This window comes from Equus przewalskii, chromosome 18, assembly GCF_037783145.1.
Source record: "Equus przewalskii isolate Varuska chromosome 18, EquPr2, whole genome shotgun sequence".
Lineage (NCBI taxonomy): Eukaryota > Metazoa > Chordata > Mammalia > Perissodactyla > Equidae > Equus > Equus przewalskii.
In genome coordinates, this window is record NC_091848.1 from 6,586,796 (window position 1) to 6,648,770 (window position 61,975).

At 35.7% G+C, this 61,975-nt stretch overlaps 1 protein-coding gene and 1 long non-coding RNA gene across 3 annotated transcripts; one reads left to right on the plus strand and one right to left on the minus strand.

Moving 5' to 3' along the window:
- Positions 1 to 43,472: 43,472 nt before the first annotated feature.
- On the plus strand, positions 43,473 to 49,257 carry LOC139077089 (uncharacterized). 2 transcript variants are annotated; one of them, XR_011529303.1, is made up of 3 exons: positions 43,473 to 44,124; positions 47,143 to 47,178; positions 49,132 to 49,257. It is a non-coding gene; the product is annotated as an uncharacterized lncRNA (long non-coding RNA). The 2 variants fall into 2 exon arrangements; XR_011529302.1 differs by having other exon boundaries at positions 49,061 to 49,197.
- Positions 49,258 to 50,237: 980 nt separating this feature from the next.
- On the minus strand, positions 50,238 to 60,413 carry LOC139077087 (uncharacterized). The gene is made up of 2 exons (XM_070583058.1): positions 58,165 to 60,413; positions 50,238 to 57,280 (listed from the first exon to the last, which is right to left on the minus strand). Exon 1 carries the CDS (start codon positions 59,382 to 59,384, stop codon positions 58,488 to 58,490), a length of 897 nt encoding a protein of 298 aa, XP_070439159.1. The 5' UTR covers positions 59,385 to 60,413; the 3' UTR covers positions 50,238 to 57,280; positions 58,165 to 58,487.
- Positions 60,414 to 61,975: the final 1,562 nt, after the last annotated feature.

The following is a 61,975-nucleotide window of genomic DNA, read 5'->3' on the forward strand; positions in this document are numbered from 1 at the left end:
ACAAAATTACCTCCAATAGGCAGTTGACAATACCTTGAGCTCTATTATAAAGCCAAGGCTGTGATCTTGCGTTTTAATTCACCGTTGTATTTGAGAAAGGTGAGGTTATAATTTTGAATTGTTTTATCTAATTATACAATATAAATCGAGACAAGAATAAGTGTAAAGAAACAATTGGAACTATATCATCCATCATTATCAATGACTTATATTAATAGCCTTATTTCCAGAAAGCTAAAGTTAAAATATTCTACTTATCCCTTCATCTTTTGATTTTACCCACTTATTTCCATGTGGAGTTTGTTAGATAAGTAGTTTGTCCATCAAGATGCTTGGAATTTAGAAGCAGGGTTTCCTTTTAATGAAAATATCTCCCACAGAGAATAATATCTAAATTTATTTTGGTTTGTTGGCAATTACTCTCTTAATTTCCAAAACATACTCTTTGCATGAAAATGGAGAAATATAATTTATGTTGTAGAATTTTTGTCTTTTCCAGACCTGAAACATTATGATATAAATGACAATTTCATAACTAAATATTTACAATTGCTCCCTTATTATTTGATTGTAGACATTGAGTTATTGATCAGCACCTGCCCTTTAGAGCCAGATTGCATCTTTATGAGGTTTCTGTTCACATGTTGTTTTCTCCGTGGGAAATAAATCATTTCTCTGTAGGAAGTGTCAGATGTCTACCAATAAGTTTTTTCAATAGGCTTGGGCTTTTGAATGTTAAAATTTAAATCTTTCTTTCTATTGTTACATTAAGCCCATTTCAATATTGTACAATTACTTGGATTTTGGAGACTTTTTGGCACAGGATTTATTATGTATAATATCAAGCAACATTTACAGATTCTTTTATTTTTGCAGGAGCTACCACAAAAGAATTATTATTTATTGAGACAGCAGTATTTTTGCCTATATGTTTGTTTCTCATATGTGCCTAAGTTTACAATAATGAATTTCAACTGCTATTTTGCTCAACTCTAGCACTCAGAAATCATGCTTTTTAACTGTTGAAATAAATATGCTGTGCAGTTAAGCTAATAATGTTTTAGATATAATAAAGTTTAAAAAATTATGTCTGTTGTTTTGCAGTTTAAATAGGCATTATTTTTATACTAAGTCATTATTAGTATACATTGATACCAGAAAAATGAACTACTGATATAAATATATGTAAGAGACTATTCAGCATAATTTTACCTGTGATCTTCATATTTTTTCCCCTAAATCTCTAAAGCTGAAAACAGGTCATAAATTCTAATGAGAGTAACACTGAAGTTCCTGATAGCTCTTCCAGTTCTTTGTAAAAATATAGTACTTATCCCCGAAACTCTACCACAAAAGTTATACTAACCGCCTTCTGTAAAAAGACTAGATATTTTAAGAAAGTGTATTTAAGTGAGAACATTTTGTGAAGTCAGACTGTACAGTAAACATAGATGGATAATGCCAAGATGAGGTTGATTTCCATGAGAACCACTCAGAGTGACTGAACATTTCTGCAGGAAAGGAAGGCTGTTTTCTTACTCCCTGAACAGATGTTTGCTCAGTACAGAAATAAAAAGTGATACATCATAAAGGAGTCTTGGGAGACCTTAACAAATTTCCCCTGGAGTTTGGGGAGTAAGTGACATTTTCTTTTCCCTGAAAATTTCAGAGGGCAGGATGTTGGCTTGGATAGCCTGCAATGCCACAAAAAGTAGATAATATTGAAGCAGAGACAGGGCCCACTTCTGTCATTGGTATATCTAAGGACGTGTGTATCTTCTTTGAGTCAAGTGTAAACTGGTGTTTGTCAGACATGAAGTATCCTGAAGACATCCCATTTAAGAGGAAGTGGGATAATCACCCATAAGCGAGCGAGGAGGGTACCCTTGGGGCTAATGGTACATCTTGAGAGAACAAGACTATGTGATGGAAATGTGAAATGCATCATTTGCCATTTGCCATTTGGGCCTTCAAATAATCTATTCCTAGAGTTATATTTGGATAACTGCCATAAAGAGGACCCTAGCACACAGGAGATAACTTCAAATATGACTTGCTACATAAATCTTCCCTTTAAATCACTCACCCAAGTTTGGCCTCAACCTTGGGGAACCAGAAAGGAAAAAGAAATGAAAATTGATTTAAAGAATAGACTCTTCCTCATTATTTTACCTCTGGTGTCTGAAGACAGATTAAGTATTAATTTGGGATGGGAGGAGCTTTTAAAAGCAGCCAGAGTCAAAGTTTTACATTAGACTAGAACTTGACAGATTTTTATCTCTCAATAACCGAAGCTTGTTCATTTGTTAAAAATAGTTCTTATATTTGAGTCCGAGAAGCTATGGAATCTGATGAAAGTTTTTCAAAGATAAGGTTAGGAAGAGTCAATAAACATCAGGGAAGGCAAAAATGGGAGAGGGTGATATGTGTGCCCCAAAGATATGAAACTCTAAATTCAACTGTTTACTCATGGAAGACTTTTATATGAGAACCAATGGATGGTTGTTAACTTATCTCTGACCATGGCTCTCATTCAAAACTGTGCTGATGATCAGCACAAAACAAGAGTACACACAGAGAGAACAATTGGGTGAGGAAAATGGAAAGGAAAAGTAATAACATTTCGTGACTACTTGTCCATTATCAGCTACTTTGCATAGACTATATTTAAATTTCATTATATTTCATACTATGTTACATATGAATGTTTTCTTTGAAAAGTAATGAACAAGTAATAGCTACCTTTCCTAAAGTAATGGCTAATGTATGACAAGGTGATCAGCACAACATTCCTATTGTGGTCATGCAGTTTTCAGAATGAAAGACTGACTGATCTATATAAATTTATGCTTTCATAATATACCTTTCAATATTAGTAGGAAAGTTTAACTTGAAGCTCGCATATATGCTGAATGAAGCAAATGAAACAAATGAAATTGATGTAAAATGGGAAAATGTTTCCCTCATATATTTGGAACACATGACTTATGAGTGAGTAAGTAGACCATATAAAGAGAATGATGTGAATTACCTCACAGAGGTTAAGGTCAGGTGAGTACACTGAACTCAGTCAATAAGTAGAAAATAACTACAATGTCCGCTAACAGGGTAAGTGATGTCATATACACATCCTCTTTAGCAGGGGTAGGAGAAAGTAATATTAATAACAAAAAGGAAAAAACTGGAGGAGGTATATAATTATGCTAAAAAATAAATAAAACACATAAAATAGAGGAATGATTTAAATATTATTCCAGGAAACAAGGTAAGAGACTCAAGCTGAGGGAAATAAAAATTAAGGACAGATCAGTCAGGAGTGTAGCAGAGCTTTACCAAGTGTCCCTGATACCAGTTGTGCTAAATACTTGCAGACAGTACGAGTGTTGACTGCTTCAGAAACCTGGTCAACTTAGTCATAAAAACCCAGGACAAAATAACAATGGAAGTGACACCAGGTAGCTCAGATACTTGCTGATTAGACTGGAGCTCTAAATCACAGTCAGGAGAAAAGGGTGGAGGGGAGAGAGTACACAAGACGGAAAGGAAAATGTGATGTGTTAGGCATAGAAATAAACAGGGCTACCGAGACAGAATGCTGAAAACGGTATCTCTTGTTTTCAGAAAAATAAAGGAATAGTAGGTATATTGAAATAGGAAATATCTCATGAAATGAAAATTGACCATTTGGTATGAAATTATAAATTTGTTGGTAAATATCCAATTTACTAAAAACAAAGAACTGCAGCTTTTCTGAAATATTGGAAAAATTATATAGGTATATTCAATAAACTTATGAAGCTATTCAGAGAAATTAATAACTTGGAGTCATTTAAAGCAATCAATTGAATTAAGACACATAGCTAAGATTATTTTTATATGTGAAAAACAAGTTCTAATGCTACAGCTGCTTTCAGTAAATAACACAGTGGCAAACATGGTAATAAGTTGACTTTTGGAATAGAGTGAACGTAAGAAGAAACATTAAGCCAAAAACAATATATGGGTCATGAAATACGAATCTGAAAAATCAGTTTATATATATATATATTTGGCTTTTTTTTCTCCCTAGAGAATCTGCCCTGGGAATAATGTGGGTGAACAATATGTAGAAATGTGCAATTGGAAATAAGTCGACAGCCATGTTTAAACATTGTAATGAAGATCCACAATTAAAGGAGATTCTCTGTCACCGGCCTGTCTGGAGCTGCTATGCCCGGAGAATGTGGACATAGCTATGGGGATAGTCAATCTGTATGCGAAGCCTCGCTCTGACACCAATTCACACTGACCTTGTACAAGTTACTTAACTCTCCTTAAGCTTTCTCATCTTGAGCAATAAAGACCTTATCTAGAGGTGAGTTGTGGCTATTGATTAGCTAATGTTCTGAAAGTTCTGTGCAGATGGAAGAAACAGGACATAAAGGATAAATGTAAGCCCTACACACAAGGAGACTTCCTTAAGACTTCCAAAGTTGGTATACACACTCTCCTTGCTATTAAAAATAAATTAATTGGAAAAAGGGAACTTTTTAAAAATGCATAGAGATATAATTTTTAAAGATCATAGTTATTAAAAGATAATAAATATATATTTATTGGTTGCTTATGTTAGTTTTCATTAAAGTTACTCAAAATAAATAACTGACATTTATACATGTTACCAAAACTCTAATGGGTGTGAGATTAAATACAATTTTTCACATAGGTATATGTATTTGAAAAGTAGAAATTTCTCAAAATGTATTTTAAAGTCATGAATTCGTAATATTTAAGATAAATTTCCAGGGCTTAACAAAATTTGATATTAGCTATATGATAACCTAACAAGGCAAAGCTTAGAGTAATTATAATATAGTCTAATTTATCAACATCAAATTTGAAATATATAAAATTAAACTAAATGTTAAGATCTAAAAAATAAGTATTTGTTAAAAAGTCCTAACTAATATTTGCAGGCATACTATTTCACCTGTCTAGTTTGCTTATTGTAGCAATTATTTTCACCAGCTTTATGAAATTCAGGTTACAGATGTATAAATCAAAATATAGATGTATAAATTATCTTATAAATCTTTGAATAGCAAGTTAAAATTGAGAGAGGCATATCACATGAATGGGAGATGAAATAAAACTAATTATTTTCTTAGGATTAAAAAGATATCTCAGATCCATTAATTAGTTATTCTCTCTTTTATCCAGCTTTTTCTGAATATCTCTTTGAACCAAGGGAGCATCAAAAACTGCCTTTGAGATTTTCCCAAGTATATTTCATTTCCACTTTGATTCACGTTTTTCTAGTTCTCAAATAAATGTGAAACTATAAGAATGTTTCTCACCTTCTTATTAATTTTCAAAATCGACAAACCAAATGAAAAATAGAAAAAAACAGTCCCCAAAACACCTAACGAATTAAACTAGAGTTAAACTACACATTTTAACACATGCTTATGATAAAATAGACTCTAATTATATAAAATAACTGGGAATCTACATATGCTTAAACTATCTGCTTAATTTTTTTATATATATCTAGAGGCCTGAGTCTTTGCAAGTTCTTGTTGAAACAAAAAAATGTTGAAGATAATATGTTGGGTATGTTTAAATTTCTTTGGTATTAAATATTTGAATTTAACATTCAGTTATCAATGAATGACCATGTAATTTTTTTTACAGCTTAAGTAACTTAACATTTTTAACACTGAAACAAATCGGTGATGACCAAGCTAGTATGCTCTTCATTTCAGAGTCTATTTTCTCTGCTTTCTGGAGCTAGTGATTGAGATACCCGGCTTTAGAACCTGTCCTGAATTTCTCAGCTTATTTGACCTTATGCAAATGATTTGACCTCTTTAGCCTTTTTGCTAATATGAGAAAAAAAATAGAGATAATAATAATCAGTATGTTATAAAATGGTTATGAGAATAATGAAGGGAAACCAAGTACAAAGAAAAATCACGATGTACAACATATAGTAAGTGCCCTTTAAATGGTATCTTTGGTTATGGGTATTACTATCTCTTCATTATTGCTGATTTATAAATATGAATTTGCTGTCAGTTTTCTTTCCATTTAGTTACGTTATTTTTAAAACTTTGCTGAATCTTTGCTAAGAGCAAAAAAAATCTCCTAAACACGTCCCAAGATAATAATAGAAGAGTTATATTGCTTCAACAGATATCCATGTCACTTACAAACTTTGCTGTATGTCCATCAGTCAATGGCAGACTTATGTAACATGTCTCTTTTTCTCAAGACAACTGAAAGCTCTTGTGGATAATTACATTAGAGACATCACTGTTAACGTTATGTTATAAACATCCTTCATGTATAGCATTATCTGAACCTATGCACTTGTGCTAAATATTACATTTAATTTAACTTAATTTCATGGCAGCATTGAAGAACAAAGAGTTGTTAATGAGCACACACTCAATTTTCATTTGTAATAAACCTGCCTGGACTATTGAGCTTCCATACTGATTATAAATATGAATCTGTAACTCTTATTGAAAACATTTTTGAATATTTGTTATTTATCATTAAAATTCTTCTTTCTGAATGAACCAATCCTACCTAAAGCTACATATAATCTTTTTCTACATGGAATTATCTGATATCAATACACTTTTGTCTTAGATATACGTTTAATTTTACATGTCATTCTAAGCAACACAAGACCATTTCTCTCTGTTTGAATTATGATTCCTGGGACTACTACTTAGTTTTAGAAAGACAATTTTAAAATATTTCTTGTAAAAATAATAAAAATATAAAAAAGGACAGGGAAACAATCATTTTTCATGTGGAATGCAGTTATACTTTATTGGTTTTTAAATGAAAGTAAGAGCCATGTTAAAAGACAGAAAGAAGGTTAACACACATTTACTAGATTCTAATCTTTTCCAAATATAATTATTCATGTGAAAACAATGATTACAGTTCATTGCTGTTTTTCTCTTTACTCATAAGATTTTCTAACAAGTCTGTGAATTCTAGAAGAATAGGGCCCAGGTCTAATGTAGTACTGCATTTCAAGTACCTGAAACAAAGAAGTGTTTCAATCAATCCCTATGGACTAAATTAAGTGAACGAATGGTTGGATGTCATAAGCAGGCAACCTTTGCTTCACAAATGATCTACATTTACTGCGGGAAGAATTAAAACTTTAAAGAAAAATTAAAAAGACAGATAGTAGAATAACTGGAAATTCTACGATCTGTATAATTCCATCATGCCTGTTCACTTTTCTTTTAAATTATGGGGAGATAAAACATTATCATGATGGGATAGGAAAATAAAAGTTTCTTTTAAAGCCTAAATTGAGACTACAAGGAATCTAGGATATTCAGAGATAGCTTTTCCAGAGTTCCTGGTTACATGATCAAGTGTGTATATTTTGCCAGTTTTTAAAGGACCAGGTACTGGATACAAGAGGGACTGACTCCCTCCCTCTTACTAGCTTTCTTCCATCTTCACTCGAGTTCTATCTCCTGTAGCAAGATACCACAATAATGACAACTTGGACTCTCATTGACTATGAAGTATTGCCTGCCTCCTGACTTTTCATCACTATGCTCCTGCTAAAAAACTGGAAGCTCAATTATATTGAAAGTTGTTATTGAGGAAGCTCTACCCCTTCAACACTTGGCCCCATTGGCCATGTTCCAAGTGCAGATCAAGACTGAAGTTGAGTCACTTCTCTCAGTACTGAGCTATCTGATACACAGTCCTCATGTGAACATCACATAATCTTGTGCCCCTATGTGTGCAGTGTTAAAGTGATTGAACCACCTTGTTTAAGCCAAGCCCTATTTTATGATGCTTATTACATTCTATAAACTTGTTTGTAAATTCTTTCTACACTTTCAGTCTTCCCTCTCATTTCTAATTCTATTTTTACTGATTTCTAAAGCTTGGTGAATACATTTTTAAAAAGTTTCATCATGTATAAATGGAGGTCTGACATTTCCCAAGTTTTCCTTCCCCAATTATTTATTAGTACACTTGAAGAAAAGCATTCTGTGTCCCTAACTTTTATCCTAATTTCACTTGACACTTCCATTACTCATGTAACCTATGAATGTCTCTTTTTTACCTTCTTCACACATGTTAATTTCTCCCTCTCATAAGACCGACATCAGATTGTCTTTCCTAGGGCAAAGGGAAGAAGGAGAGAGAGAGAGAAACCCAATGACATATTTTACTATTGTTATTCCCAAGTATGACTCAACTAAAAGACAAGTCAATTAACTTGTCTAAGGACTAGTGCTAGTCAGCTGATAGTGGACAAAGCTTCATTCTTACTATCACATTGCCTCACAGATAAGAAAACAGTGTAGAGAGTGGAAAATAGACTTTCTAATTCCTAGATTTTCTTAAATTCCAATTGACCTAAGGATGTGCTGTGAATGCAATATGAATCTTCACTTACCTGCATCTACCTCCTCGTTAGCCAACTGAAGAATGCATCTACTTCCTCATTAGCCAACTCAAGAATCAATCAGAGGCATTGAGAGATAATTATTCTAACAGTATGTTTTAGGATGTTTTGTAAATATAAATTCAGTTTTATTTCTGTAATTATATGAATTTTGAATAGCATCAGTTGTCCAGGTTGAAAACAAAAGATTAAGGAAGTATTGTTTGGAAACTTATGATTAAAATACTCATTTGATAATCTTCATACATAACTCATTTTCAGTTGGGCAGAAAAGCAGATGGGGAATTCTCAAATTGTGGTACAAGAAAATGACTATGAAAAGTAGCACAAACTATTGCATAAGAATAACATATGTTGTAGAAAAGTGACAAATCACATTCAAATAATTTAAATGGTAATAAACCATGGGAATCTATTAAGTGTCAGTTCTTTTTCACTGCATTTGTTTCACTATTTACTATCAATTTAGCACAAATATAGAGAAATGTCTCAGTGTTTTATTAAAGTTAACATTATGTAAGTATTAAATTCCCAAGAATTATAAATTAACACTATATTGGAGAGTTTGTGGTGCTATAATATTTAGCAGCCAAACTCAATAGAAAAGCAAAATTTTATTACAGCTAATAAGCATGTCAACTACCACATATATTTTCATAATTAACATAGATGTAACAAGTGACAAACAAATAACATCCAATAAAAAATATGAAAATCACACCAGAGTAATTATAGGCACATATAACCCAGAGTCAGGATTTTACCAATTTAAATCTTAGAAACCATTTTTTAGAACTAAGAAGTTACATAGACAAAGTAATACTCTTAGTGATTTATCAAAGTCAAATAATATATTATATAATATATTCAAATTGTCATACAATAGATGTATGGAAAAATGCAACCTCTAAAATTATTGAAAATGATGGCAAATAAATAAAACTCTTAGGCATTTACTCGACTGAGTTAAAAATTTATGTTCATATAAAATCCGGAGCACAAATGTTTACAAGCTTTGCTCATAAATGCCAAGTCCTGGGAGAAGTCAAGGTGTCCTTAGATAGCTGAGTGGAAAAACATACTTTGGCACATGCATACAACAGGATTCTATTTGGAGATTTAAAAATATGAGCTATCAAGCTCTGCAAAGACATGGATTAATTTTAATTGCATGTTGCTAACTGAAAGAGACCAGTTTGAAAAGGCTGCCATATTTATATGGCATTCTGGAAAAGGCAAAACAATAGAAAGGATTAACAGATCAGTGATTGCTAGTGGTACAGAGTGGTGAAGGGGTGAATAGGTGAAACCCAGGGAATTCTTTAGAGTAGTGGAACTGTTCTGTATGATACTGTAATGAATTATTCAATACATTGATTTTTCTTTCTCTTGTGTGGCCTCGTTAAAAATTTCTCATTTTCTATATTGGTATATTTTATCATTAAAAGCAAATTTGAAATAAAACAGTCTCTTTAAAGGAAAACAAGAAAGAAAATTAAAGTTAGGAAAAGAGTAATGAAAGAAAGATGGAAAAGTAGACAACATAGACGAAAGAGAGAATTTCTACAAAATTTTCAAATGTAAAAACTTTATGAAATTGACTCTGCTAAAATTAAAGAATGAAATATATGAATTAAAAACTACTGTCAAGCTTTGTAAAACAGATTAGACATAGCAGAGAGCAAAACCAGTGAACTAAAACACAGGTCAATAGAAAACATCTAAACTGAATCAAAGAAAGAAAAAAAATGGGGTAAAAGAGTTTATGGCACATGTGGAACAAACAGAAATATTCTAATAAATATGTAATAGTAATCCCAGAAGGAAGCAGTGGAGAGACTGAGTTTGAAAAAATATTGAAAAAAAATAACCATGAATTTTCCAAAATTGTTGAAAGATAACTTTCATCCAAGAAGTCTGATGAAACACTATAGTAAAAGCACAAAGGAAACCACAGATAGGCTTATTGTAACAAAACACTGTAACTTACAGTTAAAAAGAAAATCTCCCAGAGTGAAGAGAACATGCTACCTTCAAGAAAGCATTTAGGGATATTGACCTGACTTCCATGCAGAAAGAAAAAAAGGGAAGCCAAAAGAAAATAGAATGACATTTTATAGTCTAGGGAAATTTCCTGCCAAGAAATCATTCTCTAATCAAAAAATTATGCTACAAAATGTGTGGTGAGTCAGCCTGGTCTAAAATAAAATACTGAAAAAGTGACGTCAACATCATGGCTAAGTGAGTTGCTACCTTTGTCTCTCCTCTCTAAATTACAACCAATAGAACATCCATAGACCAACAAAGGATTCTCTGCATAGCGTACCAGAACACCTAAAAGACCCATGTATGTATGCAACTGAAGGTGGGTGAGCTGGATCTCCTGGAGGCAGTAGGACCAGGGGAGCATGGCAGCAGCTCCTGAGACTGGAGGCTCTAGGAACTGTGGTAATGCCCACTGAAGCCCCAGGAACCAAGGCAGCCCATGCTTCTAGAGGCTACAGGAACTGTGGCAGTACCTGAGACCCAGCTCTCCCCACCTTCCCTAGAGGCAGTCTCTCTGATGCTGGCCCTCTCAGAAGCAAGGGTTGCATCCAAGACCCCGGTACACTTGGCAGCAGTGGTAGTGCTCCTCTGACCTGAGACTTCAGGAACTATGGCAGCACTCATGATTTAGCTCCTTCCCAACATCCAGAAGTGGCAGTGGCACCCATGACCTGAGGTTTTGGAGCCACTGCCATGCCTGAGACCAGAGGCTCCAAGAACAGCAGCAGAACCTGTGACCCACGTACCATGCTCCTTGTGGTGGTGGCTGTGGCAACCGTGACCCCAGACCACCTTGCAGTGATGATAACTCCTGTGAATCCAGCACCCACAATAGCAGTGATTCCAGCACTCACAGAAAACTCAGGAGCAGCAGCACAGGTGGCACATGTACCAGCAGCACCTGAAGCCACAGAGACACTGACAGCAGAGCCCATGACCTTGGTCCTTTCCAGCTGCAGTGGTGTCTGTAAATCTGGCACCCCCGCCCATAGAGTGGTGCCTGTAGACTAACCCAATCTGGATGTGTCAGAGGTGCCCAAGACTTTGAGTCCCTCTCCACCCTCCACCTTCCCCCACTGCAGTGGGAGCACACATGACTCAGGTGATCCAGGAAGCAGCAGAAGCACTTGCCTACTTGGTGACCCTGATGGCAACATCCATGACTGCAGCAACATCATAAGGAGCAAGGCACCAGCAACTTCAGAGACACAAGCAGCACAATGAGGGCACTCTTGACACCTCTGGGAAAGGCAGTGGCAAGTAGAAAGTGCACACTCTCAAATACAACGAAAAGTAGCTCAGACACAAAGTAGCCAAAGCCTTACCCAAATAAGGAAGGTGTGTACTACCACAAATGCACTGGCAGAGGATCACGTAATCAAGTACCATGAAGAACTACAATAACATGACAGAACAGAAAGAAAATTACAATTCTCCCGCTCTCAAACTTGAAGACATGGAAGACTGCAATTTAATGGTAGAGAACTCAAAATAGTTGTTGTGAAGAAACTCAGCAAGCTACAAGAAATCTCAGACAGAATGTTCAATGAGCTCTGAAATGAAATAAATAAATGGAAGGAGTACTTCACCAAAGATATTTAAACTCTAAAAAAAAACAAATAGAAATTCTGGAGCTGAGGAACTCCATAAATGAGATGAAGAATAAAGTAGAAAACATTGTAAATAGAGCAGACCATATCAAAGAAAGAATTCATGAGTTTGAAGACAGAAATCTCGAAATATTTGAGATGGAAGAGGAGAAACAGCTAAGATTTTTAAGAAATGGAGAAATTCTATGAGAAATATACTACTCAATCAGGAAAAATCAACGTAGAGACAATGGGTAACCCAGAAGGAGAAGAGACGGAGAAAGGAGTGGACAGCTATTTAAAGAAATAATAGCTGAGAACTTTGAAAGCCTGCTGAAGGAACTGGATACACATGTACATGAAGCTAATAGAACATCTAATTATCTCAATGCAAAAAGACCTTCTCCTTGGCATATTATATTAAAACTTCCAAAAGTCAATGACAAAAAAGAATACTAATGGCAGCTAGAGAGAAGAAAACAACAATTTACAAAGGAACTCCTATTAGACTATCAGTGGATTTTTCAGCAGAAATTCTGCAGGCCCGGAGAGAGAGAAATGATAAATTCAAAATACTGAAAAATAAAAATTGTCAGCCAAGAAAACTCTACCCAGCAAAGTTCTCTCAAAAATATAAAGGAGATATAAAGGCTTTTGCAAACAAACAAAAGCTAAGGGAGTTCATCACTACGAGACCTACCTTACAAAAAATCTTGAAAAAAGCTCTCCCACCTGAAATGAAAAGGCAAAGTTATACAAAGATTTAAGGAAATTGACAAATAGACAGAATTAGAAAATTGTACTCTACATCAGAATAGGTTAATAAACTCTTAATTATAACATAAAGTTTAAATGGAAAGAAAGTACTAAAAATGATTTTAAGAAATTCAATTTGATAATCAACTCACAATAAAAAAACAGGATAACTTTTGACAACACAAATATAGAAGAGGAAGAGGAAAAGGACAGAACCTGTATAGGCTAATGGAGATAAGATGCTAGCAGCAGAAAAAGGACTATCTCATCCACTAGATCTTTTGTACAAACTTCATGGCTACCACAAAACAAAAATTCAGAGACTAATGAAACATCAAAATGAGGGAACTGAGAAACACATCACAGAAAACCACTAAACTGAAATAACAAACAGAAACGCAGAGAAAAAGAAGCAGTGGAAACATAGAACAGCCAGAAAACAAAAGATAAAGTGGCAGTATTAAGTCTTCTTATATCAGTAATCACCCTAAATGTAAATGGATTGAATTCATTAGGTGAAAGACAAAGAGTGGGTGGATGGATTGAAAAACAAGACCCAACAATATGCTGGCTCCAGCATACCTATCTAAACTCTAAAGACAAACAAGGCTCAAAGTGAAGGGATGGAAAATGATGCTCCAAGAAAATGACAACCAAAGAAAGCAGTTTTGGCTGTGGTTATATGGAATAAAATAGACTTCAGGCCAACAAAGATGACAGAAAACAAATATGGACATTATATAATGATAAAGGGGACAATCTATGAAGAAGATATTACATTTGTTAATATATATATACACCTAACATAGATACATCAAAGTGTACAAAGTAATAATGAACAGACCTAAAGGGAGAAATTGATAGCAACACAATAATAGTAAGGGACTTTAATACCCCACTTACATCAAAGAATAGATCATCTAGACAGAAACACTTGCTTTAAATGAAACACTAGACAAGATTGACTTTACACATATATATAGTGAACATTCCATCCAAAAGACATTCTTTTCAAGTGAACATGGAACAATCCCAAAGATAGAATATATGTTGGGAAACAAAACAAGTCTCAATAAATTTAAGAAGATTGAAATTATATCAAGCAGCTTTTCCAATGACAATGGTATGAAACTAGAAATCAACTACAAGAAAAAATGGAAAAGTCAAAATATGTGTAGCCTAAACAACATGCTACTGAACAACTATTGGATCAATGAATATATCGAAGGAAACATAAAAAAAATAGCTGGAAACAAATGAAAATGAAAACAACACACACCAAAACTTATGGGATGCAACCAAAGTAGTAGTAAGACCAATAAAGTCCTACCTCAACCAAGAAGAAAAAGCTCAAATAAATAATCGAACACTATACTTAAAAGAACTGGAGAAAGAAGAAAAAATGAAGCCCAAATTCAGCAGAAGGAAGGAAATAATAACAGAGTGGAAATAAATGAAATAGAGTCCCAAAATACAATAGAAATAATCAATTAAACTAAGAACTGATTCTTTGAAAAGGTAAACAAAATTGAAAACCCCTTTGCTAGACTCATTAAGAAAAAATACATAAAGCTCAAACAAATAAAATAAGAAATGAAAGGAGAAATTACAATGGAAGGCACAGAATTACAAAGGATTATAAGAGAATACTATGAAAAGCTATATGCTAGCAAATTGAATAAAGTAGAAGAAAGGGATATGTTCTTAGAATCATACAACCTCCCAAAACACCTCAAGAAGAAATAGAGAATCTTGAATAGACTGATGACTAGTAAAGAGATTAAAACAGTAAACAATAAACCTCCCCCAAAACAAAAATCCAGGATGAGAGAGCTTCCAGTGAATTTCACCAAATGTTCAAAGAATATTTAATATCTATCTTCTCAAACTCTTCCAAAAAATTCAGAGAAAAAGATGCTTCCCAACTCATTTACAAGGCCACAATTACCCTTATTCTAAATCCAGACAAGAGCAACACCAAAAAGGAAAATTACAGGTTAGTATATTTCATGAACATAGATGCAAAATTCCTCAACAAAATATTAGCAAACTGAGCACAATGATACATTAAAAGGATCATATTCCACAATCAATTAGGATTTATTCCAGGCATTCAAGGATGATTCAACATCCATAAATCAATCAATGTGATACACCACATTAAAAAAATGAAGAAAACAAATCACATAATCATCTCAATAGATCAGAGAAAGCATTTGACAATATTCAGCATCCATATATGATAAAAACTCTGAATAAAATCAGTATAGAAGGAAAATAGCTCAATATGATAGAGGCCTAATAGGAGAAACTCACAGCTAACATCATACTCAACCGTGAAAAAGTGAAAGTTATTCCTCTACAAATAGAAACAAGACAAGGTTGCCCACTCTCACCAGTCTTATACTGGAAGTCCTAGCCAGAGCAATTGTGCAAGAAAAAGAAATAAAGGTATCCAAATTAGAAAGGAAGAAGTAAAATTGTCACTACTTTTGGATGACATGAATATATATATAAAAACCCTAAAGAATCCATCAAACACTATTAGAAATAATTAATAAATGCAATAAAGTTGCAGGGTAAAAAAAACCAACACACAAAAATTAGTTGTGTTTCTCTACATTAAAAACAAACTAGCAGAAAGAGAAATCAAGAATACAATCCCACTTATAATCACTAAAAAAGAATAAAATACCTAGGAATAAGTTTAACTATGACAATGTCAAAAGAAATTGAAGAAGACACAAAGAAATGAAAAGATATCCTGTGCTCATGGATTGGAAGAATTAACATAAATTAAAATGTCCAAATTACCTAAAGCAATTTACAGATTCAAAGCAATTCCTATCAAAATCCCAATGACAATTTTCATGGAAATGAAACAAAGAATTCCAGAATTTATATGGAGCAACAAAAAACCCCAAGTAGCCAAAGGAATCCTGAGAGAAAGAACAAAGCTGGAGTTACCACACTCCTTGATTTCAAAATATACTACAAAGCTATAGTAATCAGCATGGTACCAGCAGAAAAACAGACACACAGATCAATGGAACAGAACAGAGAGCCTAGAAATAAACCCACACATTTATGAATAGCTAATTTTTGACAAAGGAGTCAAGAACGTCCAACAGAGAAAGGAAAGTCTCTTCAATAAATGGTTTTGGGAAAACTGCATAGCCACATGAGAGAAAATAAAAGTAGACCATTATCTCGCGCCATACACAAAAATTAACTTAAAATGGATTAAAGACTTGAATATAAGACCCGAAACCATAAAATGCCTAGAAGAAAACATAGGCTACATGCTCTTTGACATCAATCTTAGCAACAGATTTTTGAATATGTCTCCTCAGACCAGGGGTAAGAAGAGAAATAGAAACAAATGGGACTACATCAAACTAAAAAGGTTTTGCACAGCAAAGGAAACCATCAACAAAATGAAAAGGCAACCTACTAGTTGGGAGAAGATATTTGAAAACCACATATCCAAATTGGGTTAATACCCAAAATATATAAAGAACTCATACAACTAAATAACAACAAGAAACAAACAACTAAATCAAGAAATGGGCAGAAGATCCAAATAGACATTTTTCCAAAGAAGATAAGCAGATGGCCAACAGGCACATGAAAACGTGTTAAACATGACTAATTATTAGGGAAATGCAAATCCAAATCGCAATGAGATATCACCTCATGACCATCAGAATGGTTGCTATTGAAAATACAGGAAATAACAAGTGCTACAGAGAATGTGAAGACAAGGAACCATCATACGCTGCTCCTGGGAATGTAAATTGGTGCAGCCAATGTGGAAAGTAGTATGGAGATTCCTCCAGCAATCAAAAATAGAACTATCATATGACCAAGCTATTCCACTTGCAGGTCTTTATCCAAACAAAGCAAAAACACTAATTAGAAAAGATATTTACACCCCTACGTTCATTGCAGCATTATTCACATTGGCCAAGACTTGGAAACAACCTAAGTTTACATCCACAGATGAAAGGATAAAGAAAATGTGGTATATTTTTACAGAGGAATACTGTACAGTCATGTTGTTGCCATTTGCAACATGGATGTAACTTGAGAGTATTATGCTAAGTGGGATAAGTCAGATGGAGAAAGAAAAATAACATATGATTTCACTCTTATGTGGAAGATAAATAAACACAGATACAGAGAATAGATTGGTGGTTATCAGAGGGGAAATGGGTGAGGGGAGGGTGAAAGTGGTAAAAGAGCACAAGTGTATAATGATGGGTGGCAACTAGACTTTTGGTGGTGAATGTGATACAGTCGATACAAGCATCGGAATATAATAAAGTACACCTCAAATTTGTATACTGTTGTAAACCAATGTGACCTCAATATAAATATCTACATAGACAACTATATACATACACATATATATACATACATATATATATATATATATATATATATATATATATATATATACATACATACTAAAGGGAAAATTTCTGGCAGAAGGCAAATGACTGTTAACAGAAATATGGAAATGGAAAATGTAATGAAGTATAATGGAAAGGGTAAATCTGTGGACAAATACGTTATTATCAGTAGTACAAAAAATAAATGTAATGTCTTACAATGTCTGAAATGTATGGAAAATGAAAACCAATAGCAGAAATAATTCAAAACTAGAAATCATATACCTGCTGAAGTGCTCTCTGGTTCTAGCAGAGTCAAGGACACTGTAAAAGTACTAATTGTTTTATAGTATAAAAAGTCAAGGAAACACCATATAATACCTAAAACAACCAATACAATAAAATGATATGTAACTAACATTTTATTATGGAAAAATGTATTAAAAATATGTGACCCCCAAGAGGCAAGAAATCTGGATAACAGAATATTAAACAATGTTGTCAAATATTATACAAATACATTTTCTATAAGTAATCACATTTTATATAAATGAACTAAATATTCAAGTTACAAAAGTAATATTGTCAAATTGTATTATGACAAAAATAAAACCCAGAAATTGAAACAAACAGATGGAAGAATAATATATATCACAAGCAATAATAAAAAGAAAAATGGTAGTTTTACTAATATCAGGCAAATTAGACTTTAAGGCAGGGATCATACTACAGAAAAAGAGAAATATGTTATAATGATAGTAGGATTTATCAACAAAAAGTTGTAAAAATTCTCATTTGAATTGTTCTTAGCAACAGTCTTAAATAATATAAACCAAAAATTGATATAACTAAATCAAAATAGAAACATACACGCAGTACCAGTGTTGGATTTTCACTCACCTCTTTAACTAATCATAAAAAAATAAAGAGGCCATTCCTCATGGGTCACATACAGACTAAGAAAGAGAAAGAAGGTCATTAAGCTACTCTTCGAATGCACAAAGTGCTTACATCCATTATGTGAATAATTAAACGCACTGTTCACAGTAAGGTGCAGAAAAATTTGATGAAGAAATGGTAAAGATGAATCAAAGTAGTGTTTTGTGGTATTTTTTCTGGTGGCTGTCTTCATAAAAGTAAATATTCAGATTTTCATTGAAGCAGTGTTTTAACTCGAAGTATTTCATACGTATGAGAATGCCATCATGATAGCTCTCCTCAGTAGTTTCAAAGCTCTACAGAAAGTAGCAGTTTTTCTGAGATTTTAGCATAATTTCTCTATGTCCTTCACAAGGAATTTGTCTATTCACTTGAATAATCTTTTGTTTCTACATCATTGACAAGGAAGCATTTAAAAGCATATATATTCTTTCAATGATTTATGCCAAAGTGAATGAGCTGTTTCAGTTTTCACTGTGTCCGTTACTTCTGAAAGAATGCTAATTTAATGTAACAGTGGGGCTTATAAAATTCACTATATAAATGGCTATTTTAACTTTTTTTTAAAACAAAGATTACATATTGAATTAAGGCAATTTAACTAGTCTTATAATTCAGCTATAAACTACACCCATTAATGTTTTCTATTCAAGGAAAAAGATGTCAGGTTTTCCTATGCTGTCTGCCTCTGCCACTGTCCCTAATACTGAGATCCAGCCTCCCTGTGGAAATCTATTTCTCTCTACTCTGAAATCACTGAAGTAATAAAACCTATCCTCTAAACCTAACCAATGTATTGTACCGAAAGAAGTTACCATACTATACATGGACACACATATATATACATAGATATGCATACGTACATACATACATATGTGTGTGTATATATATTCTTTCTTGTGATTAGTTTTATATCTACCTCATTTTTATATTTAGTTTAAAAAAGGGACAATCTAAAATATTTTGAAAATAGGCAAAAGAATGAAAACAGACTTTTCTTAGCCAACTGATAAAGAGGGATAAAGGATATGAGACATGAATCCAGATGGTCAACCAACATAGACTATAAATGTGACACAAAGGTGGATTGACATGCAGGCCAATGGACCACGTATTGAGAGACTAAGTCACTCAATATGCTTAACACGATGCACAAGCCTGCCAGACACTTAGAGACAGACACAAAAAAGAAAAATGATGCGGAGAGAACAAGATTCCACAACCCAAAGAGACTGAACAAGAGACAGAGATTAAAAAATCAGAAAAGTAGAGAGTTTAAGTCAGTGGCAGGGGGAATCCATAGCACTAAACCATTTTAGAGATCAAGAGGAAAATCAATACGTGTTAAGCATGGCAAGGAAAACTAGAGGGGTAGCCATTTTATTTAACTTTTAAAATTTGTTTATTTTATACTACTTTAAAAACCATCTTATCAAGTACCAATCATGAATAAATCTGTATTTTTTAACATAGGATGTGAATGTAAATTTGAGGCTCACAATATTTTAATCTCTTAAGGAAATAGTCTTTCAGTTTTTTCCTCCTGGGCATATTTTTTAATTTGCCAAAAATAAAAAAAGAGGTTTTCCCAGCGCAAACAGCTTTGTTCATCTTTTTGATATATAGCTGTCTACTGCTTTACTAGATCCAAGTATGACACTTATTCAGTTTCCTTAACCAGTGCCTTCTTGTTGCTTTTAACATTTTACTCAAAGGAGATAGTGCATATAACATGAATGGCATATAAAAGAAGTGGTAATTAAAAAATATATTGTTAACTCAATAAATTGATCTATACAATAGTGTTAACTATTTTAGTTATTTGTGTGTTCAAGATGTGTATTAGTTACAATTCACAATAATTCTATTCCTCTCCTAAAAATCATTCTAATTTCTTATAGTATAAAATTGGGTATTTTGCATATTTCATGGTTTTCTTTTTTAATATAAAACAGTGTAACTAAAATGGCTTATTTTTAACTCCTCAAATATGAAATACAAATTACATATCACTAGAGTACAGCATGTTAACTTTTGAAAATGCAAGTAACATTATTGGTCCCATTAGAACCCCCCACATTTTTAATACATTAGGAATATATTTACATAGAAACAGGAGTGCACACCAGTGATCAGCTGCAAATGGGCAGTGTCAAATTTCAGCCATAGGAAAATAAAGAGAGTAATAGAGACAGAAAACAGGATCAAATGCCGAAACAGAAGAGGGGAAACAAAAAGCATAGATGTAATGAATTTGTTCACTGTGAAATTCATAAAAATAATTAAAGAACAAAAATATAATAGAAATGACAAAGACCAAACAATATTTCCTGGCATAGATGATAAGAAACAAAAAAAAACCAGAAAGACACAACTTAGGAAAAATACTTTCTAAGTTCCCTCTTTTAGAAGCGACCAATGTTAGTTGTTGCTGGAAAATCCCTGATCTCTTTAGAATTCATATTCATAGGGCTGGTAGTGGAAAAATAGGGGGGCTTTTTTCAGAATTTTCTTTCCCTTTAGACACCATCACGGAATGGGTACAGTTTCTATGTACTTCCAAACTATTCTTAATAGGCCAGAGTACAAATTGTCCATTTTATATATTACCTTTGAATCGTTGTGGAGGATTTTAAACTTGTAGCATGAACTACGAAATAAGATATGGTATTTCAGCCTTCTCAAAAAAGCAAGCCTCCTCTGGCTTGTATAATAAACCACTTCCACTTCTAGCCTATATGAAATAACAGGGATCAGATTTGCCCTCCTACCTGAAACAACCAAACAAGGGACAAAATAAATAATACAACAGTTTAGAAGACATTGGTCATCAGGCATTTGGGAAAAAGTGATCTTTCAGAGTGGGAAACGAAGAACCATCTTTGAGTACCTACTCCGTGCCAGGCACTTTCATAGATTCTTTTGCCTACATTATTGTGTGTCATAAATGCAAAGAACAATAAAAAGGATGATATAAGTCTATATGGAATTTAATTTTATTACAGTACCAAAGGAAATACATTCTAAAAAAAGGTTTTATTTCAGTAGCTAATTTTTTTCCACTAAATATCTGATGTCCCACTTGCTGTTTCTACTTACCCCAAGCCTCTTAATAATTTCTAGCTGTCAGAAGCATTTTCATAGTCTTCCATATATGTCAATATAAATTGAATGTCAATGTTAAGGTCAAAAGCAGGCACCTTAAATTTCTAAAAATAATAGCTATACTATCTGGTCTTTTTGGTCCTTTTTCATGGCAGTTGTATATAAATTTATAATAAATGTATAATAAATTTATATACAGGTTGAGTTATAAAGAATTTTGTCCTTTCACACGTATACCAATTGAGGATAGATTGTAAATGTGACTGATTTATTTTTATTTTGTAAAAGACTTTATTTTTTTAGAGAAGTTTTAGGTTCACAGCAAAACTGAGTTGAAGGTATAGAAATTTCCCAAATACTCCCTGCCCCGACATATGCGTAGCTTCCCCCATTATCAACACACCACACCAGAGTGGTTTGTTGCAATTAACGAACCTACATTGATACATCATTTTCACCCAAATCCATAGGCTACATTAAAGTTTACTCAGTGTTGTACATTCTATGGGTTTGGACAAATTTATAATGACATGTACTTACCGTTATAATATCATATAGAGTAGCTTTGTTTCCCTAAAAAATCCTGTGTTCCACCTATTCATCACTGTGCCCCTCAAACTCTTGGCAGCCACCCGCCTTTTTATAGTCTCCGTAGTTCTGCCCTATGTAGGATATAATATAGTTGGAATCATACGGTATGTGACCTTTCCAGATTGACTTCTTTCACTGAGTAATATGCTATGAAGTTTCCTCCATGTCTTTACATGACTTGATAGCTCATTTCTTTTTAGATTTGAATAATAATCCATGTATGGATGTACCATAGTTTTTGTTTGTTTTTTTAACCTATTGACCTACTGAAGGATATCTTAGTTGCTTCCTAGTTTTGTCATTCATGGATAAAGCTGCTCTAAACCTCTATGTGCAGGTTTTGTATGGAGGTAAGTTTTCAACTCCTTTGGGTAACTATCAAGAAGTATGTTGCTGGATCATATGGTTTAGGGCATGTTTAGTTTTGTTAGAAACTGCCAAACTGTCTTCCAAAGTGGCTGTAGCATTTTGCATTCCCACCAGCAGGGAATGAGCGATTCCTGCTGCTCCACACATTCACCAGCATTTGGTGTTGTCAGTGTTCTGGATTTTGGCCATTCTAATTGGTGTGTGATGATATCTCATTGTTGTTTTAACCTGTATTTCCCTGATGACATATGATGTGAAGCATCTTTTCATATGCTTATTTGCCATCTGTGTATCTTCTTTAGTGAGGTGTCCTTTAAAGCTTTTGGGTGGATTTTTAATTGATTTGTTTTCTTTGTGTTGAGTTTTAAGAGTTCTTTTCTAAATTTTGGGTAACAGTCCTTTATCAGATATGTCTTTTGCCTAGTCTGATGATTTTCTTTTTATTCTCTAGCTAGTGTCTTTTGAAGACCAGATATTTTTTGTTTTAAAGAAGTCTAGCTTATCAATTCTTTCCTTTGTGGACTGTGCCTTTGCTGATGTTCATAAAAAGTTATTGCTACACCCAAAGTCATAGGACTCTTATGCATTGGCTCTGTTTTTTCATATATTAAATAAAATATTCTTTTAATAGTTTCAGTTTTGAAGTTATTTTAAAAATCTGCTTCCAGATATAGAATTTATATTTTTATATGCCAATATTGTGCTTGAAGAAAAGTTAAAACATTTTTTACAGCATATAAACCATCTGGAAATAGTAATAACGTGAAATGGCTTGTAAATAAATGTAAGTTTGTTTTAGAAGTTATAGCATCTTTCCTCATATGAAGTCTCTCACTTTTAATTAACTTTTTTGTTGAAATATCTTTGAGTTAAATATACACGCCACTTTCCCAACTGAAAAACAAGATTAACAATATGATTATTCTAATAGTTGGTTAAATTGGTATTTATTCTTTTCATATGAATTTAAATATAGTTTAAGTATTTATTCTTTAACATTTAATAGAAATTTCAGGGGCTGACTCAGTGGCATAGTGGTTAAGTTCATGCATTCTGCTTTGGAGGCCTGGGGTTCGCAGTTTCAGATCCCAGGCATGGAATTACACACGGCTCATCTCCGTGACAGCATCCCATGTATAAAATAGAGGAACATAGGCAAAGATGTTAGTTCAAGGACAATCTTCCTCACACACACAATAAACATTAACCACAAATATTTTTTCTAACCACCTTTACCTATACAGTTCATTAAAAATTAAAAGACATCAGCAGTGTTAAGGGTGTTTAAAGAGATTCAATCTGAACTTTTATTTATCTGTTTATAATACTGGTGTACTTGAAATCATGCAAATATTTTAAAAAATATAACTTTATCTATGTACTTCTTCTAATGTATCCACAGAGTGTGATTGAAATGTTGACAAATTTATTTACAAGTACATTAAATTATGAAGTGCGACGTTTGACTCACTGCCTTTTCTTTTTTTAGGAAGATTAGTCCCTGAACTAACATCTGCTGCCAAGCCTAATATTTTTGCTGAGGAAGACTGGCCCTGAGTTGACATCCATGCCCATCTTCCTGTACTTTATATGTGGGACGCTTGCCATAGCATGGCTTAATAAGCAGTGCATAGGTCCGTGCCTAGGATCCAAACCAGCAAAACCTGGGCTGCCAAAGCAGAACACGCAAACTTAACCGCTGTGCCGCTGGACTGGTCCCAAGGTTTGACCTCTTTTCTTGGGTTTCACAACTACGTAGATTGTTTTTTCTCAATTTCAATTTCAACTTTATGATATAAATAACATCATCTATTTCAGTCTTTATCATCAAAATCTGAGGAGACGGCAGCTGTGTAAGGATTCCTAAGTCACTGTAATTGTGGGTAAAGTCAGAAAGATTTTTAAATAAACAGTAAACAGACATCCAAAACCTGTCTACTAGAAATAAAAACTGTATGCTCAAATACCAAAAAAAATTAACCTGCTTTCTCACATCCTTTCTTTTTTTCTATCCATTTTATTTTTTTCTCTTAATAACCTTCAAAAAACAGCAGAGAAAATGTTAAATTGTCATATAATTGTCAGAAGTTTTTCCATATGCCATGGAAATTATTTTGTTTTGTTGCATTCTATTGTTTACCCCATAGTATATTTTGAATAGATTACAAAATTTAAAAGTAGCATATTAAAACATTCCTTAAGAATATTCTGGACTGGAACACTATTGGTGTGTTTCCTTTTGTTGATGGTTGCTGTAAAGAATGTTGAAAACTCTGCTTTTGCACAAAAATTCCTTTTATTTCTCTCAAATTTTCTAAACGCTTTCAAGATTCTTTTGTTTGTTTTAAGCCATTAGCTAATTGGTTCACATTTTTGTGGAACATGTATCATTTAATAAGTAAATACTAGTATGTTTTAAATTTAATCTCTGGAATGATATAATTTTAATCTATACCATTTTATTATTTCTGGTTTCTTTCTTTGATGTACAGTAGTCATTTTTCCCTGGAATCACTAGTGCTCACATGGAGTAGCAGCTAGCAGCCCACTGCACTGCTCAGCCCTGGGGGCCCCCACTCAGGCTGCAGACTGTGTAAATGGCAGCCCCTGTGGCTGGGAAGTGCTTTGCATCTACAGAAGCCTCTGGAACTCGGGCTATGTTCTATATATTATACAGAATCCAGCACAAAATGTTCATCCAAGAACCCATGCCAAAGATGCCCATCCTATCCCGCTGTCTCCCTTCTAGAGGGAACCACTATTCCGATTCCCCTGGGTTTTTTTTGTTTTTTTTTTTTTGATACCTCTTTGTTGTTAAAATCCCACAGGTAGATTTTCTTAACACTATATTTTTAATATTACTTTAGAACATTATCAAAAGTAGAAAACTGTACATTTTCTGTTTTGATTTGTGTTTTCAATGAATATTATGTTTCTAGATTTAACAGCTTTGTTGAGGTATAACTGATATAGAAAGAACGGCACATATTTAATGTGTACAATTTGTTTAATTTAGATGTATGAGAATAGCGCAATCAATGCAATAGCCATATCCAACAACTTCCAGAGCTTCTCTCTGTCCCTTTGTGGGCTTTCTGTTTCGTTTTGTGTGTGACATTTATTTTCTTGGTGGTAAGAACACTTACCATGAGATCTACCCTCTTAACAAATGTTGTAGTGTTCTGTGCTGCCATACCATATTGTTAACTATAGACCCTGTGTTGGGCATATCTCTAGAATCCATTCATCTAGTACAACTGAAACTTTGTATTCACTGTATAATAACTCCCCGTTTCCCCCCAAAGCCTCTGGCAACCTCTATTGTATTTTCTATTTCTGTGAGTTTAACTATTTTAGACATTTCACTTAAATAATTCATGTAATATTTGTCCTTCTCTGACTGGCTCCAGGGTCATCCATATTGGCACAAATTTCAAGATTTTATTCTTTTTCAAGACTGAATAAGATTCTGTTGTACGTATATGCCACACTTTCTTTATCTCTTCATATGATGATGGGTTATTTCTATATCTTGGCTATTGCGTATAGTGCTGCAATGAACACAAGAGTGAAGATATCTCTTCAAGATACTAGTTTCATTTCCCTTGCATATATACCAGAGATGAGATTTACAGATCATATGTTATTCTATTTTGAATCTTCTGAGTAATCTCGGTGCTGCTTTCCACAGCTGATGCACCATTTTACATTCATATCAGCAGTATATGGGGATTATAATTTCTCCACAACCTTGCCAACTCATTATCATTTGATTTTTTTATTACAAACATCTTAACAGGTGTAAGGTGATATCTCATTTTACTCTTGATTTGCCCTTCCCTGATAATTAGTGATATTGAGCATCTTTTCATATACCTGTTCATTTGTCTTCTTTGCAGAAATATTTATTCAAGTTTTTTGCCTATTTCTTAATTGAACATTTTTTGTTTTGGCTATTGAGTTGTAGGAGTTTCTTGTATATTTTGGAAGATACATGATTTCCAAACTTTTTTCCTGTTTTGTAGGTTGCTTTTTCATTCTGTTGATTGTTTCCTTTGCTCTGCAGAAGATTTTCAGTTTGATATATTCCCATTTGTCTATTTTTGCTTTTGTTTTCTGGGCTTTTGGTGTTATATCCAAATAATCTTTGCCAAGACTTATGTCAAGAAGATTTACCCTGCTTCTCCTAGTTGAACAGTTTCATGGTTTATGTTTAAATCTTTAATTCATGTTGAGTTGATGTTTGTGTATGACGTACAGTAGGGAAGGCCTAGCCAGCGTAATTAGGCAAGAAAAAGAAATAAAGAGAATCCAAATTGGAAAGGAAGAAGTAAAATTATTTGTTTGAAGATGACGTGATCTTACATGTGGAAAGCCCTAAGGACCATACAAAATTAGTACAAAAACATTATTAGAATAAGTTCACTCGCTAAAGTTGCAGGGCACAAAATCAACATACGAATGTCAGTTGCTTTTATATACACGAACAATGAGCCATCTGAAAAAGATATTTTTAAAAATCCAATTTACAATAGCATCAAAAATAATGAAATACTTAGGAATAAATTTAACCAAGGAGGTGAAAAATATGTACACTGAAAATGATAAGTTAATGATGAAAGAAATTGAAGAAGCCACAAATACATGGAAAGGTATCTCATGTTAATGAATTCAAAGAATTAATACTGTCAAAATGTCTATACTACCCAAAGCAATCTACACATTCAGTGCTATCACCATCAAAATTCCAATGGCATTCTTTATAGAAATAGAAAAGGCAATTCTAAAATCTTTGCTGTCGGTGTCGCAATCCAATGTACACATCAGGATAGATGCGGAGAGGGCTGATGGCCACTCTGAGTTTATTATAACCATCGTTTCAATATATACATAGCTTATATCTGTTAAACATACACAGGTGTTGTGGACAATGTAATTAGCGAATGCCAAGAATTCTTAGTGATGTCTCAAGGAGCCCTTCCTCGGCCTCTGTTTTGATATTATCATGTTATTGCTGTGCTTGTATATTTTATCTTGGAGCATGCAAGCCCTCCTAGGCAATGGCCCCTCCTGCTCATGATATCGTGTCTCCATCTGTGCCACTGGGCAACCGGTGCCTGGCTTAGGTTGCCTCCCCCTGGAGGTCTTACCCATCATTGGCTAACCAGCTTCTCACCTCCGGGTCACAGTTTGCTGGCAAGCCTTTTCCAGTGATTATTAACCCTTCCTGCATCAGGGGCGGCTACATTTGCAGACCTACAAAAGACCAAGAACAGTCAAAGCAATCTTGAGAAAAAATAAGAAAGCTGGAGGCATCACAATTCCTGATTTGAAAATATATTACAAAGCTAGAATAATTAAAACCATACAGTACTTAGATAAAGACAGACATTATAGACTAGTGGGACAGAATAGAGAGCCTAGAAATAAACCCATGCATATGAGGTTAGCTGATCTTTGACAGGGGTGCCAAGAGCACACGATGGGGCAAAGACAGTCTCTTCAATAAATGAAGTTGGGAAAACTGGATACCCACATGTAAAAATTTTGTTTCTAGAGTTATTCAGTGTTATATATATATGCATAAACCAAGATTATCATATCCATTCTTTTTTTAATAGAAATCAGTGGTGTTGTCTCTATTACTCGCAATGGTGTTATGAATATTCTTATAAAAGTCTCTTGGTACTTATGTACAAAAGAGCTCTTAAGTAATTCCATAACACAGAATTATTGTGTTGAAGAACATGCAAATGTTTAGCTGTAAAAAATAGTGCCAGACTATTTTCTTGAAGTTAAATTCCACCTCCCCAGCAGTGCATAAGAATTATCTTTCATGTTTATCTGATAAAACTTGTTATTTTCAAGATTTTAAAATTTTTTCTATGCATTTCCAATCAGACTGATTTATTTTTATTAGTTTGCAGAAGTTACTTATAATTTATGGATGATAATTCTTTGTTTGCCTTTCTGCTATTTACTTTTCAATTGCTTTGTAAACATATAGATTCTGGAAACACATGAGAAATTTTTTGCAGGCTACATATGATCAACTTTGCTTAAAATTTTCCATGTTTTGGGATTAATACTCCTTGTACTGTATTTGTTTCATTCAGTATTTTATGTATGCCTAAAATACTCAAGCTTGTTGCATTTGTTGTTCAAATGATCTCTATTTATATGTAAAGTATTTATTCAGGCTTGACTGACCTATCAATAAACTGTGGTGGTATTTGCAATCTGCATTGTGTAAATGTCAATTACTCCTTTATTTACTTCACATGTTAGGTACATAGTAATTTATAACTGATTATATTCGCAATGTATTATATGATTTAATGGTAGTTTTATTTTTTTCTTAGAATTTATTTTGTGGGACGCTGATATAGCCACCCATATCAGAATGTTTGTGTTGTGCCATCAAAATGTTTTGTCCTGGGGCACAGTGGTTAATTTCCCACATTCCACTTCAGCAGTGCTGGGTTCCTTGGTTTGAATCCTGGGTGTGGACCTATATACTGCTTGTCAAGCCATGCTGTGGCAGGCATCCCACATGAAGTAGAGGAAGATGAGCACAGATGTTAGCTCAGAGCCAGTCTTCCTCAGCGAAAAGAGAAGGATTTGTGGCAGATGTTAGCTCAGGGCTAATCTTCCTCATAAAATAAAATAAATAGATAGATAGATAAATAAATAAATAAATAAATAAATAAATAAATAAAGTTTTCTTCTATGGGCTAGAGGACACACCTTACACACACCCTTGCAACTGACTCCAGGCCCAGCCCTTAACCACAGTGCAGATATTTGTACCTGCTCCCAGGGGAGCTCCGTCCTCACTGAGCACTTAGTGTGGATCACCACTAATGTTTGGCTTACAAATTTACACTAAGTTTTGGCCACCTGCTGTTGTTCCAAATTTCTTTTAGCCCAGCCACACAAGAAAAATGACTCTCTAGGCTGCACTTACTGTTTTTGCAGCAGGAACAACACTCTTCAGGCAGACCTCCAGACCTTTACTTGGCTCCTCAATGCTCCTTTCTTTGCTTCTTTTTATGTGTGCTATGGCTCACTGTCTACGCCTCTGCAGTCTTTTCACTTATGTTGAAGTTTGAAAATTCAGTCTTAAGAGACAAAGGTTTTGCTAAAACAGATCTGTGTTTATGTTTCCCATTCTCATTGCTCTGGCGTGATTTTCAAGAAGAGAGGGATAATGCCGCCTTTTTTTGTTGTGGTTGAGGAAAATTCACTCTGACATAACATCTGTGCCAATCTCCCTCTGTTTTGAAAGTGGGTGGCCGCCACGGCATGACTGCTGATGAGTGGTATGTGTCCATGCGCAGGAATCGAACCTGGGAACCTGGGCGGCTGAATCGGGGAACACTGAACTTTACCACTACCTCATGGGGGAGTCCCCCAACTTTATATTGTAATAGTAAAAGTCAAAACCCTGGCTATTTTCTACTCCTTTCAACAATTGTGCCAATTCCCAAGAACTGAGCAAGTGCTTCAAAAAATGACAAAACTGGGGTCTGGCCCCGTGGCGGAGTGGTTAAGTTCATGTGCTCTGCTGCAGGCGGCCCAGTGTTTCGTTGGTTCAAAGCCTGGGAGTGGACATGGCACTGCTCATCAAACCACGCGGAGGCAGCGTCCCACATGCCACTACTAGAAGGACCCACAACGAAGAATATACAACTATATACTGGGGGGCTTTGGGGAGAAAAAGGAAAAAAATAAAATCTTTAAAAAAAAAATGACAAAACTATGGGGGAAAAAACCTATTGGGAATTATATATACCTTGCCATTCCCCCAAAATAATGACTGGCATCTATCCAATGTAGTCTGGAATTCACAAATTAATTTAAGACAAAGCATAAAATCTAACTATAAAAGATACTATTTTAATAGATAATTGGATTGAAAGGATATTAGGGTTAAGTATGAAAGCTCTGGAGCACTGAGATTTCTTGAGGAAACTTTAAAAAAATCCTATGATTTTAATGTTTAGTAAGTTTGATCCATTTTAACAATATTTTCCTTCTGTAGAAAGAATCTCAGATCTACATTGACCCTCAAAAATTGCTCAATCTCTAATTTTAGCCAAGTATTGGGTGTAGGGGAAGAATACAAATTATTGTGAGCACTCTGAGGTAAAAATATTTTTCTGAACCTTCAACTCATGAGAAGAAATCACAGAGAAAGAAATGTAATGATATACATATTTCAATTTATAATATAAAATTTGATGTATGTTATAGTTTATGAACATGATGTGCTTCTCTATTATTAGATTTTCAGTTTTTAACCATTTACATGATTATATCTTTTCCCCTCATTTCCAATCATCCTGCAACTCATCCTGTGTAATAGTATATATGGCATCATCTTAAAATAAAGGATCCATACTCATGGCTAATCTAGATATATTTATAACACACTGATATGGTGTTATATGAAAATGAAGCATTGTATATTTTCTCATGATGATTTATCAAAGCCATATTTTGTCAGAAATACGTTTTTTAAACTTTAATTATATTAAACATTTTGGAAGAAAGTATAGTAGAATTTATTTCTATGTTATGTTCCAAAATCTTCATCTAAAGCAAAAATAATATATCCGAAATGAAGGAACTCACGAGTATTACTGTATGATTTTAAAAAGTAACACATGGATAAATGTATAATGTATGCAGTTATGCAAAATTTTGTATATAATGTACTTGAATATGATTATGTTAAATAAATATATTATTCAACATTCTCCATACATATTGCTAAGTTTAAGAAAACCTCAAAAAGCATAAATATGTGTTCATATTATACGTAGTATTTATTTCATGTATTGACAAATAAATATGTGAAATGTTTATATAAATGTGTCAAATAGTATTTTCTACATGGATTTATATTAAGTAAAAAATAGTTTCCCATAGTTTTTACTTCTGAATATGATCACATATAAAGTCTTCGCTAAAATTTCACAGGCAGTGCTTTGTAATAGTCATGCCAGGTTGTACCTTTCTTATTTCTCTACTGTTACTAGTTCTTGAACCGTATAAAACAATATGCACCAAGAGTGTAAAAATGTGAGTGTTGCCAGTAATCCTTCTAGGAGGCAGTTCATAGGAGACAGAAAATAAAACCATTCATCAGCTGTATTGTTTTGGCAATGTTCCCACATTGTTAGTGGCATACAATATTTGTTCGTATGAATCGCGGCGAATTCCACTCCCTGGATGTTTGCGATTGCACTTTTCATGTGAGTTACTGAGCTGTTAGAGCTTGCACAGAATTAAATGTCAAATGAAATCAGCCCAAGTGTTTTATAGCATGAAATAAACCTAAGCAGGGCTCAGGGAATTCTTGATATAGTAAACCAGTTTCAATGAGTGAATCTAGGGTAAAATTTAAATGCACACTTCTATTCTATAAGAAAACACTGGGCTTAATAACATCAGATTAAAGAATATTTCCTTGTTATTATTTATTGAGTACTCCCTGGATCTCAAAGTAGATATGTGTCTACTTGACTTACTTAAATAATTTGTTATTTTTAAATATTCTTCATCTACTTGCAATAAATCAAATTTAATTATGTAATTCAAATTAATTTTGTTTTTTGTATTTTAAGCATTTCATGCTTCTGAATCAATTTTTGTTACTTTATTTATAATTTAACTCAAAACTAGAAAGTATTTCATAGGTGGTATATATGTAAAATTTTTTATTAAAATATTAAAATAAAATATTCCCCAATCCATGTGTAATTATTTAAATTTAATTAATTTATTTAAATGTCTTTTCTTTGGAAAAAGATGAGGCTTGTTCACTGAAGCACTTAAGATATTAGTTTTTTTATTCAACTGCCTCAGTTTGAAGATTGTTCCATAGACAGACTGAGAGATGCATACTGTTGGAAACAACTAATACAAGATAATATATTTTTGACATACTTGGAGGAAAACAATCATGTAAAAATTTGTATTGCTTATCTATCACTGTTTAACAAATTATCCCCAAATTTAACGGGTTAGGACAACATACATTTATTTTCATTCTGTTTCTATGACTCAGAAATTTCAGGATGACTAAACTGATTTCTTCATCTCAAGGTCTCTCACAAGGCTGCAGTGTCTGCTGGGTTTCACCTGGGGACCATTCACTTCCAAGTTCACTCCTGTGGTTGTTGGAAGGACTCAGTTCTTCATGGGTTCTTGCACTGAGGAGCTGTGTTTATTATTTTTTTTAAGGATGCTTTTTTTGGTGAGGAAGACTGGCCCTGAGCTATCACCTATTGCCAATCATCCTCTTTTTTTCTCTCCCCAAAGCCCCAGTACATAGTTGTACATCACAGCTGTAAGTTCTTCCAGTTCTTCGATGTGGGATGTCACCATAGCATGGCTTGATGAGCAGTGAGTAGGTCCAGGCCCAGGATTCCAACCAGCAGAACCCTGGGCCTCTGAAGTGGAGCAGCACCATAATCACTCAGCCACCTGGAGGAGCTCTGGAACAGAGACTCTCAGTTCCTCACGGCTGTTGGCCTGAAGCTGCCTTCATTTACCTGCCACCTGTGCCTCTCCATGGGGCAGCTCACCACATGGCTGTTGGCTTCATCAGAATGAACAAGTAGAAACCAGAAATGGCATCATCAAGATGGAAATCACAATCTTTTGTAATCGAGCCTTATCCCATTACTTTTTGTCTTATTCTTTTTGTTAGAAGTAAATCATTAGACTGAGCCAACACACAAAAGGAGGGGATCACACGAGAGCATAAGATTTTAAAATTCATATAAAATAGATTATGGAAAAATGCACTTTAGCTTTCATCTCCTATAATTAAAAGATGTATGCCCAAATAAATTTGACATAAGCAGAACCAGTAGCAATACTGGAAATGTTACATAAATTTTCAAATCTAGGTTAAAATAAACAGGGAAAACACAATTCTCATAATAAAATGAAGTATGTCAAGGAAACAGAATGGCAGCATTGAAACAAATAAAAAACTATTTCAGCACATAAACTATACCAAAGAGAAGTAATAATAATTTAAATAATCTAACCTTGCTTTTTGAAATAAAAAGACATTCAGATTGAGTTAGGTCACAAAATAAATTTATACAGAATTTTTCAAAATAGCACAGAAAATTTAAAGGAAAATTAATTTATAAAGCTGCTATAGGGAATGCAAAAGAGAAGATAGGTATTAAAATACAACCATCCTAATAAACCATTAGTTTATGTGACTAAATGGAGGTCACTTTTTATAAATATATTTTAATTGACATTGAAGCTATTGTTAACTTAATGGATCAAATATATAGCACATAAAATAATTGCCTTGTTAAATAAATAGACATAAATTGGCCAGTGTAATTTATCACTTACACACTAGATGTTTTTAGGAAACCTTTACAGTTATATGTAAATTGGATATATTATAATTAATTAATAAGATAACATATTTAAGTGCTTAACAGAGTGCCTGATACAAAATTACAACTCATTAATTGAGAATTATAATAAAATTAAGCAATTCTATTATACAAAACAATAAATGGTATATAAAAGATAAATGTTTAGAAATAATAGAAGAAATTAAAAGATGCATTTATTGGGAAACTTTTAACAGTTTAAAAAAGGACAATAAGAAATGATTAGGAAAATATAAGGGCTACTTAATAGGTAACATTATTTCACAAATGTGATCAAATTAGATTATATAATTGGACATGAGGAATACAATAGCAATCTTCCTGTAGTGAACACACTCTACCTTGACTACCCATGACCCTGACTTCCTGGTATTCACCATCTGAATAATCCCCGCCCCCTGAGAGTGGACAGGGTCTGTGACTTTCTTCTGGCCAACAGAATATGGGAAAGATGGCATTGCTTTGAAGATGTAATTAAGATCCCAAATCAATTGATTTTATGTTAATCAAAATATCCTAGTTGAGTCTGACTTAATCGAAAAACGTTAGAAGAGGAACTGGACCCTCTGAGAAGAGAGTCTCCCTTGTTGGCTCTAAAGAATTCCACCACCATGTTCTGAGAGGGCCTGCAGAAAGGGCCATGAGACGTGGAACTGCTGGTGGCCTCTAGGAGCTGACAGCAGCGGCCAGTGAAAGCTAGCAAAAAACAGACCCCTCAGTTCCATGGTAGCAAGGAGATCAATTCTGCCGACAGCTTGAGGGAGCTTGGAAGCAGTTTTTTTTCCCCTTTCAAGCCTCTAATGATACCACAGCTCAGCCTGTACCTGATTGCAGCCTTTTAAGACTCTGAGGAGCCCAGACTCCTGATCCCCAGAAATTTTGAGCTAATAAATGTGAGATAATAAATGTGTGCTGGTTTTCGCTGTTAAAATTGTGATATCTTGTTAGATAATACACTTTTAAAAATTAGGCAAATGAACAACTGAATTCTCTATGATGCATTAAACCTAGGAGAAATTGTTTTAAAAGATAAAAGTTTTAAATAAAGGAAGCAAAATAGAAATTTCCTTAAAAATTTCTAAAATTATCCCATTAAAAATCAAAAGCAAACCCAATTTACTTCATTTAAATAAAAGATAAAATTTCAAATATGTTAAGAACATTTTCTGGGGCCAGCCTTGAGGGCCTAATGGATAAAGTTTGGTGCTCTCAGCACTTTGGCCACCCGGGTTCATTTCTGGGTCGTGGAGCCACACCACCCGTCTGTCGGTTGTCATGCTGTGGTGGCAGCACACATTGAAGAAACAGAAGAACTTACAACCAGGATATACACCATGAACTGGGAGACTTTGGGGAGGAAAAACAATGAGGAAGATTGATCTGTCCCTGCAAAAAAATAAGAACTTTTTCTGTTTGATTTGCTCCCTTGGACCCAAATGCTAGCATAGTGCCTACCATGTACTAAAATTGTATTTCTCTATTACCTTTCAACAGTGTCAGTCAGATCATGAGACTTCACCAGATCAATGAAAAGAGAGCATAAGCGATATTTCTCTCTCAGAAGTTTTGAGAGCCAGCATATGTCTCACCAAATTCCCTTTTCCTTCTTTGGAGAATACAGGTGCATGTGTCAAAGTGGAAACTCTGCTGCTACCTGGTTATCTAAGATGAGCAGAGCCTGCATGACAGGAAGTATGACTAAGAATACAATTTTGGCCATATGATGTCATGAAGGTTTAGGTTTATTTGTTACTGCAGCAGACTGATTTGTAAAAATGATGCTTGAAGTAGGTGCTACTGTGACAAAAGCAAAACACAGAAACACAGCAATGGTTAAAGAGTCAGTTGATTTAAAGGGTTAGATGAAATTAATACTGAAGTCTAGAAGGAGCATGATAAATATTATACAGTGACAGGACAGTTGGTACAACTGTCCTTGTGATCAGGTGGAATGTGTTAATATTCTACTGAACTTTTATTTATAGAAGATGTTAGAAAACATAATCTCAGTATGGATATATGAGTGACCAATGGTTTCAACAGATTAAGTACTATTTTAAAAAAAGAAATGCCTGCAAGATAAAATATATAGCAAATTTGAAGAAGAATGGGAAAAGAACAAAGAGAGGCTAGAAATGCAGACACTTGCAGGGTTAGAAAAGACTAATTGTTCTCAACTCTCAAAGAAGAGAAAATAAACTAAGGAGAACTACAAAGGCCAATGCAAATTTAAAATTGTGTGAAAGGTCAAATCAAAGAATTCATTACTAAATTGTATGAATGAATTAAAGCAGTAACATTAAATCCCATCAATTAGACAAAAATAGCTCATGGCAAAGAGGCCAAAGGTGTAACTCTCCTACCAAAGCCTAATAAATTCACATTGACCACATTAGATAAAGAAGGAGAAAGAGAGGGGGCAGGGTCTGGGAACAAAAACCAAAATAATAATAATAAAGCAGATACAAGAATTATGCAGGAAATGAACTATGCATTACAGTCTTGTACTTACAGCTATTTAACACATGGAATTCACTTAACTCAAATAGTTAAGAAGCTAATTGATTTAAGGTTGTTTGTACTGTCATAAGCATCACCACCCTGTACTAAATGACAATAAAAGACTCTAGTGCCCGCACACGTCAACATGCACAAAGCAGGCTGAGAAAGCTGCTCAGCCCCTGGGCGTAGTTCTGGATACCAAATTCCAGAGTGGGCAGGGATCAGACTGTAAAGGAAGGGTCACACAGAAGGTGAGGCCACTGGTCATGGAGAAAAATACACAAAGTTGCTTAAAAAGAGCCTTGTCATCCCCTGGTTAGAAGGCGTATTAATAAAAACCAAATGGCATTTGAGAATCATTCCAAAGTTCTACCAGAATAAATAGTTACAACGCAAAACAGACAAAACTGTAATTATAGATCATATATATTTTGATCTTTGCCTATCTGAAAAGATCCGTTCTACACTCTGCCCCATTTGCTCCAAGGTGGAGTCTAAACGTTACAATACTTTTCCATTAAAGACCTTGTGATAGCTTAATGTTCTGGAGGAGCTTTCTAACACTAATCTGATTCTCTTTCCTCTGTAACCATCTCCCTGAATTAGGTAGCTCACAGGCTTCCTATTTAGCCTTAGAATATATGACTTTCACTGAGTAATGTTTTGTTTTGTTTTCTTTTCAATACTGTTCATTATTCAGTAGCCTTTTGGGTATTAAAGATTAACCATTTCTTTATTTCAGTTTTCACCATTAGTTTGAATTTTTTATACCTCCTTATCCACCCAATTTTGTGCTCCTGGAACTATTATTCTATGGATTTGGATGTTCTAGATCCCATGTGTCATGTCTTAGCACTCAGTATTTTAATCTCTTCTTTGCATGTTTGTTCTGCATTCCAGTGGAATATCTAATGTTTACCTTCCAAATCACAGTCAGTATTCCATATTATCCACTCAGTTTCTCTGTTGACTTTTTCTCCATTATTTTGACCACCATACCTTTTGCTTCCCAAGATTTTCTTTCTTGCCAAGCTTATTTATTGATTCCTTCATGAAAAAAAGTGTTTAAAGTTGTTTTTATTACAAAGTCCTATCTGTTTTCTGCATTCAGCTTTTTTATCAATAGCTGGTTGTCCTAATTAATACACTCATTTTATACCTATTTTGAAAATTTTCTGTTCCTCCTCGTATGTCTGATTATTTTTTCAAATCTGTCATTTTTAGAAAAAGAATGTCTAGATTGATATAGAATGATGGATTGTTCAGCATCCTTCATGAATCATGTCACTGCTCAGTATTCTGAGGAATACATTTTCTATTACAATTGGTCCCTGTGTAAGCTGAAAAAAATAGAGAAGAAATCTTATTTCTATCTCCCTAAACCCTTTCAGAGGAAAATAAATAGAACATGCTTAATATAAGGAAATTAATAACTACTACTAAACCCATTAATTACTGGTGACAAAGTGAGCAAATCTGTTGCAGTAAACATCTAGTGTGCTGATGTCACACTCTTGTCCCTAAGGCAGGAGCCTCTCATTTTCCTGACATTTTTCTCTAGGACACTTGGAGCTATTAATTAGAAGGTTATCAGTTAGAAGGTTAATTCCACATCCTGGACCATACATTCTGACATTATTTTGTGTTTCTGTCAAATGTGTTTGTTCCAAGAAAGCAAAAACGGCACACTAATTCTAAAGGATATCATCAAAATGAACAGAATGTTCAATAAGGGGATCCCACCCCTATTGGTCAGTGTCCCAGTGTTTATCTTCCAAAGCAAGTGCTTTCTTCTCATATGACTGATCAATCTGACCATCTCTTCAGTTATGCAGGCCTAAATTATTATCAGTCTGCCTTCTATGACTTAATGAAAAAGAAGTTAATAAACATTACTGGGGTTATACGCTGTGTTAAGCTTTTACATGTCCTTTTTAAAAGCTCATTAACTTTTCAAAAAACTAAAATGAATAAACCGATGTTTTTCCTATTTCATCATCCACCCAAGGACAAATTTGTGAAAAAGATCACTTCCACATCCATCCTGTTTATCTAATCCCACATTAATGAATTGTCAGGGGCTTTGTCCGGTGGGATTTTTATGTGTGTGTTGGTTGAGTGAGGTGTTTGACATGAGAGTTTGGGTCTGTTTAGAAGCCTTCCAGTAGATGGTAGACTTCTTCAACCAGGAATTTGGCTATGAATTCCCTTAAATGGCATGATCCCTTTTAAATTGCTTTTCACACCAAATGAAGCCTGAGTGTATAGCCTATGGTTAACTATTCAGTGTATTGGTCCCTGGAGGAAACCTTAAAAGTCCTGTATTTCATCTCCTTGTCTATTCCCCGGGCGGCACAATCTTCCAAACTCTGAGGTGTTAGAGTTGTTTGAGTCCAGTTATAGTCTTAGTTCTGGGGATTCAATAAGAAAGAAAATATCACATCATTCAGGATGTTTTCCAAATATGTTAAATCATTTTTTTCTTCCAAGTTTTGTTAATGGCACCCAAATGTTTGCTGTGGTAAATCCCTTCTTCTCTTTGTCTCTGCTGCCAACATTGACAGATTTCAGTGCCATATCCCTCAGTTCATTTTTAATAGTCCCTGGCAACTCGGATTGTACCAGTCGACTTGTGTGGGAATGACTAGCTCAGAATCTGAATCCCTTCACTTTCTACCTTATTACCCAGGTTGCTTTGTATCCAGTCCCTTCTGTTCTGAGCTTTGATGGTTTTCAGGGCTCAGTTTAGAAAACCTGCTCACTTATTCTTCCAGGTTTTCCCCTTTTGCCTGCTTTGAATCAAAGGCTATTCTGCACTGATCAGCTTTGCCCTCCATCTGTTCCCGTCTGCTTCATATCTCCCAGAAATTCCTCAAAATTCCGCTGTATTGAGACAACCTCTCTTATGTCCCAGGGATGCTAAAATTTTTTAAAAATTATTTCCAAGTACCTTTTTGAGAAGAGGAAGAAAATATACATGCTAAATAGTCTATTTTTAACAAAGATAATTGAATTTACCCATCAAGTCCCCTTGCCTGTCTGTATTTTCATTTATCTTCTGTTCTACTTTGTCTTTATGTTTGCTCCATAGTTTTTACACAAGACGGTGATGAGAAATCTCAAATACTCATGTTCGTAATTTTCCCTGATAAAAACATCTCCATGATTCCCAAATATTCAAAGGTATTCCATTGAAAAACATGAAAATTTTCAATTGACTTTGGTCCCTCTGTACTTTTAATTTTATTCTATCTAGAAATAGGATAACCTTTTCTTAATCAATATTCCTGTTTACAGATTATGCTTTATGAGGTAGATTTCCACTAGATTAAATTCTTACACTAATCTGCTTCACGTTAATACAAGGAAGTAAATTTAGAAGCCAATAAAGTGTTTCTCATGATGACTACTTGTGTATATTTAGATTATTTGAAAGATTTCTAGGTTTTCTATCAAGTCATTTCAGAAGCCTATCTTTGTGTCGTGTGTGTACATGTGTGTGTCTGCCTGTGTGCTTGACAACAGCTGTTCTGCTAATCAGGGAAGCAAAGGCTGCAGAAGTGGATTCAGTGATGAGACATCCTTTTGCATCGGACCAAATCTAATCCAGAGTATAACTTATCTAAGCTATCAACTCTTCAAAAGACTGTGACTTCTGAGCACTCCCAGCTTTGTATGTGATTCCTGTAGACAATACAACTGGTTATATGTTAGAACTTACAACACAGACTATGTCATCATATACCTTCTTTATCACTGTTAATAGTGTCTTCATTAATTATTGGTTACATCTTTATCATTCTATTGCATCTGTCATTGCTGTCATTTTGATGCCCTAGAATAAACTTTAATTTCTGCATTTGATTTCATGGAGATGACAAATATTGATACATTGCCAAATTTCCTTTATATTACTTATGCACAATATTTCAAAATAGCTTTAGTACCTGCAGTGAAATTTACCAAAGTTATCTTTCTTCTCTTCTTTTTTTTTTAATCTTTTCATTGGGCTTATTATACTCTTATGTTGAAACATAAGAAGATAATTTGTCTACAAGCATTGTTTCTTGTTTTTCTATTTAATTTAGTAGAAGATTATTCCACTGTGAGTTCTGATATAATGTTACCACTGAATTCAAGTAGCACAATTTCTGTTAAGGTGACAGTATATTGTACTTCACTGTATATGCTTAAAAAGATTTACATTTTCTAGGCCAAAACCAAATTTTGTTTTAATTTTAAAATAATTATTAATTTGCAAAGTAGTCAATAATAAATATCATATTTTTCACCCAGATTTGACTTTCACTTGAAGTGTTCTTGGATTGTTATTTCAGGTTAGTAGATTTGGTTAAATTCCCTAAGGCTTTGTCAGCTGCCAGTGTTTTAATGAGTGTTAACAGATAATTGTTGGAGGACAGATTGAAACATCATGCAATCAGTCAAGAACATTATTCACTATGTATTTATTTTACTAAGTTATTACTTAACTTTCAGGAAATTATTATATCTTCTCACATAGTAGTTTTAACATGTAATAGACGAGCTACTTGGAATTGAAAAATACGATACATTGATGATTTACTTTTGGCCAAACCCAAGCCATGTTACAAGTGAGAAACTTCCCTCTTAAACAGAAAATTCCTTTTCTGTACCACTCAAATATGTTATTTGAAATGTGCTTAGAGAAATCCCTCTCTATTTAGCTATCTACTCATCAGTGGCTAAAAGCAAGAACTCTGTTTTCAGAATATGGGTCCTGTCAATTTATTTTGTAATCTGTGAACTTGGGGAAATTACTTAAACCTTCTTGTTATCAGCGGCGTAAGACAGGAATCATAAATTCACCTTTTTAAATGGATGGGGTAAATAGACAATTTAGGTAAAACTCTTAGAGTGGTACCTGGCATAATCATATGTGCTGAATAAGTGTTACCTTCTATTGTTCTATCTGCCTATATAACTATCCTTCTGGGTTCTTGTCTAGCTACATTGATTTTTTAAAATCTTTTATAAGTTATGCTGTGATATCAAACAAGTTAGTTGCTTAAAATACATAATGTTCACTCATTTCTCATTTACATAATGTTCACTGTGAGTAGGGCAACCCGCTATAGATGCTATCCCCTATGTGGGCTTATTATTTTAGGTTGCTTTGATCTGGGGCACCACTGTATGAATCCATGTAATGAACTCATAAGATCACAGTGGCATGGCAAGATATCTTAACTGCTTTCATCTAGAAATGACATTCATAATTCAGATCACAGTTCATTAGTCAATGAAGTCATCTGGCTATGTCACACGTCAAAGTGACTAGAAGCTTCAGTCCTCTGACGTGCCCAGATGGGAAAGAGAATTAGAAATATTGAAGAGCAGTAACAATATGGACCACTTTATCTACTGATTCTTTACCTTTCTACGTAGAAATTAGAAGTGCCTTACATACTGAATCTTCCTCACTCAATTTGAGAGGAAGAAACTAAAATCTGGAAGGGAAAATTATTTATTTAGAGTAACGTGATATGCAAGTGACAGTACTAAGACTCATAAAAGGGATCTCCTTATCTTTAGTTGTCCATATTCTTTCCACTACAAAAAACACACAATAATTTCAATTGAATCCAGTGGGTAATAAATAACTATTTGGAGTCCTCAGAAATAGTAGAGCTTTAAAATGATCAAAACTACACAAAAGTTTTGGCAATAAGTATGGAGAAGAAAATATGGCCACAAAGAAAACTACAAATCTTATCTGAAATTATCTAAGTAAGGAAAGTGTGGTAGCCAGTGTGAAAAATAGAATCTCCCCAATCTGTGGGAGGTAAGGGTTTACTCGTCTAGGGTTTATTACTTACAATTTGACCTCCTGGAAATCTCCACGGTAATGGCTTAAGACAGTCTTGTAGAATGCTAAGGCCACAGATACTGTCCGGATGAGCAGCTCAATATTGTGGCTAGATTCTAACCACTGGCCATGCCAGAGAGGGGCTGAGACTTCCTGGAACATAGAAGCTAAGGTGGAAGAATTTGTCTGGAGCCAAGTTTCTGCCACATCATACTGATGATGGATATTGGTCTCTGATCTCACATGGGAGGGGATGCTTGTGCTTCCTTGAATATGTGATTTAAAGTCCCACAGTCCAAGCACCTATTTCCTGCTGGACATCTTTGTATTGACCTAAAGTCAAGAAGAACTGAATGACAGGGGGGCCAGCCTTGTGGTCCAGTGGTTAAATTTGGCAAGCTCTACTTCAGCCTAGGTTCAGTCCTCCAGTGCGAACCTACACCACTCTTCAGCAGCCATGCTGTGATGGCAACCCACATATAAAATAGAGGAAGATTGGTATAGATGTTACTCAGGGTGAATCTTCCTTAGGAGAAAAAAACATGAAATGAGTGACCTACACATTCATTATTGATCCTGAATATATTCACTTTCCTCAATAATTATGAATCTTTGGGGCCTGGGGTGGGTTCAATAGGGTTGTTTACACAAATTTGTTCAACATCAGAGGGTAGAATTGACTACTATGGCAGAAGGGTATTCTCATAGCCATAAATCTGAAATTGGAGATGAAAAATTAAAATTCATATCTAACTTGAAAATAAAGATTTGGGATTTGTATAATATTTCACTTATCAATTTATTGCTTTCCAGCTATAAATTTATCCCATTTGACCTGCTTTGCAAAAATGAGCCTTGACCTTTTAAATATTTTTCTTTCCTAGCTGGCACTGATGCTTTGCCAATAGGAGATGCTGGAGAGACATTGTAGGAAGAAAGGTTTTTGCTTCCCGTTTTGGGTGTGCTCACCTGTAGGCTCTTTCAGTGTGCGGATTTCTCCAGCACCAGGCTCCTGAAATGCTCTCCGCTTCTCTATTGTTTGGCTTTGACAGTGCATGGTGGTCAGCAGCTCCTAGAGGCCACCCCGCAGAGCTTCCCCATACACCCACCATGAGCAGTTTGGCAGAGGAGTACCTCCAGCTAGTGCAGGGCTCTCAGCTTGTCTAGGCTCAGGATCCTGCAGCACTCACACCTCTGCCAATGTCTGGCTCCTCCAGTGCATGGAGGACAGTGGCACAGTGGCCAGTAGCTTTCCCCCACATCTCTATTAGACCATTTGGTAGCAGAATGTCTCTGGTGATACGCTACTCCATAAACATCTTTCCTAAGCACCACAGAGAGAAGATTTCCAACAAATTCCAGAGTAAGACTTTTCAGCAAGATCTACTGCCATGGCACTGCCGTGACTCTTCTGTCCTTCAATGAGCCAGAGATTTCCTCTCCAACCAGGTCTGATTCAGTCCAGGGCGTCTCTTCCCTGGGTGCTCGGTCTTGGCTGTAGGTGTAGTGATTGCTTCTTATACCTGCTCTTTCTGTAACTTTACAGTTCTCTTTACATCTTACCAGCCAATTCCCTACCACTTTAATCTGTTCTTGTGGAGAATCATTCTTTGTATTAAACTTTCCCTTCTCAAATTTGTGTGACTCTCTGTCATGATTAGACTCTGACTAATACACAGCAAAACCTAAATCAAATATATAGCTCTGCTTAGGCCAAATGCTTTCAAATTTCTGAAGATACTTACTCTCCTGTTTAATAGGTACATGAATAATAAACCCTCATATAAGAATTAAAGATAATATTATATACTTTAAAGCTTAATGTAAGTGCTTAATAAATGTTTCTTGAAGCTGAATCAGGAATTAAACCTGAATCTGAATGAGGTAATATGTATCTAGAAGGGTACTGAACCCAGATTATCAGAAGTTAAGGAAACCAGATTCAAGAGATTTGTTAACTAAAGAATAGGAATGTTTGAGATATAGAATTGTCAGCTAGATTAAATAATTTTACATTTTTACTTGGTTGTATTATAGTTGAGAACAGCAAACAATGGAATGCAGAAAGATCCAATAACAAAAGAGACTCTGAAGATGCCAGAAGAGTGTAAGTGTGAGAAGGAATGTTCTCTGGGTAATATCTATGATTATAAAGGTCACATTAATTAATGTGATATATTTTATGCAAATACAATTTAAATAAATGGAAAATTGTGATAAGAAAGATATTAATGTAAATACTAAGCTATATATCAACATTGTGCCTTTTCAAAGCAAAATTCAGTTTATGATTCTGGGAAAATTAGAGGCATAATATATTAACAATTTGCTATTAATTGCCTAATGGAATTCCAAGAAATAGTAATGAAAGCTAATATTGTTATATATTCAAATTTTATCATAATTTTTGTAGTATTAATATTTAAAGAATAATAACTTTAATTGAATATTTGTTACACTAAGATAGGAAGGAGATTGTTAGCCATTCTCATAAATTTTCGTGTTAGCATTTTGTGAGTACTCATGTACTTCTTATAGACTGGATTTGGTTATGAATATATGTGTGAAAATCAGTGTTTGAAAACATCACTATAGCTTTTTGCTCTAAATTTGCACAGTAGCTTAGAGAGGAATAAGTGCATGAGATATCTGCAATTTTAGACCTTCTGCACTTCAAATTATTGCACAGCAAAAACTCCTATAGGAGCTGGAGAAACATAATTATTTCACAGTTGATGTAACTTAAAAACAGTTGAAGAAATTCAGCTCCCATTTCTCAGCAAACTGAAAAATGAACCTTTTTGTGGCACCAATTCTAATATTCATGTCTCCAGAACGGTATGTTTTACGTCATTGTTAAGAACTAACCTGAGTTACGTCTCTGGGAATTTATTAAGAAATAAAGCAAAAGGGTAAACAATGACAATTAATAACCAATACTACCTCTGAAAGTTGCATTAAAAACAGGATATTTTTATGATAATCAATAAATTATTTTTCTGCTTATTTTTTATGGTAAAGTTATTTTGCTTATATTTTACACTAGAGATAGCAATAACTTGCTCCTCACTTACAGTTCCTTCTTAGCAAAAACACTGCCTTCCTGAAGTACTCCATCACACTATCGCCTTCACCACTGTAGAGTGCTAACTCGGCCACTCTGAACTAATTAGATTTCACTTCCCAAATGTGAATTTTGTCTGCAAAGATCCAAGCTCAAAAGTTGATGCACACTCACAGCCTAACATCCTATATTGGGCTGTCATAACAGGTATTTCCACATAGGGGAAGATGCCTGGAATTCAGTTGTTTGGGGTGGTAAGTAAAACAGTGTGTAGGAAGACCCAGAGGAGAGAAATGGAGGAAACATCAGCTGCACTCATCTAGCGGTAAAGTTTTCTGCAGACACATTTTTGGAATAGCACTTATACTTTCCTTCTTGAGGCATTATTTCTTAATGAGTTTTAGTTCTTCGGAACCAAATAATCACAAAATAATCTGAATATAAGACATGTTTTAAAAATGCTTTAGGGACCTCAGCAATTTGATATTCTTTCTTAAAGAAATCTATTGGGAAAAATAGAAAGAGTTTAATACATATACGATTTGCATATTTGTAACATATGCATTCTAACAATGAATGCTACAGGGTTCAATACCCTTCATTTTCATTCACATCTGTGATGCATTTTCACATTTGCCCTCCCCTACAGATTTCGCTTAACACATAGACTAGGACAGGAAATAAGAACAAATCCTTACGTAGAAATGTTTTATGTAAATTGAAGACCCCAAAAGACAAAGAAAAATATCCTAAAACACCTTAATGCTTTCTTAAGCCTTTCTTCATAAGTTGATCTAATCATAATTTTCCCTGTCACAGTTCATGGTAACACCTAACACCACCCTTCCAGATTCAGAGGACCAAAGTAGACAAAACAAAACAAAACAGGAAAGCAGAACTATGCTTGCCTTGTCTCCTTACCCTCTTACTGCAACATCACAGAATCCATCAATCAGATAAATCAATAAGACAATTTCCATATTCAGTTTGATTACTCCTCAATTACTTTGATTACTCACTTCCACAATTACCATTCTGTTTCAATGCCATTATTTCTCCCTAAAATAATTACAATAGCCCCCTATTTGGTCAATCTTCTTCCTCACCTTTGTCTTTTCTAAATATAATAGTAGATTGGTTCCACTGAAATCTGTCAGGTCATACTACTGCTCTGCACAAAACTGTCTAATGATTTATCATCAAATTTTCATTTAAAACTAAGTATTTTTTAAACTGTTTGCAAGGTCTGACATGATCTAGCCTTGTCATTTATCATCTTGGATCTGGGACTTGAAAAATAATAAATTTCATGTGGCTTTAGATATAACTGTAAATTTCCTCATATCTAAAATATATATAATATTTCAATATTTTAAATTTAACTTAGGGTTCATTGGGTCATGTTATATTAATTTCTATCAAATTCCATACTGTACTATATATTTAAAAGAATTCAAAATTAAAATAAATTTTAAATGCAAAATGCTACCTTTAACTTTGGTTGATGGAAAAATAAATCAACAATGTTGTTTTAAAACCAAGTATATATTTTATTAAAAGAAAATTGAGGGCTCAGCCCACTGGTGTAGTGGTTAAGTTCCTGTGCGTTGCTTTGGCGGCCCCAGGTTCACTGGTTCAGATCCCTGGTGTGGACCTACACCCTGCTTATCAAGCCATGCTGTAGCAGGCATCCCACTTATAAAGTAGAGGAAGATGGACACAGAGGTTAGCTCAGGGCCAGTCTTCCTCAAAAAAAAAGGAGGGGGGGAGGAAATTGAAGTATTCATACAAATAGGGAAATTAAATTTAAGTACAATGAAAAGCTCAAAACCAAGAGGGTAAAACCTGAAGAGGATCTTATAGGAAAGCGCTAAAACTTATGAGTGTTATAATAAAATTAATTGGCAACCACTGTGGGCAATAAAGCAAAGTAAAGCACCATTCCTTCACTTTGATCGTTCCCGTAAAGGGAAACATTTCTTTACACGGCTCTTAACCAACGTTTTGGCTGAAATTCAGGGAAAGATAATTTCCTAATCGTTAATAACTCTGGATTTCTAGGAGCTAAGATGAGGGTGATGAAGTTTCATGCTTCAGGTAAGTAGCAATTTTACATTGACTACAAATTCATATTCGACTTCTCCTATGTCCCAGATTCTCTAATTCAAATGCAGTGAATATATGAAATTTGTTTTCATTACCCTCATAGTCATTCTTCTTTCCTTACCTCCTCTCTCACTCACACAACCATTTTTGTTGGGTTATTCATGCTAAACTAATCCTATGGAACTATTTCCACTTTTTTTTTTTCTTTTAAAGATTTTATTTTTTCCTTTTTCTCACCAAAGCCCCCCGGTACATAGTTGTGTATTCTTCATTGTGGGTTCTTCTAGTTGTGGCATGTGGGACGCTGCCTCAGCGTGGTCTGATGAGCAGTGCCATGTCCGTGCCCAGGATTCGAACTGACGAAACACTGGGCCGCCTGCAGCGGAGCGCACGAACTTAACCACTCGCCATGGGGCCAGCCCCAAGGAACTATTTCCACTTTTGATACAAGACATGTACTATGGTAATTTCTTCTTCTAACCACATTAACCACTACTTGAGATTGAAAGTACAGGGATTGTACTGGTATGATTCTTCTTCAGAGAGAAATACTTTATTATAATGTGCTACTTTGGAGAAACTAAATTTATCATAGGTAAGATTCATTGAAAAGTTCACAGACTATAAAATCAAACATCTGTGTTTGACACTTAAATCTGCCTCCTTCATTTTGCATGTTTTCAGGGAATATCTAGATTTACTAAACTTCCATTTACTAGTCTATAAAATAGACACTGGTCTGATCAGGTGGTTGTAGCTTCTGGTTCATGTATCTAAGTTGCTAGACACATGCTAGGAATTCAATAAGTGGTGTAAATCATTGGATATGTATCTTTTATTTTCTTTCTCCAATAATACTTTTACTTAAACATCAAAAACTCTTTTCTGTTATGTTCCAAATAATAAGGAAATATGTTCTTTTAGTAGCGAGGAAGAATATAATTAATGTAAAATAGGAATAAATATGCTGTTGGCTTTTAAGATGTACTATTTCAGTGACTAGTGGAGGATTACTGACAGATACTAAGGGAACTCATGGGGTCTTTCCTTGGGCTGTGCCATCATATCCAAATATTTCCACTAGTAGTAGCAGTTTCTGCTTATGTGGGTAACAGCAAGCACACAGAGTTTGGTAGCAATTGTGTCTTGACAGTGATTTTCTGTGTGACCTTTGATGAATTATTTGAACTTTTTATGTGTCAAGTCTTATCATACATGAATGAGAATTGTACTACCTATCTTAAGAATTGCTGTAAGAATTTAAAGAGGCAATGCATTGGGCCCATTTCCCAAAAATAAAGTAGTTTAATTTTGTTTGTTTACTTCTTTTTCATTTTGAAGCAATCATCTTCAATTAGCTACATCCCTCCCTCAGTAATTCTATTCTTTGTGATTTTTTTTCTCATTTGAAGTCTTGATATATGATGCCACTTGATCTATCTTACTTTTAAAAACCACAACTGAGATTATGTCTACATTATCAGGATACAGAAATTGGACATAACTAATAGATATTCAACAGATTACTACACATGGTTGTTTTATTGTCTTAGAATTACTGGCTTCCTTGCATTCTCTTGAAGAAATATTAAACACTTTTCGATAAATGCATCTCTTCTGGTTTTTCCAGGAATGCGGTCTCTTGTGTTCCTATATTAGAAGCACTTAGATCATACTCTCAATGAATATCTTTACACTTTATGGCATTTGCTTTATAGCTCATATTTGAAATCATTGTTTTCTTTATTCTTTTCTTTTTACAAAATGACTTAGCAACTATGGACTTCTTCTACTCAAACACTCTTATAAAAGAACTTTTGGTGAATTTCAGTTTTTTATTTCTGTTGGTGTTATTTTGGTTTTCTTTTTTTAGTGAGAAAGCCTGGTCCTGAGCTAATGTCTATGCCAATCTTCCTCTATTTTGTATGTGGGATGCCATCACAGCATGGCTTGAGGAGCTGTGCGTAGGTTCCCACCCAGGATCCAAACCTGCAAACACCAGGCTGCGGAAGTGGAGCACGTGAACTCAACCAGCACGACACTGCACTGGCCCCTTATTTCTGTTGGTTTTAATTACTCTCGTTAAATTGATGTCCAAAATCTCTCAGGGCAAGTTTTCTAAATGCCAAATAATAAAATTTTCAGTGAATTCATGTGTAAACATGCCCTCCAAATGTTGAATATTCAGATCATCTTATATAATACGGAAAATGACTAAGAAAATTTCATTTATCTCTTAGTAAAGTGTTAAAACATAACATTAATTAAAATTGTAACTAACATTTATTGCATGATGAATCTTTTTCAGACGATGGTTTATGTATATTTATACGTATAATCCTCATAACAACTCTATAATGTAGTCACTGGTGTCATCTTAATTTTATAGATGAAGAATCTGAGACCTGAAAAGATTAAATAATATGTTCAATATTATGAGTTTCTTAGGTGACAAATCAGGAATCTGATCCAAGATCATGTTTCCAGAGCCAATAGTCTAAATCATCAGACATTTTTGTTCCTAGTGAGGGTGAAGAAGTTTTAATATTTTAAAATTTGCTGAGTTATTTTGTGTTATGGTAACACAATATAAATATAAATGTTCAGAGTGAACATTAAAATATTTTAAATTCATATTCAGCTGTGTAGCCAGATAAAACTAATTAAAACATTTATTTTAGCCTTTCAGTCTTCTTATTAATAATTATGAGCACCACTTGCTGAGTATGTATAATATGAAAGCCACTGACTGAAGACCTTTACATATATTGTCTCATTTAATATACATACATGCCATATATGATATAGGTAACACTGTTTCTTCCTATATTGTAAAATACTGAAAAAGTATCAAGATTAAAAATATGACATCTGATTAATCTTATTAAGACCAAAATTTTACTGTCATATCTGGATTATTTTACCTTAAACTTTTGCGTATAGATATATATGTATGTGTCTATGTATTCATATTTCTTCTGTTTGTATGTACTTTAGCAACTCTCCATTTCCCTAACACATTTAAACACATAAAACACTGAAAACACTTCTTTATACCAAATAAATATATTTACAAGCACTGTCTTTTGCAAAGCTTCTCTCGTTAACAAGTGAATGCAAGAAGTATGGATGATGGATAACTATCTCAAAAGCTATTAATCATGAAAACACAGCATATAATAAAGTAAGTGTTCAATCATCATGCTTAAAACAGTAACCCAATTCTAAGAAACAGTATTTGAGTTCCATCAAGATTGGATTCAAATTCCTGATTTCACACCAACCTCTTTGTCGACAGATCATCCTCTCAATTGCCAATTTATCCAGAATCCTTCTCCACGGCTTCTAGTTTTCCAAGATAGTTTGTGCCTACAGGGGGTCCACCCACCCACCATCTGCCATGTCAAGTTTTCTCTATTCATTACTTAAGAAAAACAACTTGTACAATTAAAAACAAAGTGTTCTGTTCAAATTAGGATATCTTGACACATGGTGTTTGCTTGGATTTACAAATATGAGATCCTATGGTACCCATATTCTAGAATTTGAATAAAAATTAAAATTCTAAGTAAATTATCTTAAAACCACATAAATCAAATGTACAAAAATTTAAGAAAAATAGTGAGGAGAAAACATAAGTCCATATAAGGCATGATCAAGTGGAGATTTGAAATGTTCTTGAAAAATAAATATAATGTATAAGCATTTTTTAAATCGAGGAACACACTTCTTGACCATTTTTACAAGTGCGATCTAGATTTTTACACAGCAATTCAAGTAAAGTTTTATTTTAGACACCACGCATAGAGACATTTAAAAAATTCAAAACATTAGAAACACAAGTATAAAAATAACACACTGAGCTGCCACATGAGGCATTTTTATTTGAGAACATATATCAAAGTAGCAATGACTCTGTAGATAGAAAATCATAAGTATTCTTGAGCTGTGCTCAATTAACTGGTTTGTACAGATTTTAAGGTATTTGACCCAGCAAAACACTTTGACATTGGAAGGCCACAGTTTCTTGGTTTCTCAGATCGAGAAGAAAACTCTTGGTATCATTTAAACATTAGAATCTAAGAATATTTGACTCCAGACCAGAACCCAAGAACAGTTGGCTACCGAATACAAAGGCATATAAGAACCCTCCTTGAATGTTCACTCTCAAAGCTGGAATGAGACTGATATTCCACATGTCAGATTCTTGCTTGCTAGCAATTTTGAGCAAGACTCCTGCTGGAGTGATGCCCAAGGAAATATAAACAAAACAGAATCCCCGCCCTCTAGTGTATCAAACGTAAATGACTGCAACCCTAATCAGGCCATGAGGGTCATGCTGCTCAGTGGAGAAACAAAATATGATGAGATTAGGGAGTTCAAGATACTGATTCTAGTGGAGAATATGTGGTTATCTTTAATCGATGATGTCTTATTTTAATTGGGATTTTACAAATAAATGAATTTATAATGGACCAAGGGAGGCAGAAAGGGAAAGGAAGCATGTGCCCCAAGGAAAGAACAACAGGATTGTAGGGACAGAGTAAGATTTCAGAATCCATTGAAAGACTAGCCAGTTGACCAATGTGGCACATATGAGGGAAGTTGGAAGAAACATAACTTGAAAAGGATTTTAAAGGATATAATATTAAATGAGAAAATGAGGAAGCTATTTTAGCATAAGCTGATGTTGACTTTGCTCATCTGCTGAGGGGAATAAGCCATGGAAAGGAAAATATTGACATCGATAGGAAGAGGAGAGATGATTGATGGTACAACATCACTGAAAAAGAAGTAATAGTGTTGAAAAGAAATCACTCCGGCTGCTGGTGAAAACCACAGATAAAGAATCTGGATTTTATAACACCACCAAAATTTGAAAATGAGATGCATTTATTGACCTAAATTAATTAATTATATCTACGATATAATTATTAAATGGTTCCCAGTGGAGAAACATTTGAGAACTTTTAAAACATTTGTTTGATAAATTGTAATTAGAACAGGTTTTAAAACCTAGCTTTATGCTTAAATAAGAAACAAATTTCCAGACATCAAGGAGATTCTTATATTTGACAACTTATCTAGGGAAAATGTGCTTTCCCCCCAAAAGAGCAGTTCAGTATTCTTTCTTGGTGATCTCTTCTTATATAGCACAACACTCTTATTTTAGGGAGCTATCTTGATAAAGACATGCATTTATTATCAGAATGCACGTTATAAAAGTAAGAACTGGCAATGAGTTAATTGATAGAGGCAGGACAAGTCATTCTCTACATGCTTGTTTTGAGAGTCAACTAAAATAATGTATAAGCAAATGATCTGTAATATGCAACAGAAAATTATTAGGTATATCACTGCTTTTTTTCCACCATAATGTTACCTGTTTGCCACAGGAGTACTTCCTCCTTTTTAGACCAGTTAGATAAATTTACCCTCTACAAAGACCACTCTTATAAACAAAAGAGTATTTATGTTTATATAATACATCAGAGATAGACACCAGATAGTTTCTATCTTCGTGGTCTGGAAGGAGTCTCTCCCTCTCCCCAGTGAGTGTTGCCATCCTGACTAGGGGAATCTGTACACAAAGAATGCAATCTTCCTCTTCCCTTCGGGCATGGTTACCAGGGACACATCACTGTAGAAATCACATCTTTCTTCACCCTGTCCCCACACACTCCAGTTTGCTTGAAAAATGGTTTATTCATTGGACATTGTCACATCTATAACGATGCTATAATTTTTGTTTGAAAATTTAGGTATTCCAATCTCTCAAAGCCAACCTCTATTTTATTGAAACAGAAACACATCTCTCATTTGACTTTCTGTGAAATAATAAGGCATATAATTTTAGCTCTTGACTAATTTCCTAGACTAGAAGCATAATCTGTTTGGTTTATCTTGCTTCAATGCAAAAATAGTGTTAAAATAGTTATTCTGACATTTTAATGTCTCCTAAAGATGTTAGGGATGGTAAAATTAGTAAGAAAACTGCTGTTCAGTAACAGCTGAGATTGATGAAATAGGAAGCATTTTTAAATTTGTTTTTCTTACGTATATTTCAGAACTTGTAAATTCCTATGCCATAGTTTTTCTGGAGTAATAAGGCAAGAATTATCTTCTCCCAGATTTAAAAAAGAATTCTGTGTTTTAGATACTTGTTCACACAATTTTAAAAAATTAATCATGGCCTTCAAAATGTTGCTGTTCTGACTGCTCCCTGGCCCTCCTGTCTCGTCTTGTACCATCTCCCCCCTCACTCTATGAACTCAAGACATGCTGACCTCCTTTCAGTGCTGCATACGCTCGTGCTGCCAGAGAGCTTTGCAACCCTGTATCCTCTGTTTGGAGATCTTTTTAATCCCGGCTTTATTCATTTTACTTTTCTATGACCAATTTCTATTTCTTTAGGGAGTCCTTTCAGAAATTCCCTAAGTCCTATCTCCTAAAACATGGTTTCATGATATTGTGTGCTTATATTTCAGGGTGTTTGTCCCAGTTAAGATTTTGCATTTACTTGTGAGGTTTTTTAATTAATGTCTGTGTCCTCACGTGTTACTCACCCCTACAACTACCTGAATCCAAACAGTTGAGTTAATGAATGGGGAGCACCATGTTTTTGTTCCTATCAGTTTCGGGACGTATCAGGTACTGTGTAATTACAAATGTAAATGGAAATTGGGAAACAAAAATTTTCAGTTATAAGCTTTGGTAAAGCACAGCTGTTTTAATTTGAAAATAAAAATCAAGATTAAATTAATTAGTAGGTCTCCTTTAAGATATTCAGGACAAGTCCTCTAATATTTCAACAGAATGCTTGCAGCTGGCCGATAGTTCTGAGCACTCTTAACATGCAGAATATTGAGGCATTTTCAAAAAGGCAAGGCAAGTTAATAAACAATTTTTTAATGATTTTTCTAAGTACCTCTCATTACAACATAGATGCTGTTTACAAAATTAAAAACACAAATTATACAAAGCTTTTTAAACAAAACAATTTAATGCTACAAAGAAAATACCAAAGACTAAATTCCTGTGATGAAAATCAGGGATTACACAACAGTACATATCTATACTTACCAGTTTTCATTTATTTCCATGCAGTGATTCTCAGCCAAGTTTTAAAAGCCATCGTGAAATTATGTAATCTGAAATAAAATTCTAAATATATTTGATTAGTGTTGTATCATTAAAATGTCAACCATTTTAAGATCAATTTTTCATCCTGATTTGAAGAGTGGTTTAAAAATATTTGTTAAAACCATTATGCATGCTGCATCTACATATGCAAATATAGTCTAAAGATTCTGTTCATTTTCCTAAACACACTAGCTATAATCTGAGTGGTCACTGGAGTAAACACAGGCTTTGACATTACATAAAACCTACCATTTTCAAGCCTTCTAGAATCAACGAATACTTGACACTCTAGAAATATCTCTTTCATCAGCTGCATGCTGGAAGGGACAGCGTTACAATCTAGAGTGCGGATTCCTTTATGTGAAGACACGATTAGAACCTGTTAATAAAGGGCTGCTAGGGACTTTTAATATGAAGGAGTCAACATTTAAATTCAAGGTTATACTCCAGTTTTATTGTTCCTCCCAGACAAGCAGGTTCTGGAGCCTCTACTTCAGGTTAATTACAGAAATATTTGTCCTGCCCCATTGTAAGTAGGAGAGAAACAGCCGAGGACAGGACTACGGGGCTCAGGGAGTTGAAAAAACGAGGTGAGCCGCCGATGGCAAGGTAGACATACTCTTTACTTACTTTGGCCTACATACGGTGGGAGTGCAGCTGTTTTCCTTGTGGCCATTTTTATATGACCCTAGACAAAAGTGGCATACAGCCAGCAGATGTTGACATTATGAAGGTTACATAAGGTGTTCATATACATGGTGGCGCATACGCTGCCTGCAGTAACATGCTGAGTCACATCTGCCCGGAAGCTGCTCCCATCTAATTGTCCACAGTGCCTCCATATTTTTCTTTCACTCTACACCCATTAGACTGCAGCAGTCACGGGCTTGTAGGAGGTGTGTGCACGTGCACACAGCACGACGTCTTAAAGCTACATTTTACAACAACAATACAATGATCAGTAAGTAGCCACCAAGAGACAAGCTACACCCACCAGCGTGGCGAGAACCCACTGCCGCAGGGAGGACAGCTTAGGGCCACCCTCAAGTATATTGTCCTATCAAGTTAGTCAGGAGATAAGGCCATTCATGACTACCATAGACCCAGAAGCTGCCCAAGGGTACTATATCTGTGGGGGCCACCCCCACACAGGGAGGGACGTTTCACCAATATTTGGGCCAGGTCATTCGTGTAACCTTTTGACACAGCCCCTGGGGTATCCACCTTGTTGTCGTATTCTCCCTTTTGTTGTTCTATGTACAAGGGCACAGGTGTGTGGAGCACAACAGCCTCCCCGGATAACCACCCATAGCCGTCTCAGAGGCTTGGGGTTGGCCAGGGCTGCTTATGTCCACATTGTCAGCATATCTGTTGAGCCACCTGGCACCTCTGAGCATGAGATGGTCTCTAGGAATACAGCCAGGTCTCGTTTCTTTCCGAAGCGGGGTGGATGTGCCATGGCAAGCCTTCTACTGCTCCGGTGGGCAGTTCCGTGTACACCCAACAGTTAGATACATTGGCAACCTTAGTACAGGTGTATGCCCCTTCTACAATACTGTTCGCTGTACTTTATCTATGGGCAAAAGGACAAGGTAGTGATAGGAGCCAACAAAGATAAATCACGTTCTTTAAGCGAAATGTATGCTAGTCACTTATCTTGGGACAGGAGGGTGGCTACCAACAGGGGCCTTCCCGGCCATTGATATCATACTTTTCTTGTCTGTAGAGAGGCTGCAAGCGTGGGCTCCACATGGAGCAGTAGAGGGGAACTCATTATTGGCCGCAAAGAAATCACATGCATTTCCTTTAGGATAGAAGCAGCATTGGTCTGTGGCAGCCTGACAGTTACCCAAGGGGGCCAACTACTAGTCACCCACGGGGTGATATGTAAGTCTCGCTGCTTTTCAAGTCCCCATGGAGCTAAAAGCACCAACCATCTGCAGTGGGTGCTTTCATATTTTATGACCATTTTTATTCTTGTACTTGTCTCATGTTGAGGCACATTGGGGCCGGCCCACTGTTGGACTTCTTGTCCTGTAAAATGTGTCCCCTTGTCGTTTTTTACAACCAAGCATCAACCAAAAAGACCATAAAGAGTACCTGTAGGGCCTGAATTGTCTGTCTCTGATCTGTGGCCGTACAGGGCCATGTAAAGAGTAACCAGTAGCCGTATCAACAGCCATAAAGGCGTACACATTGCCTTTGGTCTTTGGTAATGGTCCGATGTAGTCCACTTGCCATCGGACCAAGGGCGCATGCCCTCTACTAGTACCTTCAGTATACCAAGCATTCTCTAGGACAGGGACTTTTCTTTAGCATAGGGTATGGGCTCTATTTCTAGAGGAGACTTTGGGGCCTTTTCTTCCACAGCAAGGAACTCAGCTGGCCCCAACACTTGTTATAACTCTATATTCAGGGGGCTGGAGCTCACTGAACTCCTTTGTTTGAGCCATCCCTGTACAGGGTATGTAGTTCTGAGCTTTACAGGGGCCATTCGTGTGATGGCCTCACATGCTACCAGGGCAGAATAGGCAGCTGTCAACTGTTTCTTTAGTAGAGAATATCATATTTTTGCCCTTTTCTAAAGTTGGGACCAAAACCCAACAGGAGCTCATATCCTGTCCTGTCACTACCATAAGCCTCAGCCAAAACCCTCTTGGGTAACACAGACACACAATTTATATGGCCGTCCTGGATCAGCCACTTGCAGAGCCTGTACCTGCTGCACCGCATGCTTGGTGACCTTAAATGCTTGGTTCGCAGTGCGTGTCCAGTCTCAAGGGGCCCGCTTTTTCTCCATAGCATACCGGGGTCTCACCACCTGGACTAAAAGAGAGATAAACACTTGCTAATATCCCAACAAGTCCTGGTCTCTGGACTTTGGCATCATTCACAGCCCAACCACATGTTGCCAGATGTCTCTGCAGGGAGTTGGTAGCCTGTTTGAGATCTGTAAGAGAGTCAGAGTTTAACACGACATCAATGTAGTGAAATACAAGCACTGTATCACTATGAACTCAGGCAGCCAAGTCCTGGGTGATAAATCTATGACAAATAGTGGGGCTGTGCAAGTATCCTTGTGGAAAAACATGAAAAGTCCACTGCCTGCCATCCCAGGTGAAAGCAAACTGATCTTGACTCTCAGTGGCAATATCAATGGAAAAGAAGGCATTAGTAAGGTCTACAGCATAGTGGTACTGTCCCAATTGGACTGTCAGCTGATCCATGAGGTCATGCATTGAGGGCACAGCAGCATGTAATGGAGGAGTCACTTTATTTAATTCCCAGTAGTCCACAGTGATACTCCATGTGCCATCAGGCTTCTTCATGGGCCAAACCAGGGCATTATAAGGACAGTGGGTGGATTGTACCATCCCAACCTCTTTTAACTTTGCAGTAGTCTGTGTGATCTCCTCATGTCCACCAGGACAACAGTCTCAACCACACGCACCTGTAGGTGGAATTCACCCATGGTCATCTGTAGGCGCAGTCTTTTCAAGACGTCCACCCCCAGAACATACTCAAGCATGTGAGACATACACTGTGTACACTCGGGGTGGTAAATGGCCAATGCCAAAGGACAGAGACACTGGCTTTACTTTCACCTACCGTCTCTATTGCCATCAACATATGCCAGCTTCTCTGGAAACTTAACCGGGTTGCCGTAAATCAGACTGTAATCAGCTCCAGTATCTACCAATACCAGCACACACTGTACATTGCTGGGGGACCAGTAAATCCCAAGTTCCACGGGAGTCCTATGGTCCTTTGGGGATCCCCTAAGCCGAGCACCTCAGCCTTCCCCCTAGTCAAAGAGGTACATGAGCTCCTCACCTGAGGGCTTCAGAAATCCTGAAGGTTTGCCTGGTGACTCTTGCCAGGATTTTTCCCCACTCCTGCTGTCTTCTAGAACTGTTTCTCAGGGTTTAACCAGTGCCTCAGTGCCATCAGGACAGTGTTTGGTTGCCTGTCTATTTTCGTCTGATCAATGCCTGCAGCTAACAGGTCAATCTACATCTGCATGCAGTCACTTGCTTGGGCCTGTTCTCTGCCGAACCTGCTCTAGGCTTGGGGGCCTCCCCCGCAGTGAGACATGCACGGTTTTCTCCTTCCTTGGGCACTCTACATTCCCCAAAGTGGCCATTGTAGTGGCTACTTCATGTATCTGGCCCAAAAGAGTCAGACGGGATCTCGTTCCCAACACGTGGATAACTTGGACCAGTTTCACATAGGTCTGCCATGGGCTTACAGTCTCCGGGAGCTCCCCGGCATTCTCCCACACTGTCCCAGGCGGCAGCCGTCACCCACTCCGTCATGGAGTAATTTCCCTGCCCTTGGGTTAGCCAGCGGCTGTAGCAGCTGCCGAAGGGATCTGCCCCCTCAGCCCATAGTGGCAGGAGCCAGGCTGGTAGGGGCTCCCCCAGCCGCTGCCTGCGCAAGTCCCGCAGTTCCTTTGCCGTATAGGTGGTATACGCCATGAACTCTGTCACCATCAGGGCTCCTTGGGCAACATCGCCTGGACCCAAGGGCTGCTCATGCTTTACCTTTGGCTGGATTACTGGCGAAGCGTGGAGAGGGCGTGCTTCCTCTACGTCCCAGTCCTCAGCGTCCTCTGCCGATCGCTGCGAGGCGGCATTTCTAGCTCCTCTTCCAACTGCCGCACCCGTGCCTCCAGGGTGTCCTCCTCGGCTAGGAGTTCCCCGATGCCGGCTGCATCCCACAAGGCAGAATCCATGTTCCGGCTTAAGGCTGTCAAAAACAGCCGGCCCGCCAGCCCCATGGCAGGCCAGGCGTTCTCTGGCACCTGCTCCCCTGGGCATGCAGAGCCATCTCAGTGCTGACCAGGGTACCCTCCACGGACTCCCATCCTTCCACAGGGGTGGCCACATGTCTGTCCCGGCAGCCTCAGGAGCCATAGGTCCATACACCTCAGAATCCTTTTGACTATGCCAAGTGTATGCAGGAGAGAAACAGCAGATGAAGGGACCATGGGGCTCGGTGCTCGAGGAGTTGAAAAAAAGGTCTGAGCACCCGAGGGCAAGGTAGACATACATTTTATTCACTTTGGCCAAGAGATAGTGGGAGCGCAGCAGTTCCCCTTGTGGCTGCTTTTATATGACCCTAGACAAAAGTGGCGTACAGCCAGCAGATGTTTACATTATGTAGGTTCCATAAGGTGTTCATATACATGGTGGCGCATACGCTGCCTGCAGCAACATGCTGAGTCACATCTGCCCGGAGCCTGCTCCGGTCTAATTGTCCACAGTGCCTCCATATTTTTTCTTCACCCATAGAATTTGCCACTATGAGATGGATTTCAGTTCATGGACAGAAGGATTCGAGGTGAGAAAAAGATTGTCTCTATTCTCCACTCTCTCCAAAAATGTGTGCCTCTTCCTTTGAACCTTATCTAGAGACTGTCAGTTATGCCAAAATGTAGGAATTTTTCACAATGCCTCACGCCCAATGTTTTGCTAAAGAAAATGCCTTTTTTAATTGTACAGGTACGTTGGCTCTCCATTTGGTTTTGGTGTTCTCTTCTCCAGGCTACTCAATCACTGAGGGACAGTATAGACCTCCAAAATATATTGTCTGTTCTACTGCAACAATCTTTTTCTTTTCTTTTCTTTTTTTTTTTTGAGGAAGATTAGCCCTGAGCTAACTACTGCCAGTCCTCCTCTTTTTGCTGAGGAAGACTGGCCCTGAGCTAACATCCGTGCCCATTTTCCTCTACTTTATATGTGGGACGCCTACCACAACATAGCATGCCAAGTGGTGCCATGTCTGCACCTGAGATCTGAACCATGAACCCGGGCCGTGGAGAAGCAGAATATGCGAACTTCACCGCTGCACCACCAGGCTGGTCCCTGCAACAATCTTTTAGGCAGAAGCCCTGTTTTATGTTTTGCTACAATCTCTACCACCTCATTTTCACACTATTAAGTAAAATGATTTCTAAACGTAATTTTACTCATTTCTGCTTCCTATTTCCACCTCTTCAGTTCTTCCCCCTCTGCTTTCTTTATAAAAGCAACTTCTGGAACATGATATTCCTCCAGATACACAGGGTCTATCATAATTATTTTCCTTTCTCTCTTGTTTTATCCTAAATACCCAATTAATACTAAAGTTCAATTAATGATCAATATCAAAAATATCTCCTTGCCATATTTGCATGCACATTATATTTAAAATAATTAAAGATAGCACTCCAAGAATTAATGTAAGTATCAAAAATCACTGTATAAATGTCTCCTTAAAACTATCTACTTGGGGGCCTGCCCCGTGGCCGAGTGGTGAAGTCTGTGCGCTCCACTTCCACAGCACAGGGTTTCCCAGTTCGGATCCTGAACGCAGACCTACACACCACTCACCACGCCATGCAGTGGCGGAATCCCACATAGAAGAACTAGAATGACCTACAACTAGCACATACAGCTAGGTACTGGGGCTCCGAGGGAACAAAACAAAGAAGACTGGCAACAGATGTTAGCTCAGGGCCAATCTTCCTCACCAAAAAAAATTAAAAAGCCTACTTAAAAACAAAAAAGAAGGCTCAACCTCCTGTTCTCTTAAAAAAAAGAAATTATCTACTTAACATCTTATCCTCATTAGAATTTAGGTACACATTTTTTACTACTTGATCACAGAATAGTAGCCTATGGTAGGTGCTCATTCATATTGATTAAGTTAATAAATCAGTGCATAGATTAATTAGTTAATTTAATAGTATGGGTAAAATGTCCTCATAGGAACTAGAGATTTATGTATGGGAGAATAGCTTATGCTTTACAAATGAAATTCTTTTATTTTTAAGTTTTTTCTACCTATTCTTTATTATTATACCAAAGTTTGTTAGCTTTCATAAACTCATTTAGCGAAGGAAACTGATGGTCTCTGATATTACTAGGGTAGACACTAATTTCAGTATTGATGAATGTTATATCACCTTATTTCTTGCAGTATGTATGCTTCCTTTTATGACAGCCTCATCCTTCCGATTTTTGAGGACAAACACTTGGCGTCCTCTCTGCCTCCTCTTTTTCTCTCGTGCCTCTGATATAATCACTCAGTTCTGTTCTCTCTGTTATTAAGTTTCTCACCACTCAACTGCTGGCCCCCTGGATGAAGACACCGCCTCTCTTGCCTGTGTTATTGCAATAATCTGTAACTCAATCTCTCCTTTCCATGTAGTCTACTCTTGAGATAAAAGCCCAAGTGGTCCTCTTAAAACATAGCTGACATCATGTCATTCTATAGCTCAGTCCTCCTCCCGTGGCTCTCAGTCGCTCTCACAATGCAGGCAGATTCCTGACAGTGGCTGGCAGAGGCCAGCAGAAACTAGCTTTTTGCTCCCTCCTGATCTTATCTCCCAGTACTCTTCATCGTTCCTGATGCTACTCCAATGACACAGGGCCCCTTGCAATGACATAAACATACAAAACATGCTCCACTCAGGCTTTTTGCATTTTTCCATTTTAAATTACTAGATATTCTTTCAATGAGAATTATAAAAAACCCAAATATATTTTTTTGTAAACTGTCTTTTTAAGAAAATTGTTTTCCTTTAATTATATACACTACTGAATAAGATGTCTTCTTTTGAAAAACTAATAAATAAAAGAACAAGTTTTAAACATATATG

Bases quoted from the DNA above. Each gene is read 5' to 3' on its own strand.
- LOC139077087 (XM_070583058.1), bottom strand. From the start codon at position 59,384: ATGTATGTCTACCTTGCCCTCGGGTGCTCAGACCTTTTTTTCAACTCC.